The 72089-nt window shown below is 36.1% G+C and overlaps 3 protein-coding genes across 3 annotated transcripts; 1 reads left to right on the forward strand and 2 right to left on the reverse strand.

Moving 5' to 3' along the window:
* Positions 1-8963: 8963 nt before the first annotated feature.
* Positions 8964-10907, reverse strand: LOC147518496 (uncharacterized). The gene is made up of 3 exons (XM_086593934.1): positions 10383-10907; positions 9840-10277; positions 8964-9470 (listed from the first exon to the last, which is right to left on the reverse strand). Exons 1-3 carry the CDS (start codon positions 10905-10907, stop codon positions 8964-8966), a joined length of 1470 nt encoding a protein of 489 aa, XP_086450060.1.
* Positions 10908-35305: 24398 nt separating this feature from the next.
* LOC147518497 (Transducin/WD40 repeat-like superfamily protein) lies at positions 35306-37866 on the forward strand. Its single transcript, XM_086590323.1, has 2 exons — positions 35306-35471; positions 35841-37866. Exon 2 carries the CDS (start codon positions 35841-35843, stop codon positions 37527-37529), a length of 1689 nt encoding a protein of 562 aa, XP_086446449.1. The 5' UTR covers positions 35306-35471; the 3' UTR covers positions 37530-37866.
* A 115-nt stretch (positions 37867-37981) lies between these two features.
* Positions 37982-40076, reverse strand: LOC147518498 (uncharacterized). Its single transcript, XM_086590324.1, has 4 exons — positions 39303-40076; positions 39072-39182; positions 38679-38912; positions 37982-38566 (listed from the first exon to the last, which is right to left on the reverse strand). The coding sequence occupies exons 1-4, from the start codon at positions 40030-40032 to the stop codon at positions 38367-38369; spliced, it is 1275 nt and encodes a 424-aa protein (XP_086446450.1). The 5' UTR covers positions 40033-40076; the 3' UTR covers positions 37982-38366.
* Positions 40077-72089: the final 32013 nt, after the last annotated feature.

A 72089-nucleotide genomic window follows, 5' to 3' on the forward strand; every position in this document is an offset into this window, starting at 1 on the left:
TGTCACAACTGAAAATTCATAGTGAAAGGTGGAAATAGAGATTAACATTGATATAGATTAAAAAAAAATATTAATAAAAAAGTCGGAAACGCAATGCAAACTAAAGTTCAGACTTGAAATTAACACGATTTTCAATGTTACCTAAAATTACGTGAGAGCTTAACTTGGTTTGGGTTCTCTAGAAATCCTGCACATTTGAAAACAATTAAAATGTTAATATCATGAAAGATGAGATTAACTAATAGGAGAGTGGGAGAGAACTTAGAGAAGATAGACAGACAAAGTGGACTGGTGAGTGAGAGAGATAAAGGTGAGGAATTAGAGGAGTTAAAGGAGAGAGATACCAGGGTGTTATTTGTGAATTAAAGCCTTTCCATTTTGACTTTTGCATTCCCTTCCGTTTTTTATTTATAGTGGGCAATTAAAGGTGATTTAAACTTTTAATGCAATCTTGCCATCTTGGTTAACAAAAAAAAAAACTTTTAATGCAGTCTTGGCCCACGCGTGATACATGGCAGAAATAGTTATTTTCGGAATCAAGACTTAAGAGCATAAACCAAAGAGATTTGATTAGAGGACTAATTAGATAAGCAAAGATAATTAATTACATCAGGTGGAAGTTTGAGAGCTTAAAATGTATTAATGGCAAGAAAACTATTGGGATTTAAAATGTAATCATTTCTTTAATTCATTTAAAAAACATTTAATTCGTTTAATTGTTATTAAGAATTTTCATCAAAAGGTATGATCTGAGCCAGTTATCTTCCTCTATCAAATACAAATCCTTATGAAATCCCCACCATCCTTTGTCTTCCTATTTTGTTTTATTATAATAGATGGTATTGATTATTGAATTTAATGAAGTTCAGATGTAGCTTAATTAGGCAAAGTAGTGTGCTGCCTGATTGCAAAAATCTGCTCGTGTGTCTTTTAAATTTTCATGTGGGTAAGAATAAGAAGCTTTGAATCTATCAATTTGATATATCTTTAAAGTTGAGCTAGGTGGGTAGGACATATAAGCAAATAACGTGACAAATGCACCTGTTTTTATGTTGTATGTTTGTATTATTTTTTTCTTTACAAGTCACAAATGATGTTTTTGCTTTGGGGATCACTCTTGAGCTTCATCAAGTTTTGCTACACCTTGAGTTGTTGTGTTTATGACAATCATATGGATTCTCTGATGAATGGTATTTTTGGTTATTTCTTATGATTATACCTTGCACTAGCTTGTCTAAAGTTTTTCATTTGGTTAGTGAGTTAATGAATTCATTGGATATATTCGTTTGTTTATATTATTTAATTTTTTGTTTTTATTTTTGTAGGGTATGGAGATTCTATTGGCTTTCGTGGATCTAAAGTTTCATACTGTTTTCTTAGGAAAATATTATCTAAGTAACTTTATAGCTAGTTTCTTACTTAATGTAATTTTACTTTTACTCATATTTGACTTATAAAATGACTTTTATCAAATTAAAAAAAATTGTACTGTTGAAAAACTTGTGTATGTTATTAGATTGTTTTTGTTAATTAATATTGATTTTTATGGGATACGATGGTGAATGCGATTGTTTGGGAGAGATAATATTTGCATGTTGTTATAATTAAATAGAAACAATATAGGCATATTTTTTTAAATATTGTGTACAAATAAATATGTCGGCTAATTGCAAAACAGAAATAAGAAATTGGACATATGACACACTTTTTAGATCATTTTACCACGGTTTTGTGCAATATTATGTCGGTTTTAATAACATATCATCTCGGTTTGTTCAATATTATCTTGGTTTTAATATTATTTTCACTCTTAAATTTTATTTTCATTTTTAAAACTGAGATAATAGAATTAGATATTATATTAGATTTTTTTTTGGAACTGAGATAATATATCTCCTTATTATCTCGGTCGTGGGAACTCTATTATTTCGGTGGATGTTATCTCGGTTTATAATGTATGAAAAAAGCGAGATAAAAATGCTATTATTTCATTTTTTTAGTTGAGATGATAACCCTTTTTTTTACTAGTGTAAACACAGAACAAAGTGAAGAAGTTAGTTAACCAATCTTTTTTTTTTGGTAACTGTTAGTTAACCAATCTAACAAATGAAGAATAACTAATTATTTTGTTGATGTTTTTAATTGGTTTAAATTTGTAGTCCTGGATTTGATGTTATTAAAATCTAGTTTCATATATTAACGATAATTGACATTGTGCTCCTATATTTGATGATAACAACACTTAACTTAAGAATCTTCCTTGCTTTGACTCGAATTTAAACATTCTTGAGTTAATGTTTCCCATGTGAGGGACTTACAGCCCCCTGTTTGTATCCATACAGGTGGAGCTTTGTTACCATTAACAATGAATATATATATATATATATATATATAACCTATATTAAATCACAGTAGGTCCACCTTTCTAGCTCAAGTTAAACTAATATATACATATATATATACACACACAGTTAGGCTATAGTGACACTCTTATCTCACACCCCTCCTGGTCCATCAGATCTAATCTAAGATGATCAGATCTAATTCTGCTAAAAAATGCGAAATTTTGAAATTTCAAAATATTTCACATGGGGGTATTCACGTCATTTCGTAGCTTCTTCTCCAGCAACCCTTCTTCTCTCCAGCAAACTTGATCTCCACTTACTAGTTAGCTCAAAATGTTTCTTATCAAAGCCAAAATTAGATCGACTTTTTCTCCAACAAGGCAGCAAACCTTCTTCTCTCCAATAAACCTGATCGAAAACTTAAACAAACCCAAATCAAGCAGTTGCGTTGTGATTTGTTGTGAGGTAGTGCGTTGTGATTTGTTAATTAAGCCGTCCATATATTTTCATAGCTAAATCTGTTTTGTTTTCTCTCATGTTTTCGTTGTGATTTGTTTTCTCTATAATTTGAAGAGTGTATTCTTATTACCGTACACCTCCAATATAAGAAAGAAAGAAAGTACTGAAACCTCTTTAGGATGATTACAAAGAAAGTTCAAAATACCATTTTATGATATTAATTGGGATTTTCTTCTGTTTAAGTTATTTACACTGTTTATGTACATTGGGATTTTTGTCTGTTTAAGTTATTTATATTTTTAATTTTTTCGATTTATAGAAATGGAGACAGAGACATCAATCAATATCGAAGAAGACGTAGTTGGGTCTTCGTCTACTAAATTCCTTGTTCAAGGCACGCAAACATTAGCTGCTCCTTATATAGGAATGATTTTTACAAGTGTTGACGAAGGAAAGACTTACTACAAAGAGTATGGTCAACAAGAGGGATTTGAGACTCGTGTTCGGACAACGAATAAGAAACAAAATCATGTGGATTTGGTTAGTGGTTGTTTACTGGTTTGCTCACGTGAAGGGGTTTCTAACAAGAGAGATCAAGTCCAATTGAGAAATACATCAACTATCCGGTGTGGTTGCCAAGCTAGAATTCGTATTAAGAAAAAAAAAATACATGAAGAGTTATACGAGGTCAGCGTTGCTCAGAATGACCATAGTCAGGGTCTGGTGACCCCATTGAAGAGAATTTGCATGAAAACTAACAAATATATGCTTGAAGCAGCGAAGTGCTTGACCAAGATATTTAGTGATAACAGTTTACCTGTTGGGAAAGTGGCATCTGTTTTTCATAAAGAGGAAGTTAGGTTTACACAGAAGGATTGTTGGAACCATCATTATGGTTTGACCAGAAAGATGCCTAAAGAAGGTGATGCAACTGCCGTGCTAAAATATTTTATGCAGAAGAGTGCCGAGGATCCCCGGTTCTACTACGCTATTGATTTAGATGAAAATGGGACTGCGGTGAACTTTTTCTGGGTTGATGGGAGGTCTCGATGCCAGTATGACTATTTCGGGGATGTTGTGTCTTTTGATACCACATATCGTACCAATGCATATTCCATGCCTTTTGCCTATTTTACTGGAGTCAACCATCATTATCAGTCGATTCAGTTTGGTTGCGCATTGTTGCTTGATGAGACAGAAGATACATTCATATGGCTGTTTAAGGCCTCGCTTGCAGCCATGGGTGGTCGTGCGCCAACTGCATTCATCACTAACCAGGATAGAGCGATGCCCGCAGCTATTGCTAAAGTGTTTCCTAGTACTCGTCATCGTTACTGTTTCTGGCATATTATGCAGAAATTCCAAGAGAAGATGTCCTTGACCAAATTTGAGACATTGGTAACTGAGTTGAAGAACACTATTTCTTTTTCGTATATGATTGCTGATTTTGAGAGAAGATGGTGTATAATCATTAAGAAGTATGAGTTGTCTGAAAATCCTTGGTTGACAGAGATATATTCAATGCGGGAGAAATGGGTTCCTTGTTATCTCAGTGACACCTTTTTTGCTGGTATGCACACGACTGGTCGAAGTGAATCGATGAATGCTCATTATGACCAGTTTGTCAATTCAACGACTACGCTTATGCAGTTTGTACATGGTAATGAGAAGTCTTTGGCTTTGCTTGCTAGGAAAGAAAGAGATTTTGATTACCACACCGAGCATAGTTCACGGATTGTGCCTAACGATGCTTTCCTCCTTATGCATGCTGCGAAGGTCTATACGATCTCAATATTCAATAAATTTAAAGAGAAACTAGAAAAGGCAAAGATGGAGTACAAAATTGATGGGTAATAGATGGACAATAATGGAACCGGAAGCTACATGAAGCTACATGGTGAAGTTCAAAGACCCGCAGAAGAAGTCTGTTTGGAAAGTGAATTTCGATAGTAGAACCTTAGAGGCAGACTGCGAATGCAAGTATTTCCAGTTTATGGGGATACTTTGTGGTCACATCTTGAAGGTTTTTATTCGTTACGACATTGAAGAGATTCCAAGCCATTTTAGATTGACGCAGTGAATGCAAAAGGCTAACACTTATGGAGCGGAGAGTTTGATACTGAATTTGTGGTCGGGAATGTCTCACATGATGAACTTTTGAGAGTGGCTCATTGTATCAAGGTTGCTTCTCAAGTGGCTTACGATGCGTAGCATACTTTTGAGGGTTATTCATATTTTATTGAAAAGATTGGTGAAATGGCTATTGGAATTTCAAAGTTTAATGAAACTTCCTACGAAGGAGACATAGATGATGAAGAGCCTCCAGTTGCAGAGCCTTCAATACCTTGGGTTAATACATCACAGGTTTTTTTTTCTTTGAATGTTTAATTTGATATAAATTTAGTGTTTAATTCGGTGTTTAATTTGATATAAATATTTATTTTATTTTGCGGTTTATTTTGACTTTCAAATCTTTATTTCAGCTATTGATTTTGAATCCCAACATTTCTCAAACAAAAGGGAGGGGGAAGAAGAAAACGGGTAGATTGAAATCCCCCAGAAAGATATCCCTAAAAAATTCAAGAAGAAAGTGTCACAAATGTGGAAAGATTGCTAACCATGATTCAAGAAATTGTCCGGAGAAAAATAATACGTAATTTGTGAAATGTAAGTATAGCTTCTTTCCCCCTGTTCTACTTTGTAAATTATAGACCTACGTGCACTTTGTTTCACTCTTAAGTTTTTTTTGTAAATTATATAATGAGTAAAATTGTTTATATTGTTTTCTCATTGGTGGAATTTTGTAATAAGATGCTAAACTTACAGATATCATATTCAAATATTGCAGCTGAAGATTCGAAATGACTTTGATCCCATGCTTTCTCCATAGAGTTCACTGTTTGTTTTGAAAAGTAAAGTGCAGGTAAACATATCAATTATTGGTTGTGGTTTGTCAAGAATTGAATGTATTTCATCTTATTTATTAATAGGATGATCCTTAATATTAAACTTTTGTATAATCAACTGTTCGTTAAGGGGCAGGTACCAACTAGCTTAGAGCAGTTGACATTGATGATTTTAGAGGGTCAGAGAGCGAACTAGACATTTTGAGATATTTTCTTCAGGCTGCAAGCACCTTGGCTCATCCCCTTTGCTCACCATTGGCTTGGGAAATTGCGTAAGATGCAAGAGAATCAGCATTGGAGTTATGGAATTGCTTAAAGGGATGGAATTGATATAAAGGCAGCAAGGGATAGAGGAAGAAGACAAGGCATTACTGAACCATATAGCAAGTGGAGGAAATGGAATAGGACAAAGCATTGGGGGACCATCACTAGCAAGTGGACAACAAAATGGACCTGCCGCAGGACAAAGTGCACCAAAGGCAGGACCAAGAAGCCAATTCCAAGCACCAATACCTATGGGCAGGGGTGGCTTAAGGGTTTGAACACTTTATATTTGTGGTTGTGTTAATGACTATGATTGTCAGACTTTTTGGGTACCCTTGTTATTTGGAGTAGGTTATTGTTTTGCCTTTTGAATTTTAGACAGGGTCATGTCTGTCTTGCTTAATGCTGTATTGAACAATATTATGTTGGGTTAATGGTAGAGACAAGGAGATGGAATACCACTCAAGAAAGACTCTCTCTCTCTTGTTATTTACTCTTGTTGGACTATGAACATTTAGTGTTCATACAGTAGACTATGAACACTGAATGTTCATACTCTTGTTGGACTATGAACATTTAGTGTTCTAGTTGATGCAATACAGTTTGCTAATGCATATGTCAATGAACTGGAAAAGCGGGCAACAAAGTTGGAAAGACATGGACGCGACCATATTTGATTGGAAATATCAAAATAAGCATAACCCACCGCTTTGCCGTGGGCACCACCCTCTAGGGCCCTAAATCCATCGTTTAGGCCTTCAAAATCACGTTTTTGTCGTTTTATGAAAGTTTTGTTTTTGCTATATCTTTTGATAGGAAAGTCCGTTTTCGATTTGGTCAGTTGGGTTAGTTCTATTTTGATTAGTAGTTTCTTAATATGTGGTTATCCCAAAACTTTTCATTTTTGTAAACCTTTGAGTTTTGTGATAATTAGGGTGTTTCACCTATATAAAGGCTGGTAGTCTGTATTAGGGTTTTCAGTTTTAGTTTGAGTTAATAATATTAAGAGTTACTTATCTTGTTTCCATTGTTTTGTGGTAATTAAGAGTTACTTCTCTTGTTTCCATTAATCCTTAAAAAGTTTGATAAACAAATTGGTTATTCAAATTTTCGATTAGGTTTGCTGGAGAAAAAGTCGATCTAATTTTGGCTTTGAGAAGAAACGTTTTAAGCTAACTAGTAAGTGGAGATCAGGTTTGTTTAAGTGGAGATCACTGTTCAGTCTGCAGATGTATGTTGTAAAAAGTGACATAACATATAAGTATGACAGTTATAGTGTCATATCTACTCATAAAGCTTATATACGACAAGAGTATGAACATTCATTGTTCATAGTCCAATAGAGTATGAACATTCAATGTTCATAGTCTTATAGGACTATGAGTGTTCATAGTCCAACAAGAGTATATAAGCTTTATGAGTAGATATGACACTATAACTGTCATACTTATATGTTATGTCACTTTTTACAACATACATCTGCAGACTGAACAGTGATCTCCACTTAAACAAACCTGATCTCCACTTACTAGTTAGCTTAAAATGTTTCTTCTCAAAGCCAAAATTAGATCGACTTTTTCTCCAGCAAACCTTCTTCTCTCCAGCAAACCTAATCGAAAATTTGAAGAACCAATTTGTTTATCAAACTTTTTAAGGATTAATGGAAACAAGAGAAGTAACTCTTAATTACCACAAAACAATGGAAACAAGATAAGTAACCCCCTCCAGCAAACTGCACTACTTTAATACCAAGAAAATACCTCATCTTGCCCAAATCCGACATATCAAATTCCTTCATCATGGAATCTTTAAACTCACACATCATAACCTCATCGTCTCCTGTATAAAGTAAATCATCAACATACAAACTAATGATCAAACGTTTACCTTGTTTGTTAATTTTAGTAAACAAAGTCTGTTCACTGTCATCCTTCTCAAAGCCTTCTTTATTGAAGTATGACTCAATTCGGCTGAACCATGCTCTTGGTGCCTGCTTGAGTCCATATAAAGCTTTGTTGAGTTGGTATACCTTTCCCACTTCATTCTTCATCTCATAACCCCTCGGCTGCTCAACATAAACGTCTTCGATTAATTCACCATGAAGGAAAGCCGATTTCACATCGAGTTGGAATACACTCCAACCTTTCTGAGCTGCAAGAGCTAATTAAGATCATTCGCACTGTGTCCATACGAGCTACAGGTGCATACAATTCTTCGTAGTCAACTCCGTGTTCCTGGGCATAACCTTTTGCGACTAAGCGAGCCTTGTGTTTCTCCACTTCTCCAAGTTCATTCAATTTTGTTTTATAAACCCATTTGACTCCTATCCTTTTAGCTCCCTTTGGCAAGTCAATTAGAAACCACGTCCTATTCTTCTTAATTGAGCTCATTTATGAATCCATAGCTTGCCTCCATTTTTCATCTTTTACTGCTTCATCAAAACTGGTCGGGTCGGAACTGGTCAGGTCTGACCTAGCAATCAAAGCCAAATGAGCTTGCACATCTTCATTGTTCAGGTCATCACCACTAAAATAGTCAGCCATCCATACTGGTGCTCTTCTATTGTGAATTTCAGGAACATCAAGATTTCCTGAGCTCGGCACATCAGGAACATCAAGATTTCTCGAGCTCAGCATAGTTTCTTCGCTCCCTTCCGTATCTTCATTCTCTTCCTCTTCACTACTGTGTTCTTCATCTCCCCATTCTAAGTTGAGTTGAATTTGTTCTTCATAGCTTGCATCCCAATTCCATGTCTTGTCTTCCTCGAAAATGATGTCTCTACTTATCACAATCTGTTTCGATACCGGATCATACAGTTTGTATCCCTTTGATTCCTTGCTCACCCCAAATAAAACACAGCTACGACTCTTATCTTCAAGCTTTGTTCGTCGAGCATCAGGCACATGAGCATGTGCTATACAACCAAAAACTCTTAAGTGGTCAACAGAAGGCTTCACCGCGCTCCAAACTTCCTTTGGCGTCATGTCTTTTACTGAAGACGTTGGGCGAATCTATTAAGAACATAAAATGCCCAATTTACCGCTTCTGGCCATAATATCTTTGGAACATTGTTCCCAATCAATAAACTCCTCACCATATTCATCACCGTCCTGTTCTTCCGTTCGGCGACACCATTTTGCTGCGGTGTACGGGCAGTGGTCAATTGTCGCTTGATTCCATTTTGTCGACAATAATCGTTGAACTCACTTAATGTGAATTCTCCTCCACGATCTGTTCTTAAACATTTAATTGACAAACCAGTTTCTTTTTCCATGCAACTCTTAAATAACTTAAACGAAGCAAATGCATCTGCCTTATAAACAAGAAATTGTACCCAGGCCTTCCTACTAAAGTCATCGATAAAACAAATGAGGTACCGCTTGTGACTACTAGAATTAGGAGATATTGGGCCGCAAATATCCGCATGAACTAGCTCCAACTTCTCTGATGCTCTCCAAGGGCTTTTCTTCGAAATAACATCTCGGTGTTGCTTCCCCTTCAAGCAATCAGTGCAAACAAACTTAGATTCAAGGATACATGGCAAACCCCTCACCATTCCTTTGCTTTGCAGAGTCTGAAGTCTTTTGTAGCTGAGGTGGCCATATCTACGGTGCCAAAGATGAGCTAGGTCATGAGTAGTTGCTTGGAGACATACCTCCTTTGGTTCCTTCTTGATTAGTTACGAGTTTGATAGCAATACAAACATCCTGTTGGCTGTCATGTTGGTTTGAATGATTAAGCCCTTCGTGGGATGGTAGATTCGGCACTGATTGGATCGCATTAGAACGGCTAGGCCCTTTTCTTGCAGTTGCCTGACACTGGGAAGGTGACTTTTCAATTCGGGTACATAAAATAAATCTTTTACAAGATGACTGACACCATCCAAAAACAAGCGCACACTTCCTTTGCCAACAACGTTCAACCTTGTATGATTGCCCAATCTGACCACCTTTTTGAACCCCTCCTTCAACTCACATAAAAGAGATGAATCACCACACATATGGTTGCTGCAACCTGAATCAAGGAACCACACATCATCTCGGTTTACTCCATGTAATTCAACAAAGGCCATGAGTATCGTCTCCTCTGACTCATCTAGTTCTGCATAATTTGCTTCCTTCGAACTTGGACACTCGTATTGGAAGTGTCCGAGTTGATGACATCGGTAGCACTCAACAGTTGCCTTATTGAAGTTTTGGCAACCTCTGCCTCTACCTCTTCCTCCTTGGAAAGTAGCTCTCCCACGTCCTCGTCCACCATAACCTCCATAACCTTCAGCATGTGACACCGTAAGTGCTTGTTCCTATTCTCCACCCCTTTTGAACTTCTGCTCATGAACAAGCAATGAACTCTGCAACGCATCGACGGAGAGTTTATCGATATCATGTGCTTATTATATGGAACAAACAATGTAATTCCATTTTTCAGTGAGAGTTCTCATAATCTTCTCGACGATGTTGACATCAGTCATGTCTTCCCCATAATTCCTCATGTCGTTTGCAACCACCATCACTCGACCAAAGTAGTCAGTGATCGATTCACCTTGTTTCATTGTCAGAACCTCAAAATCTCTGCGAAGACGAATGAGTTGGGCCCTCTGTGCGCGTGCATTGCCTTGACACTTCATCTTCATGGACTCCCAAAGTTGTTTAGATGTCTCCTTCTGTGTGATTGTCTTTAGAATTGACTTGTCAAGGGATTGAAACAAGTAATTTTTGGCCTTTAGATCTTTCAGCTTCATCTCCTCTAGAGTTTTTCTCTGTGCATCGGTCAGCTTCTCTTCATCATCAGGTTGTGAATAACCGGATTCCACAACAGTCCAGTATTCCTTGGATCGAAAAAGATTCTCCATGATCATTCTCCAGTGATCATAGTCACCATCGAACTTCGGAATAGAAGGTTGAGAAAAGTTACTGTTTGTTTCTGACCCCATCTCGTGCCCATTCCTTTGTTGTCTCTCTAACTCACTCTTTCAATCTCTCAAGTTATGCTTCGATACCAGATTGTTAGAATGCAAGCAACTGAGAATGCAAAGAACAATCCTGAATAACTTGATTATTGAGACTGAGAAGCAGGAGCATATAAATAGCTTTTACAGAATGACTGAAACAAACTATACTCACATTCTTCTTAGAATCGTGGTAACAAACTTGACTAAATTAAATGACAGCAGTTCCTAAAGACCAGGACTTTATTAACAAACTAAATCTTATCATCCATAACCAATAACATATTAAATAACCATGTTTTCACCAATTGTTTTTCAAACGCCCATAAAATTCCTTGCTTTCCATTGTTAGTTACTTTCCTGTTAGTTAGTTTAATGTTTTATTCTCCTACCTTTGTCTTTATCTCCTTGCCTCCTTGGTTCCGAAACTCACAATTTGTGTTTCAACAGTAGCATCTCCGACGTCCCCACTCCTCCCCCACCCCAACACTTGCTCTAAATCATTACGTATTTCAAGCAAAGCCCTGCCATTCAATATTTATTAGAAGTTAATCAACTTAGTTTTGGCTTTGCTGATAACTAGACTTGGTTTATATGGGTGAAAAAGCACGCAACACGTAATTATTTGTGTATCGTTGTTTGTGTTACGTATCTTTTGCAAATCTTACTTAGCCTAATATATATTGATTAATATAGTGGCTAGCAAGGTATCAATCCTACTCTAAATAACTAGTTGATAGTAATAGAAATTCCTAATCTAAATTACTCTAATGGATGCAAGTAAAAGATGTGGCTAAGTAATAATTAATATATAGTTGATTTGATTTGAGATTTAAGCTATGCATAAAATAAACTAAATTAAATATATAAATATGAATTAAGAGAGAGAATATCTTGGGAGAGATGAATCCGCCAAAATCATAGAATTAGTCTAATAGATCTACCTATCATGCTTAATATAAATCACCAATAGAAACTCACCATACCTACAAACCTTATGCTTATAACCATGATGATAATATGTGGCTTTCAACGTGCTTTCTATCTTTCCATCAAATACTTCTTCAATCTCCAATGATATCTTCTATCTAACCAAATTGTGCTTTAAGTGGCATTCAATATACAACTCTAGGTGCCATGGAAAATCCACATGTGGCATTAACCATACAACTAATTGAGGTGCCATAAAGAATCCAATCATCACACTAGAACACTAAAAACTAGAAGAAAAGAATCTAGGGTTTGTGGTATTTGGCTCTACACAATCTTGAATTACCCTAAGACCTCCTAACCTCCACGGGGAGCGTTAGATCAAGGGATCTAATAAAAAGAAACTCAATGAGGGATTTAAACTAAAACATGATAGAAGAAGAACTAAACTAAAACATACGGAAAAAGGCTTCATCTCCCTCCCAAGAGAAGGGAGATTAGCCCCTCATACTATGCTATGAACACAATATGAAAAGGAATAATCTTTATAGCTATTAATGGTGAAAAGGTCTGAACTTTTTTCTCTCTTAATTCTAGATCTAAGATGCAAACACTAAATTTCCTAGATGATTGTAAACTGAGGTTTTTGTGCCTTATATATTGGCTTACATGCTCGTCTGGATAAAGATCCGAATCCCATGTTTATTTGGTGTCAAACTCTCTGTAATCTTTCTAGAAGCAATCCTTATAAAGTTGGATTCGGTTGGGCCAAAGTTGGACGTGGCCCACTTTGTTCTGCAGGCTATTTCGTAAGCTGCAGCTTCTGATAGCTTTCAGTTTCCTAATTCTTGTGAAACTCTGACTTCTTTTCCATGTTAATCTCATCTTCCTATGAAGTCGAAATTAAGGCTTTGAGATCAGATTGAAGACTCTTCTAACTCAATTATTATCCTCTTTTAGAGTCCCATTAGGCTTGGCACTTATGGAGACAAATATGACATTTTTGCCCTAGGCCTTTAGCTGTAATTCCCAGTGACTCCTTTTTGACTTGTTTGACTTCTTTTCCCTCCATATTTCACATTTAGGTTCTTTGACCTGCAAAAACTCAAATTGCATCATATTAGAATATTTAAATATAAAATGGAGACTAACATACACATAATTGGGGTTATAAATCATTACTTTTGAGCACTTATCACAACCCCCAACTAGCATTTTGCTAGTCTCTTAGCAAATATATGTTATACTAGAGAAGTGTTCAAAGCTAACAATACTAATTAAATAATAAACTAACTCACTTTTTTGAGGCATCGCGGTTGCATTTACCATATGCAACAAGGCCTTAAACCTTTAAGTTACCCTTAAAGGACGAGTTATAGCCTCGTGAGGGTTTTCAGTTGATATACCCACAAAATCAATTTTACATATGAACTATGGTGAAATCTAGAGAAAACAACTTTTTCAGTTAAAATGTCTAAATCAAAAGGTTACTACTTATCACACCCATGATCATAAAACATTAGGTTAAGGTTCTATTCATAAAGATAGAAAAGACTGATTAATCATCCTAACTAGAGCTTATTCATTTTTAACCATTTTGATTTCTTTCTCTTTTCCAAGCAACGGAATTTCTACCTTACCTTTGGATTAGTATTTTGACTTCAAATCTCACCATTTCATACACTCACAAGAAAATCTCTCTCAGATAAGTTTTCTATTTTACCTCCATATGTAGGGAAATGAGTAAAAAAATAGAACATCCCACACATTTAGTCAGAAAGACGGAAATTTTCAAATATATAAATAAAGTCTCATGGAAAGAATGTCAATCACATTTGAAGTGTCGGGTCCTTCACTTTAGCATCCTCTCACCTATTCTACACTTCATATCATACTTTAGTGATAAGTCTGGGTATTAAAATGGGGCTTAGGACAGGTTAACAAGAAAAAAGGGTAAAAGGATTCAAAAATTTCGAGAATATACTAAAGACTTTTTGCTTTTGACCTTCTTGGAAATTTTCTTCACTTGTAGACTGCAACACTTGACCTCTATCACTACTTTTGCTCAATTATTTTATTTTTTTTTTTTTTTTTTTTTTTTTTTTTTTTTTTTAATTTTATTGAGCAAAAGGAATGATTTTCTTCATTTGACTTTAGTAAAATTTCCTTCAAAAATCTTCTTCATTCTAGCTTTCTCTTTAGTCTTTAGAAATCCTCATAAATATGGATAAGGCTGATAATATGGGATATACTCCTTATCTGGAGTTGGGTTTAAGATGGTTGGTTTAAGAATAAAAGGTTTAATATATAAGGCTCAAAAGTGGTTAATATGATAATCCTACTAGGTGGGATAAAGGCTGATTGGGTTACTACTTGACTTATCGAGTATGATATTCCGCTTTGAATAGACTACAAGACCTAATGGCTATCTCCCCAGTTGATGCCACCTCGTGATTGACCAAATCAAGAATAAATGAGACTATACAACGAATTTAAGCACTGAAAAATGGTTGAGTCAACTTGGACTCAGATTTACGTAAAGACTCTCCAAGGAATTAAAATTGAAAGGCTCAAGTCTCACAGGTCAAGTCTCTGTACTAATCATCTAGTTTGGTAGAAGTTTAAGTTGCTCTTTCATTTGAAATTCCTCTAGTGGTGTATTATATGAACTTACTCTAGACTAAGACTTTTATCAGTGAGATCTATTTCTAGTAATAGAAACTTAGTCTAAAAGTCTTACTAATCCTGGTCATGACTTATAATTTCCTATTTCATTAGCCAGTTTAAACGATAAAAATATACTTTTCACCTAGAATCACCATAATTCACATATAAACTTTCCAAATATTGTAATTAAAATATTGCAAAATTTTAATTCTCACCCCCCTAACTAAATTAGGCATTGTCCTCAATGACTAAATAAAATAACTGAAAGCTTACCATAATTGAAATAATCAGAGAAAAGGAGGGATATTACCTTACATGCGTGCAAAATTACATCAGCTAAAATCTGTACAATTTATATCCTTAACAAAACAAATAAGAGTGATGATTTATAAGGATCAATAATTACTACAACGACTAAATATTTGTCATGTGCTCAATCCGTAGAGTTATACGTTTCTAGAAAGGTGGAGCTAGAATGTAAGAGTCACATGTACAAATGACACGACTGAAAATTTTAAACAATGAATAACAGTAATAATAATAATAATAATAATAATAATAATAATAATAACTTAAAATACGGAATACAAGATTTGTTTTAGTCGTAAAATAAATAAAGCCATATTAGACAATCAAGTACATGAGTGATCAAAAATAATTATTAAGAAAATGGAGAACTGCGATAGTCCAAATTTCTCTACCAGAAAATCAGTTAATAAGCTCGGATTGATTATCCCAATACAATTCCATTTTCCCATTCGCCTATTCGTAATTGATTCGATAATCATAAAAATATCAAATAATATCTTCATGACATTAAGAGACAATCCCAACCGCGTTTTTCACATTTTTTTTTATTTTTTATTTTTTATTTATTTATTTTTTTTTTCAAAGGACTCTCTATAACAGAGTTCTACGTGAATTTTTTTGTTCGGTCAACTATTTGCAAACTTGTCCTTGAGCTGGCGTAATGTGTATGGCCAAACAGAGGGCAAGAGGACACAACAAAACCACAGGAACGAGACTAAAAATTCAAATACTTGGTTGGTATAAAATCGTCCAGTTCAGAACCTTGTTTCTCTGAATTTTTTTTTTTTTTTTTTTTTTTTTTTTCAAGCCTAACTGCAGACACCCTTCCTTCTTCACAATTCAACACCCATTAATACCTTCACGTTTTTTCCCATTCTCCTCAATCAACAACCAACAAAAAAAAAGAAAACAAACTGAAAATTAATTCAAATCGCGAATTTCAGCCACCCAGAATCGAAGCTGAGCGGTGATACATTCATCGTGGGGAATCAGGACGTCCCATTATGCTTGACCGGCGGTCGATCTTGCCGGTGAGCAAGTGTTGAACACGACTAGAAGTGCGTCTGATCGGCTGGAAGTTGCGGGTTGTGGTGGGGGTGGCTGGAAGTGTGTCTGGAGGTGTCCAACTTGTGGTGGGGGCGGCTGGAAGTGTGCAACTCGTGGTAGGTGCGGCTGTTTGTGTGTCTGGAAGAAGAAGAAGGAGTGTGGGTGCGGCTGGAAGTAGAAGAAGAAGTTTTTTTTTTTTTTTTTGGTTGTTGGGCTTTTTTTTTTTGAGTTTTAAGGCCCAAAATCGATTTTAGAGAGTTTTATTAGGATTGGGATTTAAAACAAAGTGGGATTCTAACTTACTGGTCAGGAATAGAGATCTAGTCCGTAATGGAGAAGAATTCCACCTTACTAAAGCACAACTTAGCATATATATATATGTCCAAGATACACTTCAAAGCTCATATCAATTTCATTCTTATTCATAAAAACTAATCACTCACTCCATAAACTATTGATATTTTAAGAAATTAAAAACAACTAATCCCATGACAGTAGAAAATAAAATTAACTTCTACGTAAACTCTTCCAAATACTATACCCTAACTTAGTAAAATAGAATTTCTCCACTCTCTCGATACTTCAAGCTCCTTCTCGAACTTTTTGTTGTGATGGGATAGAGGATACAGAGATGTAAAAAGTGTTGAAGTAGCGAATTCAGGATACGCTACAAAATATAGCTTTATAGGGGAAGTTTCAGACGTGCTCCACTTCTCTCCTAGTCAGAAACGCAAAGCTACAGCTTCTTGACGCTGGGTAGATTTCTATTCCTTTTTTAACTTGAATTCTACAGACTCCTGACTCTCTCTTCTTTCTTTGCACGAAAATATTTAGTCTTTTGGGTTATGTTGGACTATCCTAAGTCCTCTAATCCTAATTAAAATGGAATTAGTATAAAGCTAACGAGAGTTGAAGTAGAAGTAGGAAAAAATCTTCTCTTATATAGATGAAGCAATGTGAGTTTAGTGAGGATTTTGCTATGAATTTTCAAAGACGGGGGCTTTGCACTTTTTTTTTTTTTTTTTTTTTTTTTTTTTTTTTTTTTTAAGGAATAATTTTTCTATCTATTTAAACTACTTGGGTTGCCTCCCATAAGCGCTAAGTTTAATGTCGCCAGCCGACATAGAGGGGGAAAACTTAAGGTTACCCCCCTAACTAGCTTAGGTAATTTTTTTTTTTTTTTTTTTTTTTTTTTTTTGTGGGTCTTTTATAGTTAGATTCCCTAGACTTAAAACTTGTTTGTAATCCAATTTTTGCTCTTTTTATCTTTCTTCTTTTCCATGCGTGGCCTATACATTTTAGTAGAGGGCGAGTCATCTTAATTAAATCTTTGATAAATCTACGATTAAAAGTAGCTTGACATAAAGATGCTCGAATGTCTTCTATTTTTGTATGAGGTTGACCCGGTGTCTAGCAATGTATTAATATGATGTATAACACTATCCTTGTTATAATTCATGCCTAATTGTGATACACATGATAAAAATGGATCTTTGTAGTGATTGTTCCTAAAACTTTTATTAGCTATTGTGTGTACTACACATAGATCATCCATCTTTTCCATTATCATCGTCGGGGTTTCTAAATAGTGTAAATATGTTTACATCTACTCTCATATTCGAAAGTGATAGACATGTTCCCATTCCTACAATTAATTAAAGCTTCTGCTGTAGCTAAGAATGGTCTACCCAAGATGATAGGAATTTGGTTTCCATTTGTAGGTAAAGTGTCAAGAACTATAAAGTCAACGGGGTAATAAAAATCAGAGACCTTGATAATCACATCCTCTATTATTCCTCATGAAATCTTAATAGATCTATCAGCTAACTGTAGTCTAACATTTGTTGGTTTCAAGTCATTTAACCCTAGCTATTTATAAACTGAGTATGGTAATAAATTCACACTAGCACCTAAATCCAATAATGCTTGATCAGTGTAGTTGTCTCCTATTCTACACATAACTGTAGGACTACCGGGGTCCTTATGTTTTACTACGGCTTTGTTCTGTAGAAAGGATGAACAACTTTGTGCAATAAAAGCGTCCTTAGGAATATTTGTTTTCTTCTTTACTAGGTCTTTTATAAATTTTGCATATGAAGGTATTTGTTTAATTGCACTTAGAAAAGGAATATTGATATGTAGATTTTTAAAAATATTCATGATCTCATTATATTGTGCTTCCTTTTTGTTATCTTTTAACCTAGAGGGAATGGTGCGGGTGGATTTTTTTTCAGTTTCTGCTCTTTGGTTTTCTCAGTTTCAACTGGCTTTTCCTTATCTTTTGTTATAACAACTTCATCAGAATCAGGTATGTCAACTTTGTTATCTACTTTCTTTCCTGACCTAAGGGTAGATATTGAGTTAACTGCCTCTGTGGGTGTGGATGAAGGGGTGGTTTCAACTTGATAAACATTTCTATCTTTAGGGTTTTGTTCAGGTTGACTTGGTAGAGTTCCCTGGGGTCTGTCTGCTAGACTAGCTAGTATCTGATTGAATTGTTGGCTCATCTGTTGAGTTATTTGTTGAGTTACCTGAGAAATTTGTTGTGTTACTTGTTGAGCCATAATATCAAATTTTTTATCAATTCTTTTGAATTCATTCTCGGTTTTGGTGGCTAAAGCTTTCATGGTTTCATCTATGGTGTTAGGTTGGGTTTGGTAGCTAGCCATAGGATCAATAGTTAATTCTCTGTTCATGTTTGTTTGTTGTTGGTGTTGTTGTTGTTGTTGTTGTGGATAATACTGTGGAGAAGGTACTACTGTGCCTCTATTATTCATGTATTGTTGTCTATTGTTCCCTTGATAACCCTGAAAACCATATTGGTTTTGCTGTGAAGACATGTTCTGTCTCCATTGATAATTATTTCGTGGATCTTGGTTATAGTTATTACTAAAGTTATGGGCAACAAATACTGGACAAATTAGTGTATCATGGTCTGTGGCGAAACAACTTTCACAAAATTGATTGGCACTCATTGCTTGTTGAGGTTGATTATTCATTGGAGGGTTTGAAGTAAATGAATCAAATTTCTTGTTTAAGTTTTCGATTCTCGTGGTTAAACTAGCAATGGCACCTTCAAGTTTCTCATTGAGTTCATTTTAACCTCATACATACCGGGTTTACTAAAACTTATCCCCCAACTACCCGTGCCATGTCCTCATGGGGTCACTACTATTGGCCCAATCCTTAGAACTCTCAGAAAAGTTTTGTAAAAAAGTGTAGGCTTCATCAGGAGTAAGACTAGTAAATCTTCCTCCATTCATTGATTCAATTAATCGACGGTTCATAGGTGAAAGACCTTTTATAAAGTAATGTACGATATTAAGGCACGCCAAAACCATGATGTGGACAGCGGACAAGTAAATCATTAAATCTATCCCATGTTGTATGAAACTCTTCATTAGGTTTTCCTTTGAAGGTTGAAATAGCCAATTGCATGGCTTCAGTTTTACGTAAAGGGTAATATTGTTTCATAAACCTTTGTGATAGTTGCTCCCAAGTAGTTATAGAATTAGAGGGTAGGGATCTATACCAACGTAGTGCGGCATCCTCAAAAGTCAAGGGGAACAACCTTAATCTAGTTTCTTCAGGTGAAAGATGAGGTGCTTTAAAAGTACTTAATATGCTCAAGAACTTACTCAGATGATTATACGGTTCTTCATTTGTTTTGCCATAATATCTTGGCAACATATTAAGAATGGTGGGTTTAATCTCATAGTTATTGTTATTGTCTGGCATCACTATGCAGTTCGGTGGTTGAACTGCGATAGGTTGAAACAAGGTGCTAAGAGTTCTTTGATCAGCCATGGCGGCTAATGGTACTCTCTCTGGTGTATCTTCTAAGTTTACTAGTGGTGTGTGTGTTTTTTAATCAGAATCAGATCCCCGAGTTTGATGGTGTGGTATTCTCCAAAATAAGAATTGGAAGATTGTTGCAAGAATTAGCTCTTCCGATAAAAGCGTTTGAGGTGAATCACGAAACCAAGTTTTCATGCACTAGATAATAAAGCTATGTAAAATAATCTAATATGCACTTAATTAACTAAATTATATTATTAAACTATATGATGCTAACTATTAATGCTAATTATGAAACCGCTAACAGGGGATTCACGGTGGAAGAGAAGCACTTACTGTTACAGCAATCAAAACAAGTCCAAAAATTTTGAAATTTTTATAGAAGCTACCTGATACGTCCAGAAAGTAGCCTGAAAAATTTCAGAGCAATCGGAGCTTGCTAAGTTCCTCTTCTGTACTGTTAAATCCTGCAGAGTCCAGTGAAGAAGTTTTCTGCACACACTGTAAACAATCGATTAAATAAATACGTAAAAAAGCACTAAAAATCACTAAATTTTTACTGGAGTCTCCTGATGTGTCAGGGATGATCCTGTAAAAATTTTGGATTATTTAGAATTTTATAGATCCTTCTTCTCGACTGTTCTTCCAGAGACCTTGGTCCTGAAAAGCTGCAGAAACACACTGAAAACAAGCAACTAGTTAAGTGGTCAAAACAGGTCAAAAAGTACTCAAATTTTTACTGGAAGCTCCTGACGTGTCAAGGTTCCTCCTGTAAAATATTTAGAATTTTTGCTAATGTGCAAATAACTCTGCTCGACTGTTTTTACAGATGCTTGCGTCCTAAAAACTGAAAACGGGTTACTGCAAAGACGATGTTAGTTACCCAGGTAAGACAAGTACTAAAAATTCGAAAATATTTCAATAAATTACCGATACTGTACAGATCAACTCTGTAAAATTTCAGAATTTTTTGAAATTTATAAATACGTTTTCTGTACTATTCTTTTCTGTTAAACAAACACTAAACTTTATGGAAAAACTTTTTACTATGAAATCTAATTGAATTATGCTAAATATGCAATTTATACTATATGAATTCCTAAATTAAAGTAATCTAAACTAAATATTCTATCACCTAATCAATTTAGAGCGGCTAGCGGCGCCATTGAAAAAGCACGCAACACGTAATTATTTGTGTATCGTTGTTTGTGTTACGTATCTTTTGCAAATCTTACTTAGCCTAATATATATTGATTAGTATAGTGGCTAGCAAGGTATCAATCCTACTCTAAATAACTAGTTGATAGTAATAGAAATTCCTAATCTAAATTACTCTAATGGATGCAAGTAAAAGATGTGGCTAAGTAATAATTAATATATAGTTGATTTGATTTGAGATTTAAGCTATGCATAAAATAAACTAAATTAAATATATAAATATGAATTAAGAGAGAGAATATCTTGAGAGAGATGAATCCGCCAAAATCATAGAATTAGTCTAATAGATCTACCTATCATGCTTAATATAAATCACCAATAGAAACTCACCATACCTACAAACCTTATGCTTATAACCATGATGATAATATGTGGCTTTCAACGTGCTTTCTATCTTTCCATCAAATACTTCTTCAATCTCCAATGATATCTTCTATCTAACCAAATTGTGCTTTAAGTGACATTCAATATACAACTCTAGGTGCCATGGAAAATCCACATGTAGCATTAACCATACAACTAATTGAGGTGCCATAAAGAATCCAATCATCACACTAGAACACTAAAAACTAGAAGAAAAGAATCTAGGGTTTGTGGTATTTGGCTCTACACAATCTTGAATTACCCTAAGACCTCCTAACCTCCACAGGAGCGTTAGATCAAGGGACGAATAAAAAGAAACTCAATGAGGGATTTAAACTAAAACATGATAGAAGAAGAACTAAACTAAAACATACGAAAAAGGCTTCATCTCCCCTCCCAAGAGAAGGGAGATTAGCCCCTCATACTATGCTATGAACACAATATGAAAAGGAATAATCTTTATAGCTATTAATGGTGAAAAGGTCTGAACTTTTTTCTCTCTTAATTCTAGATCTAAGATGCAAACACTAAATTTCCTAGATGATTGTAAACTGAGGTTTTTGTGCCTTATATATTGGCTTACATGCTCGTCTGGATAAAGATCCGAATCCCATGTTTATTTGGTGTCAAACTCTCTGTAATCTTTCTAGAAGCAATCCTTATAAAGTTGGATTCGGTTGGGCCAAAGTTGGACGTGGCCCACTTTGTTCTCAGGAGCTATTTCGTAAGTCGCAGCCTTTCCGATAGCTTTAGTTTCCTAATTCTTGTGAAACTCGACTTCTTTTTTCCATGTTAATCTCATCTTCCTATGAAGTCGAAATTAAGGCTTTTGAGATCAGATTGAAGACTCTTCTAACTCAATTATTATCCTCTTTTTAGAGTCCCATTAGGCTTGGCACTTATGGAGACAAATATGACATTTTGCCCCAGGCCTTTAGTTTGTAATTCCCAGTGACTCCTTTTTGACTTGTTTGACTTCTTTTCCCTCCATATTTCACATTTAGGTTCTTTGACCTGCAAAAACTCAAATTGCTTCATATTAGAATATTTAAATATAAAATGGAGACTAACATACACATAATTGGGGTTATAAATCATTACTTTTGAGCACTTATCAATGGGTGAATTGCACACGCCCATAATATGAGAGAATAAGAGAACCACATGCATAGTATTAGCCATGGTTTTGGATATCCTAATGTCACGGTTTTAACAAAAACCGTGGTAAATACTAGGACTTTAATACCACAGTTTTATTAGGATTATTAGTCACGTACGGTAGCTGTTAGTATGTTACCACGGTTCTAAAATAGTGGTTAAAAGCTTTTTACCACTGTATATAACAGTGGTTTATGAGCTTCTCTGTAGTAGTGATTAGCGACCTTCAGAAAGCTCGCACTCGCTCATACCACAATGGCTAGTAATGTGCGCCACAATTGTCACCATTAAGACCAGAACTTCAAGTGCGCACACCATTAATCCCCCATTACTCGCCATCATTTCTCGTTATACAATTTCAAGTCCGGAATTTGACCTTACGGGGGAGAGGAGGAAGCGCGGGCAACTTGCCTATATAAAGGGAGGAGGAACTACGTCTGACTTGATCCAAATTGCACCCCAAGAACTTGATACGTAGGCAGTTTTCATCTATCGTGAACTCAGTTAAATTCTTAACAAAACACCTATGTTGCACGGATGCTATCGCAGACACAGATGTGGCGACTCGTTTATATCTCAAAAAGGTAGGACGCGGACGCAGCAAAGGATGCGGAAATTAATTAATATTTATAATTTTATTTTATATAAATTGAACATTAAAAACTAAATTTAATATAACAACATTCATAAATTCAAAACTATTAAAGATAAATGGCCACAAAATTAAGTTTAATTTAATATTTCCTAATCAAACTTTAAAAACATGTCATAAGTCTTAACAAAACAAAAAAAATGAAAAAATTGAGCTTTTTAATATTATTTTGATTTATTTTTTATTTTAATTTTTTGGGTCAAAATCCGCAACCTGACAATGTTGACTGCGTCCGACGCAGACACGGCCCATTGGTAGGTGCATCCGTGCTTTAGAGCAAAACACCAATCTCCTTTTATCCTTTAGATCGTAAAGATCCTCCTAAAAGGAGCATTTACACTACACTTTTTCAAGTTTGATTCAAACCTCTCAAAATTTTTAGGGTAGGTATCTCTTTAGTATTCCCCCTTCTCTATAAATAATCATGTTTCATTCCTTTTATTCATGTTTAGGATCAGAGTTCTCTCAAGCCCTTTTTTTACTAAAAATCAAGTTTAACGTTTCTTTATAAACTCATTGGTGTGTGAATATAATGTTGTATTAATTAAATGATCTAAAGAGTGAGTTGGTGTCAATATTTGCAAAGTATATTGTTGGGTATTGTGAACCTGAAATCTAATAGTCCCACATGGGAGAAGAGACAAGTTTATCATGGGTTAATAAAGTAGGATCTATCATAACTAACACAACTAGTACGTACCAAGGCCTTTTCATAAAAAACCCCACACCCATGGCCATGTGTTGGCTCAAGCCCAATGGGTGGTTAAGTTGGGGACAATATTGGTACTATTTTAATCTGTAAAGCTTATGGGCCCGAGGTCAGGCCCTAACAAAGGCCCTAACAAATGGTATCAGAGCTGATGTAAAATCTGAAGACAAAGTCATTCAAGGTGGAGCCGCCAACCAATGGCGCAACTCAGGTGGGGTTGCTTAACTAAGCGTCCCTGTACACTATGACAGTCTTGGAGGTCGTGGATTCTCGAGAGAGTGTACTTTGAGTGGAATCCAACGACATCGAGTGATCTTCGAGGTAGAGCTTGTCCTCTTGACACCTACAAAGTCTGGCATGATATCGTTGCGATGGTGATAAACAAGTTAAGATCTTTGGATTTCGGTTCAAGGTGGAGATTGTTAGGTATTGTGAACCTGAAATCTAATAGTCCCACATGGGAGAAGAGAAAAGTTTATCATGGGTTAATAAAAGTGGGATCTATCACAACTAGTACCAAAGCCTTTTCACAAAAAACCCCACACCCATGGCCATGTGTTGGCCCAAGCGCAATGGGTGGTTAAGTTGGGGACAATATTGGTACTAATTGGATCTGTAAAGCTTATGGGCCCGAGGTCAGGTTGTGTGCCAGGTCCTAACATATATGTCTTATACTTAATTGTGTATTCATGTGATTTATTTTCAACGTCGATATTTGGTTAAAACTCGGAAGATCAAGGCTTTTGCTTAGAGCTTTTAATTTGTAGACTTAATAAAAGCTTCCGATTCGTAAGCTTTTCTTATTGCGTTGTAGGATAGATGCGTAGTAGACTAATTGATATTAAATAGCCCAAAAGCAAATCCAACAGGCAACGATCATAATTAATTTTGTCACTGATATACAAAATGTTTTCCCACCAATGTGTAAGCTTCAACAACCACACTTAAGCTTTAGGAATGTGGTGGCACCTAAACTTGGAAGTTGGAACAGACCTTTGGAAGACCAAGGTAGCATCTTCTTCTGGCAAAATGCTTTGATATTTTTCAAATATTAGACTATAATAGTATAATATAGGCTTCTATTACCAATTTCAAGGCATCAATTTTTTTGTATAGTAAGCCTGTCAATAGTTAAATGACCATTTGAGCACGTCTTTATCTAAAAATATATATTTTTTCTTAAAATTTACTCATAATGAATAGATATATTGTTTTTTTTGGTAACTCGTAATGAATAGATTGTTGTGTAGTAAGACTTGAACACATCGATCTAACGATTGTGCTAGACTACATTAATTAATATACTTTCTTTCAATATTTCTTAACTTAAGAAATAAAGCGAGCTAAGATAAAATTAAGGCCGGGTTAACGAATATTACCCCCCACTTGACGATGAGCCAATTAGGATCTCCACCCTCCCTACATGGGAAATTAGGGTCTCTCCCCCAAATACACAAAAAAACACGGTTAACCCAAATTGATTTTTTTTGTGTGTACTTTGGGGGGGGGGGGAGGGAGACCTTAATTTTCCCATCTAGTAGAGGGGAAATCCTAATTGGCTCATCTAGTGGGGGCGGGGGGCGGTAATACTAGTTAACCCTAAAATTAACCATATATTCCGTTTCTTCTTCTTCCAATTAATAAGAGTAAAGACTTCCAATAAGAATCCTTATAAGGTGCAAGTATGCATGATAACACAAATTCATGTAGTAAATAAATCTTGGTACGTACCATTACATTGGCTAATCAATCAACCTTCCATGTAAAAACTTTTCGATCAACATTACGAGTCCCTTCCAATTGTCCATTTATCTATATGCAATCTAGACTTCCTAGGTATATGCTTTGATTGTTACCATACTCCATGAACTTATGAGGAATAAGTAATGGCGTTACTAGATGAAGCCTCATCCTTTAGACCTTTTAAGTATTACTATTTCGAATGTGTTCCCCGACCATTCTATCCAAGCAAAGGAACTTAACTAGTAATTCTTCTTGAACTATTTTCATCATGACTAGTTGTAGCATGCATGCCCAGCATAACTGCTTTGATACGGAGTTGCCATAAATGCAACATTATTGAATTAGGTATTATTGAAACGTCGATGAATGATCTTGCATGAACTTTTGAACTCACCTTATAATTAAGTATCATTTGCATAAGGAGATGGTGAGGACCATTTTATTATTTTGAAATGCTTGTTTAGCGTGAAATTGTACATCCCAAAAAAATTATATACACTTTTGTCAAAGCCAAGTGCCGGTACGGGTCATGAGTAGTACATACAAATACAAATTGGAACTTTGTAAACCTATATAGGACTCGAAACCAAATCGACCAGAAAACTATAGAATCACAAGTGATCCAGGACACCAACCAGTGTTAGTTTTCTATTGAGAGATTTTGTATTAAGTTGTTCAACTATAAAAATGAATGCGACTGCGTTATGTAGGAACCGTTATGGTTTCGCCGAATGGTTTCGCCGAATGATTTACTACGAACCGTGAAACACCCACGCACAACGGAATATGGGGTGTCACGGTTTGGTTAGAAATTTACCTGTTAGATCAGCTTCTTGATATCTCTGAGAATCCAATATCTATGAAATCAGAAATCAACCTCTTGATCTTCTGTTGTATTCCTATGCACAGAGTGGACGTTGTGTGCGCAACGATCTCCCAGCCTCTTCTTTCTCTCTTGGCCTCTCTCACTCCCGAAATTGGATCCGATTTCTGGATCTATTTTTCTTGAGCAAAACCTTGATTTTTCTTGTGTAGAAGTCGGCCAGAGAAAGAGGTTTCCTTTATATAGGCTACAACAGGGACCATGAGGAGAAATTAGGGTTGGGTCTCCTGACGGGCTTGGGCTTCCCACGTTCGCCCAGAACACATGGCCCAAGTCTGTCAACAAATGGTTTATTCCACTAAAGGTCATTGTTGCACTACCGCCCTAATCCCAAATTACGTGTCAGTGTTTATGGGCTCCATATTATATGCTCGTTGATCTTTCCGTGTTTAAGATATCGAATGTCTGTTGATTAAGTCAAGTTACTGACAACTACATTAATCAACTTCTTATGTCCTTGAGTAGTATCACTCAACCTCATTGTCATGTCAGAATAAATCCACCTGCAAGGTTTACATGACAATCTTTTTGAGCTCCTCAAGGAGACATCATCAACCCGACTTCCTGCGGGTCACGGATTCCTTCTATAATCAATAGCACACCTTACCTACAATGTCATTACCCAATCCATCGAGTTTGTTGATTCACAAATGAATCTCACTCATTGATGATTTAAAGCAATGTACAATGCACATAAGTGCCCGTTATTATATCCAGATTAAGAGGATAAACATCCATAATAACAGAGGTGTTTGTTATCTTATATAGTTAGTATAAAGATAAACAACCTCACTTGGTCCTGTTCAATACACACAAAGTGTACTAGTGTAATCCTATAGTCAAGATAGACTAATATCAGATTATACTACAACCATACCAATGGTTTGTCTGAATCCATTTAGGTTATGAACGTTTACTTATACTTTATAAGGTACTGATGATATGATCTTCTGTGTGTCACCACACACCATATCATCTACAACATAAAGTATTAGACACATATATATAACTAATAACATATATAATATGCATAATATATGTCCAAATGATTCTCATTCAAAATATAAAGAATTAGAGTTAATACAAAAGTAATGCTTTTAGTATATAACCCTATCACGTTCATCGGCCTTCTTCTATATATGTTGAGTATTACCTTCAATCCAGTGGCTCAGACACGTCTAAATGCAATATCCATGTTGGATTGGATTTTTAGTACAAGCTCATTGACGCTGCTCGACCCAGCACATTGATGGCATTCGGCTTAGCATCAATGGACTTTGGGCGGGTACAACAACATGACCACGCTATAACTGAGCCTGACCTTTAACCATAAGTCCAATCCATAGCTATTTGAGTTGGGCTTGGACTAAAAAAATGGACTTTGGGTGAGACAGTTTCATCAATTAACACTTACACGGAGGACTTTTTAGTAATTCTATCTTAAAAACCTTCTAATGCACTGACGACGAGATGTTTACAAGAGCTTAAAGAAAGAAAATTAGGGTTTTCCTTTTAACCGAAAAGCAAAACTCTGCAGCAGGAAAAAACAACTAGCCTCCATCTCCAGCAATGGTGAGTTCCCTCTTCCTCTCTCTCTCTCTCTCTCAATCTAATGAAAAATGTATAGATGGGTTTTTGGATGCGTTTTAAAAAAACATGTATAGATGCAAGTGATTTCTTGCTCCGAGCGATATTTCCTCTAAGGGCTCCAAGCCCAATCAAAAAGCAACACATGTCTATAACATTTTGAAATCCAACTAGGAATAACCACCTTTTTTTTAGACTTATCAATTTGCCCTCGTCAAAATTTAAAGGGAAAATTTATAATATATGTTGAAAAAAAAATGATCTTTCAAATGTGTTTTTTTCATCTTCTATGTTGACTCATGAATAGAGTGATTCCCTATAGATCTCTTTTTTATTGGGGCTCAAATGATAATTATTGAATTTTTTGATTAAATTAAATAACTAAAGAAGAAATTGTTGACCAATATTCTAGGGGGGTAAAATCGGAAGTGCAAATCTAAAGAAATATGTTGCTAGCTAGATCTCTAATATAGTTGTCACTAGATTTTGGACCCGGGCATACGCCCGGGATCTATTAAATATTTTGTGTGCTGAAAAAGCTTTACAAAATGTCTCACACAAATTTTCGAATCAGAATATATTTTTATTAAAAATAAATCAAAATACGTTAATGAGTAGCGATTATGGTGCATAAGTACTTGGAAACTAAGGGATCAAATTGAGATAGCATATTCACTTTGTGGTTTAGGATATTAATCCGTAATTTTTAAATATAATTATCTTAAACTCGGTCTAGCTTGTATAATAGTTTTCTTAGATTTATAGTGATTTAGCGGCAAATTTTCGAATCAGAATATATTTTTATTGAAAATAAACCGAAATATGTTAATGAGCAAATGATTATGGTGTATAAGTAGTTGGAAACTAAGGAATTAAATTGAGATAACCTTTTCACTTTATGGTTTAGAATATTAATCCATAATTTTCAAATAGAATTATCTTAAACTTAATCTAGCTTGTATAATAGTTTTATTAGATTTATGGTGATTTAGCTGTAAATCATCACCATTCAGCTTATGTACTAATGTGTACAAATCACTAAAACAGATTGATTATTTTCATATCATCAAAAAATACACTACTCTCATTTGAAAAGATTTATCACATGAACGTATCCTATGAACGGGTGTCATTATATTAAATTATTCTAAAAAATATTAGCAACTATGCATAACTATAAAAAAAAATAAAAATTATATTAATTACTCATTTAAATTTCTTGCACCATTTTCTATAAAAGGAAGCACCAAACCTTGATAAAACTCATCGACTTCTTTTTATTGTTAGGTTTAATAATATAAGTTTGATTAAAGTTTTGTGAGAATGTCCAATGTGGCCAAAATAATATTGAAAGTCGCTTGAATAGCAAGACATTCCCAATCACAATAAAAAAAAATTATAATAAATACTATTTAAAATGCAAAACTATATTTGTCGAGACATTTATTCTCTCTACATATAATACAAATATGTTTTAGGGTTATTAGTTCAATGCATTTGCATCAAGTTTTTGATTTTCCATTAATTATATATTCTTTGAGATTAGTTTAATGTAGTACGTTGCATCCAGTTTCTAATTTTTCATTAATTATTCTTTAAGGCTAGTTCAATGCAGTTGCATCAAGTTTCCAATTTTCTATTAATTATTATTTGAGGTTAGTTCAGTGCAATTGTATTCACTTTATGATTTCCAGTTAGTTATTCATTAAGGTTAATTCAGTACAGTTGCATCCAATTTTCGATGTTTCGTTAATTAGTCTTTGAGATTAGTTCATTGTATTTGCATCCATGTTCCAATCTCCCGTTAATTACTCTTTGAGGTTAGTTTAATATATCTGTATCCAGTTTCTGATTTCCTATTAATTGTTTTTCTAGGTTAGTTCGATAGTTTACAATTTCTATACAATTTACATATATGTAAGGGTCTGTTTTTATAAATTCACTTTCGTTTTGGGTTCCTAACTACTCGTAATTATTCATGTGAGAAGGCTAAAAAAGTGGACATTTATGCTTTGAGGTCAGTGCGATGCAGTTACATCCGACTTCCGATTTCTAGTTAACTATTTTTTGAGGTTATTTCAATGCATTTGCATCCAATTTTTTATTTTCCATTAGTTAATCTTTGATTTTAGTTTAATGCAATTGCATCCAGTTTTTGGTTTTCCGTTAATTATTCTTTGAGGTTAGTTCAATGCAGTTGCATCCGATTTCCGATTTTATGTTAATTGTTTTTAGATTAGTTCAATGCATTTGCATCAAGTTTTCGATTTCCCATTAATTATTTTTTGAGGTTAGTTCAATGCAGTTACATCAAATTTATAATTTCCCGTTAATTATTCATTAAGGTTAGTTCAGTGCGGTTTCATCCATTTTTCAATATTTCGTTAATTAGTCTTTGAGATTACTTCATTGCATTTGGATCCGTTTTCAATTTCCGTTAATAACTCTTTTAAGGTTAGTTCAATGCATCCGCATCTAGTTTATGATTATTTATGCTTTGAGGTTAGTTCGATACAATTATATCCGGTTTCTGATTTCCCGTTAACTATTCTTTGAGGTTATTTCAATGCATTTGCATTTAGTTTCCAATTTCCCACCAATTATTCTATGAGGTTAGTTCAATGCAGTTGCATTTAGTTTTTTATTTTTGTTTATTATTTTTTGAGTTAAGTTCAATACATTTGCATCAAGTTTTTGGTTTCCCATTAATTATTATTTGAGATTTGTTTGATGTATTTGCATACTATTTCCGATTTTTCGTTAAATATTTTTCAAAGATTTGCATCCAATTTCTAATTTCCCATTAATTATTCTCTGTCGTTAGTTTAATGCAATTTGTATAAAGTTTCTAATTTCCCGTTAATTACTCTTTGAGCTCAGTTATGTATTTGAATCCAGTTTTCGATTTCCTTATAATTATCTAATGTGGTGTGTAATACCAAGTTCTACTGATCCATCTCAGAAGTGTCATTGCAAACATGACATAAAAAGTAAATTATGCTTAATTTACTATGTGGGATCATCGAAGATTATTCAGGTTTTCGATTTCCGATTAATTATTCTTTAAATTATGCATGACTCACTATATGGAATCGATCTTCAAAGATTATCTACTTAACGGGTGTTGTTATATTAATTATTATGAAAAAATATTTGCAAATATGCGAGAACTATTATATATTAATATTATATTTATCATTAAACCAAATTTCTTATAACGTGAAAACCTCACTCTCCATTAAAAAAAAAACTTGCATTTGATAAAATCCTTCAACTTCATTTTGTTGTTTAATAATAGAAGTTTGATTGATGTTTTGTGAGATTGCCTAATAAAGCGAAGTTCATATATATTGAAGCTACTTGAATACGAAAAGAGATAAGATAAACACCATTTTAAATACAAAACTATATTTATCGAGACATTCCCACAACATATAACCCAACTATCTTTTGAGGTTAGTTCAATGCATTTGCATCCAGTTTATGATTTTCCGTTATTTATATTTTGAGGTTAGTTTAATGCAGTTGCATCCAATTTCCAATTCTCATTATTTATTTTTTGAGATCAATTCAATGCCGTTGCATCCAGTTTCTGATTTATCGTTAATTATTATTTTTTGGTTAGTTTAATACATTTGCATCCAATTTCCAATTTCCTGTTAATTGTTCTTCAAGGTCAGTTCGATGCATTTGCATCCAGTTTTTGATTTCTCGTTAATTATTCTGTGAGATTAATTTAATGTATTTGCATCCAGTTTCTGATTTCTCGTTTATTATTTGATAAAGTTGTATTTGCATATAGTTTCCGATTTCCCGTTAATTATTTTTTAAGATTAGTTCCACGCATTTGCATTATGTTTCTAATTTATAATTAATTTTTCTTTGAGGTTAGTTCAATGCAGTTGTATTCAATTTCCGATTTCCTGTTAATTTAATCTTTGATGGTTAGCTCAATGTATTTGCATCCAGTTTCCGATTTTATGACAATTATTTTTTAATGTTAGTTTGATGTATTTGCATCCAAGTTTTGATTTTCTGTTAATTATTCTTTGATGTTAGTTTAATGTAGTTGTATCCATATTCCGATTTTCTATTAATTAATTTTTAAGATTAGTTTAATGCTTGTATTTGCATCCAGTTTCCGATTTTCCGTTAAATATTATTTGAGGTTAGTTCGATACATTTGCATCCAGTTTTTGGTTCCCCATTAATTGTTTTTTTTACGTTAGTTTCATTCAATATTATACATATTTTAAAATATTTGTCATTATTGCTTTGTCGTTATTATTTTTTTTTTCATTTTCTATTATATATTTTGTGATGTTATTTTTAGTATAATTGTTACGCGTTAAAGATATATTCGAAATAAGTCGGTGTTTTATCATAGTCTCATAGACACTAAAATTGTATGATTTGTAATATGGAATTAGTTTCTACAAATCACTTATTTTTTTAGCAATTTTTTTATTTGATCAAATATATAAAAATTAGAACAATAAAAGTGTTTGATTCGTAATATGAAATTACATTCTACAAATCACCTATTTTTTAGCAATTTTTTTTATTTTATTTTATCAAATATATAAGAATTGACAATACATTCAAACTCTCCAAATATAAGAATTAGAAATACACTCAAACTCTCCAAAGAGCTCCAAATATAAGAATTAGAAATACACTCAAACTCTCCAAAGAGGTTCAATGTAGGTAGGATTGTAGGCTATTAGAAAATACTATCTTTCATATTATAGTGCCACATAGGATAGAGAAAAATCTAACTCTCATATTAGAGTGACACATAGGAGAGAGAAAATCCTCCTTTAAAGGTCTCTGTTTTAGTATATAGACAAGATTGTTTTTCGTATTTAACTATAGTGTTTAGGAAAAGTTAGAGACTTAAACTCTAAATGGGATTGTTTCTTTATTTATATCATACTTTTTGTTATAATTAGTAATAGAGTTTAGAAAAAACTGGAGTCTCTCCGAGTGCTCCAAAACATAGATTGGTGAGGGTATAGCTATAATATATATCTAAGGAATTGGAATATGTCATAATTATTGTGGTTGGAATTGTGATTTTTTGAATCCTTAACTATGAATGAATGTCTAAATCCCATGGTGGATGACACATCAAATCGAAAGGGTTTTAGGAAAATCATATTCGGTGGAAACTATTGTTTTTAGTAATTTAGTTTTTTGTCTCTTATTTTTTTTCCGTAATTAGCTATATTGTTTAGGAGAAGTTAGAGACTGTGAAACTCTAGATGGGGTTGTATTTTTCATAATTAGCTATAGTGTTTAGGAAAAGTTAGAGACTCGATGAAACTCTAGATAGGATTGTTTTATTATTTATATCATACTATTTATAATTAGTAATAGAGTTTAAAAAAAACTGGAGTCTCTGCGAGTGCTCCAAAAAATAGATTGGTGAGGATATAGCTATAATATATATCTAAGGATAAAGATAAATATTTGTTTTCTATTTTATCTTCTACTTTTTCTTAATTAGCCATGACACGTGGACACCTTAGAAACGCTTCCTCAATTGAAGAGGGTAGAGCTATAATATATACAAAGTTTTTGACCCAGCCATATGGCCGGACTCTTTTTGATAATTTGTGTGTTACACAAATTTTTGATAATTCATGTCTTCAGTCCTGTTATGCAAATTTTGCAAACATATATTTTGAATCTTTATAGATTTTATGCATAATAATGCATAATAAGAAGATCCTTTTTTAGCAAGCCAAACTGACCTATTTCCTCGAGTAATGCATATTTGAGTAGAAGGGTCTTCTTTAGTTACTCTATCAATAATCAAACATTCAAAAATACTTCTTAATCCATAATTACTAATGCTTATCCATTATATCTGACTTGAGTCATATTACATTTCAAAATTTGGGGATTATACATGCATGAATTTTGTTTTTCTTAAATTCAGTAGTCAAAGTGATAAATAAGGCATTAATTACACATTCTATTATATTTCAGTTAGACAAATTATTAGCCAATGTCGTCTTGGATAATCACAATGTAATCTTAAACCAATAATTAAAGAGTAATTGCGTGCTATTATAAAGATATGCATCCATGAGTAATAATTCATGCATGTAATGAATATGTCAGACGACAATTGAGAAACAGTGCCAAAGAAATAACTGATATAAATTGTTCTATTAATTACATAGAATCCCATAGAATTTTCAAATTACATTAGTAGGAATGAAGCTCTCTTTCACTAAAAACTGAAAAGAAACACAACTTTTAATTTGCTACATCTCCAAATTTTCTTATAATTCTGAAAATAAATATTTATTACATACACACCACATGTTCTCAAAAATAATTTAATATGAATCCAAAGAGTGTAACTTAGATTTATTTTTTGTCTATTGCTTTATTCAAGCTAAGTAATCTGAAATAGCAAATCAAGGTAAGGCATTTTCATATTATTGATTACAATATTAATTCTATAACACCACAATGCAGCCCATAAGCAAACATTGGCTTGCAATCCCGCTTTAGCTGCATCATCCGGGTATGATTGAAGCTCTTTTGGTATTGATTGCAACAACAAAACCGCCGAGTGATCCAGATTTTAAGGAGAAAGTGTATGAAGACGGCCGAATAATTAATACGTAACTGTAACAAAAAATCAAATATGTAACAAAAAATCAAATATTTTGTAATTTTTTGTGTTCAACAAAGAGGACTTCATGATAGTTTTGAAGATATATTCACTTAAGATATGCCTTCACTTAATGCAATTAATTGAACTCTTCATATTTTCAATACATACAAAGACATACGCTAAACTTACCGAAGAAGAAATCCATTAACTTTGTGGTGGAGTTCTTCACATTAATCAATATATTGGTTTGGGCATATATTAATCTATTTTTTGGGGTGATCGTACGTGTGTCTAAATTGATTAAAATTAGAATTGATTTCTAATTGTGCTTATATTTGTTTACTATTTTTTTTAGTATAAGTTCTAGTTTAATTAGAAAACTAAATACACAAAGATATAATTATTAAGAGTGTCTACGTGGCTTCACTCTCTCTTGGGAGAGTGCCACCTAGGATAGAGACTGTCCATGTCAGATGTATTCTGCTTTAATATAGAGAGAGGTGATAGTAGATGTGTTGTTTCTTAATTGGGCTTGGAGCCCGGCGGGAATATCGCTGGGAGCAAAAAATCACTATATAGACCCTGGCTTGTAGTCCATAGCATGCAGCTGCATTTAACTATTTAAATACTGAGGGTGTAAAATAGTTGATTAAAGTTGGTCAACGGGCTAGTTGGTTCAGGCTTAAGTCCACTGGGCCCTCATCCCCTCAAAAAACTAAACGAGTGAACTCACTAAACCCTAAAAAGCAAAACCCTTGACCCACAAAACCAAATTAAGACACAGAAGAAAAATAAACAAACAATTTTCCTCCTCATCTCAAAATCTCTGCTCCGAATTACTCTACCAGCAGGTACTCTCTTACTCTATCTCTTTCAATTTATCCACTAGAGTTTTAAATATGTTTAGCTTGCATTTTGTTTAATTTTGATGGTTACTTGAATTGGTGTTTCTAATGGGCTCGAAACTAAAATGATAAACTTTCCCCTTCCTGCTTTTTACTAATTGGGACATTGGATTGATAATGGATCGCACAGATGTATTATAAAACGAGATCTATCCTTGAACCAATCCCAAACGAATTATTACCATTGCAAGTATTAGGTCGTTTTCTTTCTTGATTATATGATTAAATTTGATGTGTGTTTTGAATATTGTATTGTCTAAGGTGTAAAAGGTTCAAGCAGCTGAAGTAGTTTTTTTTTTTATGTTTTTCTGGCAGATGGCTAGTTTAATTTCGCAAAAAACTCTCAGGAAAAAACCAGTTTATGAGTTAAAACAAGAGGAAAATGACGAGCCTCTGAGCCTACAGGAGAGTGAAAAAAATGAGGTTGCAAAAGAATCCAGTTTGGTAGATTTAAAGAGTAAGAAGAGAAAGAACATTCACAATGAAGATAAAAGTCTACTGGAAGAGGAGGAAAAGGAAATGAAGAGGCATGAAAGCTTATTATTTGGTTCTCTCTATTCTCCAAATGAGTTTGGAAAAGAAGAGGAAGCTGGAAATGAGGTCAAAGGGCCTTATTCAGATCCACGTTTGTTCTTTACAGATCGCACTGCGAATGGAGTGGTCACAGTTTATGAAGAGGACGCAGAATATGAGTATGAAGATAATAATTTAGTGGAATGTATAGATAAAAAGCCTGCATGGGAGGATCCTGAAGAGAAGACCATTCGTATTGATATTGAAAAAGTCAATCGCATGAGGAAGTTGAAGACAAAAGAAGATGAAACTTCGATTTGTGGTTCAGATAGATTGAGGGCATATCATGTTAAGACAAACCCTCCTCCAAAGTGGGCTCAACGTGGGTCAGGGCCTATACATGATGATGAATCAGATGAAGAATACGGAGCCTTGGTTGACCAGGCGGTTGAGGTTAATCAAGACAATAAAAGTATCCTCCAGACTAATGAGGACCTTGTTGTGAAGAGTAGAGTAAAGCTGTTACCTGGAATTCTTGAATACTCACGACTGGTGGATGCTAATGCTGAGGACCCATCCAATTCTGCTATAAATTCTGTTCAGTTTCACAGAAATGCTCAATTACTACTCGCTGCTGGATTAGATCGCAGACTGAGATTTTTTCAGGTCGATGGTAAGCGAAACACCATGATTCAGAGCATATTCCTTGAGGATTGCCCTATCCGTAAGGCAACGTTCTTACCAGACGGGTCTCAGGTTATTGTTGGGGGAAGAAGAAAGTTCTTTTACAGTTTTGACTTGGCGCATGCAAAGTTTGACAGAATAGGCCCATTAGTGGGTAGAGAAGAGAAGAGCTTGGAAGTTTTTGATGTATCCCCTGATTCCCGCACTATTGCTTTTCTGGGTAACGAAGGTTACATTTTGTTGGTTTCATGCAAAACGAAGGAGTTGATTGGAACACTGAAGATGAATGGTAGCGCTCGATCTTTGGCATTCACTGATGATGGAAGGCAGCTACTAAGCTCTGGTGGGGATGGGCATATTTATCACTGGGATTTAAGAACCAGGATGTGTTTTCACAAGGCCGTTGATGAAGGTTGCATAATGGGTTCTGCTCTTAGTACCTCCCCAAATGGAGCTTTATTTGCGGCAGGTTCAAGTAGTGGAATTGTTAATATTTACAACCAAGAAGAGTTTCTGGGTGGCAAAAGAAAACCCATGAAAACAATTGAGAATCTGACAACCAGAGTGGACTATTTGAAATTCAACCACGATGCGCAGATACTGGCTATTTGTTCCACAATGCAGAAAAACAGTTTGAAGTTGGTACATATGCCATCTTTCACTGTATTTTCAAACTGGCCGCCGCCCAAACAGACACTGCGTCATCCTCGCTGTTTGGATTTCAGTCCTGGTGGCGGTTTCATGGCCACAGGAAATGCGGATGGAAAGGTATTTCTCTACAAGTTGCATCACTACCAACATGCATAGAGTGCGGCTCTAAGTGCTAAGAACTTAGTTATTTTAAACCGGCACAACTGAAAGGATCGGATTTCTGTATCATTTACAGTATTAAAACTATGTTTGTTTACAGTTTTATGCCCCAACAAGTCAAAAATTGTAGGTACGGCGGTTTAGAGCAAAGTGTACCAAACAACTGGTTACTTAGGCAATTTTGGTCAATGTTTTGTTTTTGCTGTGATCATAAAATCTTAGATTTAATAATGATATGTCAGATTTTGCAAGCTACTGATGTGCAAAGAAGGCAATGTTGGAAGGAGGCCGACATTCTTCTTAATGCAAATGAATCAATGTTTTATTTTTCCAATTTGTATGAGTTGGCGTTCTCTATTTAGCAATCAGCTAGTAACCCTTTTCTGTCCTACTTCTAGTAATCTTTAACCGCCCAGAAGCGGCTGCAAGTAATTTCCTTACAAAACCCAACTCCCATTAATACAAAATTTGCTTGTAGTGATTACAAATTACAATGCAAGTAGTAAGTACGACTGTTACTATTATTAGTATTGCCCAAACCCATTTTATTCTTAGAGAAATGGCATTTGGATGCTCATTCCATTCTCAGCGATCATCTGAAATCAAGGCCATCAATTTGGAGAGAATATACATAAACAAAATATTAATTCAATATCCAATTAATAACAAAGAAAAATATACTTGTTGTTTATTGAAGTTGGCTCAAAATTGGTGCTTATTCCTCTTGAAAATTCAAATTGCGAGATCGAGCAGAACTGCTTTATATAAAGTCTTCCATATATGTGGAACTGCCATCCTCGATCCAATGCCGAATTCGTGCACTCAAAAATTACATTAGTGAAAGGGACAGCCTATAACCCTTTCGGACAGTGGTCGGAGACAATTCCTACACATTCGGGGCTGGTGAAAGGGGCACCCAATGACATTCTCAGACAATGCTCTCAGACAATAGCCGCACCTAGGGGCATTGTGCAACGCACAGCCTAAAACTCTTTCTGAAACTAGCCTTAGACAGTACAGGCATGTTGTTGGACCTGCAAATATAGCCGACAAAAGCATGAGTACAGTAATCAAGCAAAAGGGAAGAGGGGGGTGGGGTGGGTGCATATTCCATTCATTGTTTGTTGATAGGGAGTAGGGAACTACCAGATTGGCCGTCATGTGCTGGTTCGAGATTATTTGCCTGCCGACGCCCAGGAGCTGCTGAGTTCACTTCGGCTTCCTCATTATTTCCTCCGTAATTCTTATGTTGAACCCCGCTCTCTGCAGTCCAAGCTAGATTTATAATATTGTGAGCCCAGAAGCTACGCCTCAGGTCATAGGGTTGTGGTCTGAGCCGTGGAGCTGCATAGTTTCTATGACTCTCCTGAATAGTTTCATCTGCAAGCATATGATTACAAGCCTCAATATCATATCTCAAGCATGTTTTTATATGCAATGCTAATGTGAACGTGAACTAACTATTTTATTTACTTAGTAACAAAATATATGTGAACTGTGATATGGAGTACTTTTAGAGCATGATGGTACAAAACTTACAATAACGCTCAGTGTAATGAAGCCATGGGTTCCGCTCATTAGCATACTGCACAAAAGTTCTCATTCCTTCGGGAATATCAGGGAATCCGGCTGCTCTTAGGGTGACAGGAACTGCAAGTTGAACAACATTAAAAAAAATTAAAATGTTATTACTGTGACGACATACATGGTGAAAAAGACAACATTAAGTGAAGAAAAGCAAAGTTGCATTGGAACATTCTAGTACATTACCTTGAAGTCCTGCAGTTCCACTGACGATGACGTTTGGAGGAACCATCCCTTGGCTCATGCCCACCCTCGGATCTGCTTCGGTTTGGTTACTACCACTAGCTATTCTGGCTATGGCTGCCCTCACTCCATGATGAACAGTACCATCTGGCAACATGCAACCATAGGGACTACCACTTGTGCCAAAACTGGGTAAAAAATGTGCTCTAAGATGGTTCATTTGAGCCTGATGCATATGCACATTTGGAGCAGTATCGTGAGGACGTGCACTGCTAGACCCAGAAACTGCATAACCTCTTCTGATATCCCTATTGCGTATTGGTCCACCAACACCTCTTCCCATTGATGACATTCTGAGATTAGTTAAGTGTGCTTCAATCATCATTTGTTCACTTTGACTAAAATTGATGCGTTGCTGCACTGCCCTGCTTGTTGAGGCTTCCTGTAGTCCTAGTGGATTCTTAGCAACAGGTACAGCAGCATGACTACTAGAGGCCTCGTCATCATGAGTTCCTCTTCTGACTTCTATGATGCGTGGTCCTGGACCGTGATTTGCCAACCTTAAAGGATTAAACTGCATTTGAGCCCTTTGCCGCTGCTCTCTCGCAGCAAGATGGATGTCTCTCTGTAGTGGCAGATTCCTTCTAGAGACAGAAGGACCAGCAAGTTCTACTGTTATCTCAGATTCATTGTCACTCATGCTGGCTTCACTGTTCTCCCCTGAGTGTGACATTCTTAATTCGAGTGGGGAAAAAAATTCCGAAGAATTGGACCCAAGTTATTTAAAGAACCTGCATTGGAACAGAATTGAATTTGTTCAAAACGCAGTAACAAGAAAATGCACCAGTGCTAACAGAAATAAACATATACAGCATGTGATGCTCCATATACTGGGGACTCTCATAATTTCGTGATCTCTAATTAATTTTTATTATGTGACTAGTAGAAATGATCTTCGTCGCTTACTTTACAAAATTACTAACTAGAAAGTAGAAACAAAGAATTAATTGATCGAAATGGTTATAACGAAACAAATAAGGATAAACCCACGTCGTAGAATGCGAATGTTTCTTGCAACAGGCTATCATTCATTGAAGGAAAAAAGAAAATAAATCAAGTTCTTACTCAAATTAAAATCATAGTCACAATATCAGAAAGACGTGTTTGAGTAAAATCTCTAACAAAAGTACAATGAATGATCAAGAAAGATTTAAAATCCTATCAATTTAAAATAAAATTTCATTCATTGAAACTTGTTTTCCAAGAAATGAACATAACAAAGTTGACAGAAGGAAAATGTTCAAGAATTCAAAGAACATGCAAAAAGAAACGACAATAGAATCACATTCATCACTCTTAGTGAGAAAGAAACTTACAGAGAATAAGTTTGAAGGAAAAAGAATGGAGAGAGAGACACAATCTGTTTTTTGGTTATGAGACAGTTTAAATAAGAAGCAAGAATACTCTGAAACGGTATCGGGTGCAACGGTTCAGACACTCTCGAATAGTTTCGGTGCCGTTTCGGGGGCTTACTAAAAACGACACGTACCTTTTCACTTGATAACTCCCGCCAAATTTCGTTCCCAAAAACGGTTACAAGACAAGGTTAGTTTATCCCGTTAAAATTTTGGTGTGCGTGCATGTTATTATGCTCCTGTGCTCTATTTTCATTTAGTGAGTCCGTTCATTAACTTAGATCATCTGCAAGTTTTCTGAAAGGTCAATTCGTATCGAAAATAAAAAATGGAATTTGAGTTTGGACTTGGGAGTTGGGATCATGGATTCGTATAATCAATATATCGACGAAATGTCAACAATACATGTCGATCTTTTTGGGTTTTATAATATTAGTTCTGAACATGAAAAAGGATCCTAAGCCTGAAGCCTCGGTTGAAGAATGCAATCAAGATCACCATGGAGATTGAAAATATTGGGAATGACAGCCAGTCATAAGAGATGAAAAGTTTCTACAATGTTATCAACATATATGAACATGAACCAATGAAATATTTTCTCTACTCTAGTACAAAAAGTGATACACGCTATAAAATTGAAATGCCCGATTACAATCTCCCTAAATTGCCTGATTACATTCTCCCTATACTCAACTTCTTATATCACATTTTCTATCCAGTCCTAGGGCTGAATATAGTTTCCACGATGGTGTCTACGATGTAATATGAAAGACTTGTTTTTTCCCCGCATAAAGTGCAATGCAAAATGTCAAAAAACCTATAATGGGATGGAATACAGCGGCTGTGGAGAACATGGCCACAGAGGCCTCTACCATAATCGTAACCCTGCACTAGATAACAACAGACCATGTGTTAGAATCTCTTGTATATTTCTAAATACTAGTGTGTTTGTGCAAACTGGAGAAGATTAACAAATAGTGTTCTCTCCACTTTAGTGCATAATAGATAGTCCCACATTGGTTATCCACCACATCAGGAACCCTTGGGCTTGGGCTTAATGTTGTGGGTAGTGGTTGGACCAATTGCCTAAACTTGTTTTGTTTTTTTTCTTGAGCAACAAGTTTTGGTGTTCTATGAAGAGTTGGTCTCTCTTCCTTATCTGTTTAGGAGACCGACCTAACCTCTATAAATAGGACTGTGAGTCCATAGAGGGGATAGACTTTAACATATCGAAACCCTTCTCGGAGAAACGAAAACTATAACCTATCCTATTCTCTTCTTTCTTCTTCTTCTTGTGAGCCGAGAGAGAGTTATATTCTTTGTTCTAGAGAGTAGTCCGTTTCTATACAAAGTCAGAGCTGTTAACCATTGAATCCTATGAGAAAAACACCACAGCTGCCTTTCTCGCACCATTGGAAGAGGCCGAAATCTTTCCTTAAGAACAGCCTAATCCGCGCCTTGGTTATTAATTGTTAATTCTCGTCATTGTCATCGCGTTCCTTACGTTTCTACTCTAGTTGCTGTGTTGATACAACTATTCTAACAATCATAAGGAAAGAATTTTTTCGTAGTAGAACAAAGGAGAGTGCTTTAATACGGCAATCAAAAGATAAGTCTTTTACTTTGAGTTATTGTTTGTATTATTGGGTTATGACTTTAAAATTTTTCTAATAATTTCGTTTTTGTTAGGGAAACCAATTAAAGATTGAATATTTATTGATCTTTTGTGGTTTATCAAACCCTATATGGTTGTAGACCTTTCTCCTATGTTTGTGGGAGTCAAATATGAGATTTCTATCAAGAAAAACGTCAAAGTTCGTCTTTTTGACAGCTGCGTCACTCGTTACGGAAACTGCTGTAACTTTCAGCTCAGAGCTCGGTTTTGCAATCCACTTCTTGTGTTGGATAGCTGATTCAAAGAGCTTTCCAGTGGTATAAGGCTTGATACCTAATTCGTCCTGAGCTAGTTCAGAATTACAATTTTTTTGAACTTTTTTTCTAGAAGGAGGAAAATATGGTAATCCGGTTTTTCAATCGGTTAGGTATTGTATTCTTTCACTCTTTGCAATTCTTTTTGGTTTGATTATATGGTGATATTCTTGCCTTGAGTTGCATGCTAGTTTTTCTTAGGACGGAAATCCTTAAGCTTAAACTTCTTTAATAACCTAGTCAACATATTATACGTGTTTATCACTAAGATATTAATTGGTTTGACTAGAAGTAGTTTGATATTAATCTTCTTTGTACATATGTAGATGTATGTAGATAGTCTAAGAGAGACCTTAAGATAGTTAATATCAACCACACTCAAATCTTTGATAGTAATTATAATGTATTCAATGCATAATTGCTTACCTCTATTGAGTGTACGTGTTGTTAGACGATGGTTATAATTGTACTATTGTGAAAACACATGTTAGATGAAGTAACTTATAGCTTATATCCAATATAGCATATGTAAAAATTGTATAGCTTGCTAGTTTTGAATATTAATCATCGTGGATTTACTTTGAACTTGATGATAGTTTATTGGTAAATTTTTCTAGTTGAAGACATTAATGGGTTGAGCCATTAGATGTTGTGGTAGTACTTGAGGTCTTGTTGATAGGGTATCCTATCTTGCTTGAGCTCATGTAAAAAGAGGAGGTGATGTCCTCAGTTGTTTTGCATATTCAGTGGCTAGATTGTATAATATCATATACTTTTTGTTGTGAGGGGTACAATTAAAGTTTACTTTTCCTGAACCTATGATATGATATTAACCATGTTTGGCATGAATGAATTATTTAACATAGGCATGAAGTTTAACCATGTCATATATTATTAAGTAATGAGCATCGTTGTCTATGAGAGGAAACAATATGGGAAACAATCAATATCATCCTAAACCTAATTTAGTCAAGGAGATGTAAGGTTATGGATTGTGTTCTTAGACAATATCCTCCAGTGACTATTTTAGACAAGGAGATGTAATGCTTGTGGATTGTCTTATTAGGCATTATCCTCCTATGATTATGAATAAATAGCCAAGGTGATGTACAAGTGCGTGGATTGTCTCTCTATGTAAGTTGGAATGTTAAATGATGAAAAGAAGAATGATAATGATATTATCTTGGGTAAAACATTTTTCATATAATTCTTCTATTCTTTAAAATTCATTTGAATCACTTGTGAATTTCTTTTTATATAGATAGCATGAACATAATATGACTATGTTTAATATGATCCATAATCATAAACTTGAGTAAAGTATGTTCTTGTCATAAGAGTACATATTATTGTTGTTGTTTCTTTTAGTGTTTGTAGCGGTATAATGTGTTTTGCATGTAAGTTTGATTAGGTTGAGTAACTATTGAACTGTGGGGGATGGTGACCCATATGCATGACATTGTTTTACCATAGTTCATCTCACAAGATAATTGGAAAGACACTAAACTACAAAGTATGGAAAGGTCTTGGGTCTATCCAAAAATGTTTCAAAATGTGGGGGGTGTCTTGCCAAGGCTATTGTGAATGAATCTAAAAGAAATATTTTTGAGGCCTATAACTACCTAGTAGATGTTCATTGGTGAAACTCATAATAATGATGTTTGTTTTAGTTGTCATGCGTGATAACAATCTTGTAGATACCACACTATTATTGAATGTCTTATATGCTAATTTTATTTGAGGATGTGCTTTCTGTGAAATTGGCATATAGTGGTTGGATGTTCATAATGAACTATGTAAGAGGATCCCATAATTTCTGAACAAGAAATTTGAAAGACTATCAGTGAATATATCCACCATTCACGGTGATGATGTTTATATGTTTCTTGAAGAAGATTCATTAACCTATAAGAAAGTTGTCTGTCTATGAGAAGTGTCCTTTTTTGAAGGATACAACTTCTCTAAACTGGACTCTTGTTTTATTGGGGGATCTATAGGTTGAATTGGATATTCAAGAGAAAACTAAAACGTGATAGTTGTATTGCAAAATACAAGACTAATAATAATAGCTAAGGGGTTTCAATCAGAGATAAGATTTATACTACTTTGAAACCTTGCTCATGTAACTAGAATTTCTTCTACAGAATTCTAAAGACTCTAGTTGAGTAGTTGTGCGGAACTACAATACCAAGTAGTACCAGGTGATGAGCTCAAGGTATACAATTTAGTTAAATCTTTGTATGAGTTGATTCAAGCGCCTATAAATGGCATGAGGAATTCAACAACATATTAGTGTCATATAAATGTCAAAGTACCATTGTTGATAAAGGTGTGTCTTTTCTTTAGAGTAAAGCAAGACATATGTGTTAATTTCTCTTTGTTTAGATGATTTAATATCATGAGTGCTAGCATTGAGAATGTGTATGAGACAGAGAAATTCCTATTTGAAACACATAATAGATCGTCATTGAAAACGATAGTTCATTATGTTGTTAAACTCATTTTTGTAACTGCTATATTCAGTTGTCAAAATGTTAACGTTTGAATATGGTTGAAGCCCATAACGTACCTTAAACCAGACCGGCCGGATGGTCTAGGGGAATTTCGGGCACTATAGAATTGAATGACTGGTGAATATAGGAATTATAACTCATATTGGTCTGTTTATATTGTTTTAGCACGTAGTAGAAATATTTTTCATTGAAAAGTATGGGTATTCTGATAGTAAGCATGTGTTAACGCCTTTTGTGGCAAATATCCATCTTATGAAAAATAATCTACTTGTGTTTTCTCATACTAAATATGTCAATATCATTGGTAGCCTATTGTACTTGATGAATTATATATGTTAGACATAACATTGCCTACATTAATGGCATACTGAGTTGATAACCCATTGTTCTTATAAAAAACATTGGATGTATATTGTCAGTTTATCCAAGTACTATAGCGGAGCCATTGATTATGGATTAATATTTAGTAGATTTCCATCATTGTTGGAAGGGTAATGTATTATAAACTGGATCCAGTAATGTTTATGTGTTTACCCTTGGTGGAAATTAAGTGTCTTGGATATTATCCAAGCTAATCGCCTTATAAAAGGCATGTGATGATGTTGAGTGGGTTAGCAACCTCTTGGCAAATCTTCCCATTGGCTCTAAACAGCCTCCTGATGTGTCTATGCTTTGCAACCCGCAAATCTTCCCATTGGCTCTAAACAGCCTCCCTGATGTGTCTATGCTTTGCAACTGTCTCATTGCAATAGCTAAGACATAAAGAAATATGTGCAATGGAAAATGTATATACATAAGTTTGAGATATAACTTAATCAAGCAGTTGCTAGAGATTATGTTAGGTTGGACTGAGTTTGGCCACATGTTTGACCACACCACTTCTTTGGAGGTAAGTGGTTATACGTCGAGGGGGATGGGACTTATGCCCATATATAGGGCGACACTGATGGCAACCTTACATATGTGATTGGAGATCCCATGAAGTAGGTTCAAAGGGAAAAACAAGTCACTTCGTCGTCCTGTAGTACTATCGTCTTATTTATTTATGAGATGTCCCACCCTATGGCGAGATGGTACTATAGTATACTTTGTATAACTAGAATTGCAATGAGTAAGGATGAGTTATTTTACTCTTATTGGAATCCATAGTCCATTTTATAATGAGATAGTGTATTTTAACTGCAATGTACACTTGATGGATATCCACCTACGTGAATGTAGAACTGGGTCGGTTCTTATGAGTATACGGGCAAGTACTCTAGAGCATTCATGGAACACAGGCAGCGTAAGGGCCAAAAAGCGCAACACCGCAGAACAGGCATATAATGAAAGAGCAATGTGGGTGCATGTGATCTATTTTACTACAAGGGAATGTTGGTTCAAAGATTTTTTAATCCACCACTTTCACGTATTATAAGACATGTTATCCTATGACTGGTTCAAGCTTGTAAAGCACCAGTATCTTATGCATTGTTTTTCGATTCTCTCTGGCATTTAGTTAACCCTTTTCTTTTGTAATATCCTATTCCAAAATAGTGGGGGACTATTAATATTTTGAAATAGTGGGGGATTGTTAGAATCTCTTGTGTATTTCTAAATACTAGTGTGTGTGTGTGTGCAAAATGGAGGAGATGAACAAATAGTGTTCTCTCCACTTTAGTGCATAATAGATAGTCCCACAATGGTTATCCACTACATCAGGTCGGGTTTAGGCTTGGGCTTGGGCTTACTGTTGTGGGTAGTGGTTGGACCAATTGCCTAAACTTGTTTTGTTTTTTTTTCTTGAGCAACAAGTTTTGGTGTTCTATTAGGAGTTGGTCTCTCTTCCTTATCTGTTTAGGAGACCGACCTAACCTCTATAAATAGGATGTGAGTCCATAGAGGGGATAGACTTTAACGGATCGTAAAACCCATCTCGGAGAAACGAAACTATAACCTATCCTATTCTTCTTCTCTTCTTCCGAGCCATGAGAGAAGTTATATTGCTATTCTAGAGGGTAGTCCATTTATAGTGCAAAAGTCGGCTGTTAACCATTGAATCCTGTGAGGAAGACGCCACTGCTGCCTTTCTGCACCATTGGAAGGGGCGAAATCTTTCCTTAAGGATAGCCTAATCCGGGCCTTGGTTATTACCTGTTAATTTTGTCCTTGTCTACTGTTCTTTCTGTTCTACTTTAGTTGCTGTGTTGATACAACTATTCTAACACCATGCACCTCTCTCCTGTTGGATCTGCAGGGACGAAATAATCAAGCATAAGTGGCTATAGTTATGAAAGGGGAAAATCAATTTTGAGAGTATGTAGTACTGGAAGTATTAAATGTAGCATCCACAAAATTTGCAGGGGGCAAGGTAGTACAGTTCCAATCTTGTGGAGGCATTCCTTGAACAAGGATATCTCGTAAGTTTGCTACAGATGTGGTGACATTGTTCCTATCCTGACCAACAACCCGCTGGGGATGCATTACAGATGAAGCAACGTTCCTATATATACTGAGAAACTCAATGCAAGTGTTCTTGGTATGGAGCATTAATATCATTCCTATGTTGAGCAGCAATCTGGTGTGAGTGTGCTTCAGCTGCAGCAGTACTGTTCCAACTTCCAACACTGCGCACAAACCAGCAGAGAACTTAGTTCAGATACAAAAATATTATGCCAATACCGAGCACCAAAAGCTCTTGCAATCTGAATTCTTACCTCAGGTACAGCAACACTGTTCTGAGTTACCCAAGCAGCACGTTTGCAATTTCTATTGATGTTATAAGTATGTTCTGTTTGCCATCTGTCAACATACCTTCTATGACTACCTGCAACACTTCCCTTTCTTTGGTTTGGAGAATTGCATCTTCTGTAAGGATGTGAACTTCCATCTATCAGCTTACGGGTAAATCCTACTTCATGAATCCCTCTTTCATGTCGGATTCGTAGTGGTCCACTGGCCCTGTAAGTAGATGCTTGGACCCTGTGTTCTGCTCCTAAATTAGTGCCTTTATTTGATGGTAATATGTCCATTTTAGTGGGAGATTCCGTGGCATTCATATCTTCATTTGAAGCTTTACTATTCTTGTCCAGGTCATCAGCAGAAGACTCCGTGCCAGGATTATCTTTAAGTGCGCCATTAAGAAACTCAGCAAATTCATAATCATCACTATTCATAGTTACCACAACAGTCCTATGTTCATGTGGAGCTTCACTAATAGCGTTCGTGTCTGCAGTAGTAAATTCCAAGCCATTCATACGCTCAGGAGCATCTTGATCACCACTACTGTCCAAGTCATCATCACTAGATTCCGAGGCAGTACTATATTCATGTGAATCCTCACTACTCGCGTCGGAGTCATCAGTAGAAGAATCCGATTCAGTCGTTTCTTCATTTGCATCATCATTATTCTCGCCCAAGTCACCATCAGAGTCAGTGAATCCTAGAATATCTGTTGTATCACTAATTCTTTCACTACTTCCACTTTCTCTACTTCCACTCCCGCTTTCACTACTTCCACTTCCACTTCCGCTTTCACTAGTTCCACTTCTGCTGCTTTCACTACTTCCCCTTTCAGTACTTCCACTTCCACTTCCCCTTTCAGTACTTCCACTTCCGCTTCCGCTTTCACTATTTCCACTTCCCCTTCCGCTTTCACTACTTCCACTTGTTGGGGATTACACCAATACCAATCGGTTCCCCACTACACAGATAACTTGTATGAACATACTTCAACTCCAGATAAATCTCAAATATCACAAACTACCTATACTAACATGCCCAACTCGCTAAACAACTATTAACAACTGATAATAATGTAAAGCAGTAAAAGCAAACCACAACACAAAGATTTACCGTGGTTCGGCCAATGATGCCTACTTCCACAAGAGCCAGTTCTTAATAAAATGGGAAGGAAGATTACAATCTATCCTTACAGTCTTTCACCTTACTAGATCACTCTTATCTCTTTACAGGGTTGTATCTCTGTAAAGGTACTCTCTCTTTGTTTTAGTCTGGATTCCAATCCTTATGACTTGTTTGGTTAGGTTTTCCAAAACCTTGATTTTTGGTTTTATCTCCAAAAACCAACTTTTCGGGTATCCGTAGAAGAAGCCCACGAAAAATAGACTGAAGTGCCGAAGGCCCATGTGAGTGAAGTCGTTAAGACACTGGAAGCCGAAGCGCTGGTCGCCCTCTATGAGCGCGGGTCGCCCTATTCTACTGGAACCCCGTAGCGAAGTCGCTTCATCCGAGCGCTGGCGCCTCTGGCATTTCCAACGCCCGAATTCGCCCGTTTCGTCGGCTCTGTTTTTTCTCCTCATGTGAGGGATAACTCAACAATCCCCCCTAACGAGCGGTGAGGGGGATACCTCCATGCAATTGCCAAATCAGCAGAGGAGTGCCGCCATTCCGCAATAGCACAACAAACATCAAACTTACCTTTCGGTAAGACTTTGGTCATCATATCCGACCCGTTCTTGTCGGTATGGATCTTCTCGATACACAAATGCTTGTCTTCGAGTACTTCTCTAATCCAATGATAACGCACGTGTATGTGCTTGGATCTAGAATGAAAACTCGGATTCTTGCTCAAGTGGATGGCGCCCGACCGTCACATAGAACTACAAACTGTTTTACGCTTTAGCCCTAGTTCGTCGAAGAACCTCTTCATCCATAGCAACTCTTTGCAACACTCAGTGGCTGCAATGTACTCAAACTTCAGTAGTGGAGAGGGCAACACACTTTTGCAACTTAGATTGCCAAGAAACCGCTCCCCCGCAAAAGTAACCGGATAACCCGAGGTGGACTTCATCGAGTCAACATCACCGCCATGTCTGCATCGATCGCTGTAGCCTTCAAGTAAGGGCTTACTTCCACCAAAGCACAAACATGATTTGGAAGTGCCTTTGAGATATCTCAATATCCACTTAACACCTTCCCAATGCTTTTTACCCGGATTTGATGAAATCGCTTACCACCCCAACGGCGAAAAGCAATATCCGGTCTAGTACACACCAAGGCATACATCAAATTGCCCATCGCGGATGCATAAGGAATCTTTTCCATCCGACTCGCTCATGCTCACCCTTAGAACACATCTCTTTGGTCATGGAACCGCCACCAAGCGGACAACCGACCGCTTCGCTTTGATCCATGTTGAATCTCTTCAACACCTTTCAATGTAGCTTTCTTGAGAAAGCCACAACTTCCCACTCTTTCGTCACGAGTGATCCGCGATCCCAAGTATCTGCTTTGCTTGACCCAAATCCTTCATCTCAAAGGACTTACTCAAGTCTTTCTTCAAACTTGGATATCTTGTTGATGTTTGGGCCAACTATCAACATATCATCCACATACAAAGAATAGCACAATGAAATCCCCATCCGAAATCTCAACAACAAACACACAATGATCGGAAGCGGACTTCTTGTATCCTTGCTTCGCCATAAAGGAGTCAAACTTTATGTACCAATCGTCTCGGTGCTTGCTTCAACCCATACAAGCTCTTTATCGCCTTGCATACTAGGTGCTCCTTGCCTTTGACCCTCAAACCCTCCGGTTGGTCCATGTAGACATCTTCTTCAAGGTCTCCATGAAGAAAAAGTCGTCTTAACATCTAGCCGCTTTCAACCTCTAGGTTCATACTTGCGGTCATACCCAATACCACCCGGATAGAACTCATCTTTACTCTGGAGAGAAAATCTCATCAAAGTCAATCCCTTTTCTTTGACCGAATCCCTTCACAACAAGGCGAAGCTTTATGCCTTGGGTGAGGATTGTTCTCCTCATGCTTGACTTTGTATATCCACTTATTCTTGAGAACTTTTCTCCCCTGTGGGTTTTCTCAACTAACTTCATAAGTGTGATTCTTATGCAAAGAATCCATCTCGTCATGCATGGCCTTCAACCACTTTTCTTTGTGCGTACGCTTCAAGTGCCTCTTGATAGTACATAGGTTCTCCATCATCCGATAAGTAGCACGCACGCATGTGGTGGATACCTGGTTGAAGCTATTCTCCCTGTCGGACCTCCTTTGCCCCATCTGGGTGGTGCCTCGGGGAGGTTGCACTTCGCTTGCTCGGTGGTGGTTCATGCATCTCATCTCGCATCTTCTATACCAATAGGTTCTATCCCATCATGAGCAATAGGATTCTCATCATGAGCTTCAAACTCATGGTTCTCTGTGATTCTCAATGCCTACGCAGACGTTCCACGGTAGGAACTTCGGGTTCTCAATCAACAAGATCATTGGTGAAAGCCCCTCAGACTTCTCACCCTCCTCAAAGTCTGCTATGGTTTGGTCTTCTAAGAACACAACATCTCGACTTCGGATTACCTTCTTGTTAATCGGATCATAGAGTTTGTAACCAAACTTTTCATCTCCATAACCCAGGAAAAATGCACCGCTTGGCTTTGTCATCAAGCTTGGATCTTTCATCCTTCTGAATATGCACAAATGCCCTACACCCAAATACCCTCAAGTATCCATAATCAACATCTCTGACCATACATCTCTCCGGATAATCACTATTCGGAGCTTTTGCGGGCGACAGGGTTGATCACATGCACTACCAGACGCATTGCTTCTACCCAAGAGCTTCTAGGTAGCTTAGAGTGAGATAGCATGCATCTCATCCTCTCTACAATGGTACGGTTCATTCTCTCGCGCTATTCCATTCGTTGCGGTGTCTTGGGAACGGTGCGCTCATGACTTAATCCCATGAATCTGGCAATACTCTTCAAATGGCCCAATATACTCATCCCCATTATCCGGCGAATACACTTCAACAACTTCCGGTCTCTCTTTCCACCATCTTTGTGGAATTTCTCAAACACGCCAAGTACTTCATCCTTGGTCTTCGGACTATAGGCCCATATCTTTCTTGACGATCATCAATGAATGTCAAGAAGTACGGCTCCCGGTGGGACTTCACTCTCATAGGACCACATAAGTGCGTATTGCACTAGCTCGGGGACGTTGTCCTTTCTACGTGAGCGGGAATCTTTGGAAAGACACCCGTGTTGCTTTCCTACCAAACGATGAGTACATGTATTTAAATGTGTACCTTTAATGTCCGGCATGGCCTTTTGCTTGGCAAGAACTTCCATCCCTTTTATGCCCATGTGACACGCGGTCTCTTGTGCCACGTGATTCGGATGAAGCTTCTTCTTCTCGCGATTAAACCACGCTTTTACACAAACTAGCCTCGTGTTTTGTAAAGAGAGCAAGTTTTTTCTTTCCGGTCGCTACAATGGAACCCTTTCGGGTTTCCATACCCCGTTACCAAACGAGTTTACAAAGCCATCGTCATCTAATTTCCGGCCCGAAATTAGGCTTAACCGTATGTCGGGGACATGTCTTACATCCCGAGTGTCAAGGTGTAGCCGACATTGGTTTCTATATGAACATCTCCAATGCCTATAATCTTCGAGACGCCATCTGTTACCCATCCTCACTTCACCATATTCACCTGCTGTTGTAGGTAGTGAAGAATCCCCTATCGCGATGTGACGTGATAGGATGCTCCTGTATCTATCACCCACTCGTATCCGACATGAGGTACTAAGACAAAGACACACCACAATCTAACACAATTCCCACTAGGTCGCCGACTAGCGCGGTAGTATCTCTGCACTGTGTTTCGTTCCTCGCACCATGTCTTCATGTACACGGTTATTCTTCTCATCCCTCTTCGTTATCGCGACTCATATCTGAAGTGGCCTTTTGTGGCACAATAGTAACATTGCCTCTCGTCTTAGGAGTTCTAGCTTCACCCCCTAGATTTGGATTGCCGTCATCACCTCTAGAGCGAGATGGTTTTCTGTTTTGACCTCTCCCGTTTTCTCGTGAAAAGGATCTCTCGAGTGAGAAGAGCTGCTTCTTGCACTCCTTCTAGTCTCCTCATTCAACAAAGACGTGGTAGCCATCTCCATGGTAACAATTCCATCCTTGGCGCTCCATGTAGAAACCGCTAATGTCTCCCAACTTTCGGTAGAGAGCCTAATAGAAACAAAGCCTCAACTTCGTCTCCCAAATTGATCTTCATCAAATGCATCGATTGATGATATTACGTACTTCATTAAGATGCTCGGACATTGAAGAACCCTTCTTGGTATTTCGTTAATGCGCAAACTTCTTAACGACTAGCACTTTGTTTCCACCCGACTTCCTCTCATAAAGGTCTTCGAAGTTTCTTCCATAGACCGGGGTCAGTCTCTTGGGCCACATGGTGAAAGACACCGTCGTCAATCCACCGTCGCCGAATGTATCCAATCGCTTTTCGTCAAGCTTTTTCCACTCGGCCTCATCGGTCTTTTCCGGTTTTACTCCCTCATTCTCAATGGGAAGTGCCAAGTCCTTGCGCATTATAGCAAGTCTTCCATCTTGGCTTTCCGGATGGTGTAGTTCTTCCTATTCGGACTCATCATACGAGTGTTCACGGAATGGTCCATCTCTACAAGTTATTTAACCTCAAATCTTCTCTCGGGGAATTTCACAAACACCGCCGACCAAGATTCGGATAACACCCTAAGGCTATTCTAACCAAGGCTCGATACCACTTGTTGGGGATTACACCAATACCAATCGGTTCCCCACTACACCACGGATAACTTGTATGAACATACTTCAACTCCGGATAAATCTCAAATATCACAAACTACCTATACTAACATGCCCAACTCGCTAAACAACTATTAACAATGGATAATAATGTAAAGCGGAAAAGCAAACCACAACACAAAGATTTACGGTGGTTCGCCAATGATGCCTACTTCCACAAGAGCCGGTTCTTAATAAAATGGGAAGGAAGATTACAATCTCTCCTCTGACGGTCTCACCTTACTAGATCACTCTTATCTCTTTCTGGGGTTGTATCTCTCAGTAAAGGTACTCTCTTTGTTTTAGTCGGATTCCAATCCTTCCCGACTTGTTTGGTTAGGTTTTCCAAAACCTTGATTTTTGGTTTTATCTCCAAAAACCAACTTTCGCTGGAATCTTGTAGCAAGCCCACGAAAAATAGACTCGAAGCGCTGAAGCGCCCTATGTGGCCGAAGAAGTCGCTAAGACACTGGAAGCCGAGCTGGTCGCCCCTATGGCTGGTCGCCTCTATTCTCATGGAACCCGAGAGCCGAAGTCACGCCCCCATCGGCCTCGGCATTTCCAACGCCGAATTCGCCCGTTTCTGTCCAGCTCTGTTTTCTCTCCTCATGTGAGGGATAACTCCAACACCACTTCGGCTTTCACTCTCACTACTTCCACTTCCACTTCGGCTTTTAGTACTTCCACTTCCACTTCCGCATTCACTACTTCCACTTCCACTTCGGCTTTCACTACTTCCACTTCCACTTCCACTTCCACTTCGGCTTTCACTACTTCCACTTCCACTTCCACTTCTGCTTTCACTACTTCCACTTCCCCTTCCGCTTTCACTACTTCCACTTCGGCTCTCACTTTCACTACTTCCACTTTCACTTCCACTTCCGCTTTCAGTACTTCCGCTTTCACCAGTGTCACTGCTATCCTCACTGTCTTCTACACCTTAAGAATCAGAATTTTTTTTGAATCAGATGAAAATTATTAGAAGAATCTTGCAATCAATCACATTAGAATATGCTCAAATAACAGTACCATGGATGTAACCGCTAGACCGATCGAGGCATAAAAGACTGAACGCTGAACAAAAACTATTTTGGTCGAACAAAATTCTGAATTAACTAACAACAACCCTTTATTTGTAACAAAAATGCTACTTATCAACTGCCAATTTGAACAGAAATTTCTCATCAGTCGCCTGAGAAAAAAAACCTTAAATTGAATAGAAAGTACTATATCAAGAAATAGACCTCATGTAGTCATTTTTTACTCTTCCCACAAAAGACTGAACATTGAAGTTGATGAAATCTAATGAATAAAAATCGCATCCCGGTCTAGATCAAGATTCTGAAGTAATGTAACTAAATTTTACAATGAATTGCAAGAAAGTGAACCATAATGCATAAAAGTTCTTGAAAATCCAACAAAAAGACAAGGGTTCTTGAGTTGTTCTAGTATGATAGTATCATTACTGCCTTCTTCGAAATTTGATCTTTGGGTTTAAACTACTCAACAAACTGGAATTAAGACACCTCCTTAAATTTTGAAGATTACAAAAACATCTATTGTGTCATAAACTAGTCCAAAGAACTCAACTACGTTATGGAACAAACTTTTTCAAGAAAGCTATTACAAATGCAAGAAACTGAGTTACATCATTACGTTAGTTTCTTGAGTAATCAACAAAAAGAAAAAGGCTTCTCTCGAGATGTTATTAAAAGTTTAAGAAACTGAGCTACATTACCGTAACAAATCCAAAATTCTACAAAAAAGAAAAACAGAAAACCGAATATCGAAGAAATACAGTTGAATTGAAAACTTGAATCAAACTGAAGAAGAGAAGAAAATTTCAGTTTAAATGTCACATGTATCAAGAAGCTAGAACGAACCCTCTGGTGTGCCCGCTTGTATTCGCCACTGCGGTCTCGGTTGATACCTCATTATTCGGTTTTGGATGGTGTCGTTTCAGGTGAAGATGTGTAAGCCCGCCAACTTTTGAATTAATGACGGTGTGTAATCTGTTATTCTGGTTAATGTCCTGTTTTCATTGTCCCACCCGCGACGATCTCTTGGGTATCCGAAATGTTATAGGTGTTGTCCACTCAATATAATGGGTAACCAATTTCAAGAAAGGAAATCTTCATGAAGTTATGCCATTTGGAAAAATTATCACACACCTAGCAACATTTTAAGGAATTGTTGGACACTATTCCTAGGATGTCCAAACGGGTACCCGACCCAGCCCAATCTCGACTTTTTGGGTTTTGAACCGGTATCAGGTTATCTGAACTCGGACCGGTTTTTAGCGGGTCGGGTTTGGAGTCGGGTATTATGTTGAGAAGTGTGACCAAATCCTATTCTGACCCTATATTTCGGATATCCATCGGGCTCGGGTTCAGATTTCGAGTAGGATAAAGCCCGGTATAAAGAAAGAAGACAATAAGAAATTTTATTTGAAATATATATCTATATTTTATTCCTTCTTCGGCTATCTACCAATTCTTCAAACAAAATAAAACTTCTAATGAACTTGAAAGTAATTATCACCTATACTCGGACATAATTATTTTATATGATTTAAAAATAAATGGACTCGGAATGAACTATAGACATATGATCATGTGCAATTACTGAAAAAATTGGAAATCTTGACATAAATTTTTTCATAATCCAATATATTAAATAACTCATCATTATAAACATGAATGAGATTATAATCCAAATATTTATTTAACTAATTTTTTTATATGAGATTAGTAGTATGCAATTGAAACCGGATTTGGAGTTCGGTTTCGGGTTTTTTTTTATCCTTTTTAACGGGTTTATGGCTAAATTATCGGGTTGAGCCAGGTTTAGAGTGTGACCAAATCCTACCCTATGTATTTCGGTTTGGGTTCGGGTTCGGGTTTTGTCGGGTTTGGACAGGGTTCGGTGTGGGTATTTTGTTAGGGTTTTGAGCGGGTTTTGGGTTTTGGGCAAGATGGACATCCCTAACTATTCTATTCCTAGTTCCCTAACTATTCTATTCCTAGTGACTAGTGTATGTGGCTATGTTGTTTGCTCAGTGGCTCGGAGTCTCCACAAAGCGATTAACCGAATGAACGGTCTACTTTGCAGTCATACATCTAGACGTACAGTCTACTTTGTACTGAATATTTGAATCCCTTTTTTCTTTTTCTTTGTTTTTTTTGCGAAGTCTATTTTTAGGTCGAAGTTTGGTCCGCACAGCATATATACAGATAGACTTAAAATTTTAATGAATTTGTCAAACTTTAAATGAGATTTGTAAGAGCACTATTAGTTTGAAATGGAAAGAAAAAGAAAGAAGACAAGACATTGATTCTTTCAAGAGTCGGAAATTTGTATATGAAGGTCCTTTCTGTGATCTGCTATTAGTTTTGAACATGTGTGTTTTGGTTGTAGAACATTCATTTTGCATAGAACGCAACCAAGACCACTTGAATGTTTGAAACAGGGTAAAGTTTTCATAGGAGGTTTAAGCCTTATTTGCCTAACGAAGTTCCTAAACCTGTACATGTGATGGCTAGATGAAGTATAAAAGGATAAAAAAATGACATACGAAACGAGAACCGCAGCCTCCAAATACATAGAACTGAAAATAAATTGTTAAAGAATTTATTGGTAACCTTGCGGAAGGACGGGTGTTGCCTTTGAACTTCAGCTTGTTAGCCATTTGAGTTGATTTTAATGAAGCAAAGTGCATGCGCTGAGGTTTTATCAGGGCCACTGCTATGGGAGCTTTGGCACATCAGTAGTGAGTTCATAGGTTAAAACTGAAGGGGTCATTTATTAAGAATAGGGTGAACTAGTGTTATCCCCACTAGATGAGCCAATTAGGATTTCCTTTCACTAGATGGGAAATTAGGGTCTCCCCCCTAAACACGCGGTAAATTTGGTTTTAATGTTAACTTTCAAGTCAAACAACTGAAAATGACATAAATGTCCTTACCTAATTAAAATTGAATATTTTCTTTTTGAAAACAATAAGAGCATTTGTGTAATTTTCAATTATTTGACTTGAAAGTTAACGGTCAAACCAAATTGACCGTGTGTTTATTTCCCATCTAGTGGGGGGAAATCCTAATTGGTATCTAGTGCGGGTAATACTAGTTAACCCTTAAGAATAAAGATTTCTTGGCACAATTCCTCCTCTGCTGCTTCTAGCCAGGTCAAAAATGGACTTTTCTACATCACATATATCTCTTTTAGACTTTTAGAAGTACAGATTTGAGACATATATATGCTTATGAATTCTAGTTGCCCTACTACAATCTCACTATGCATTAATATTAAACTTCTCTTAACCTCCTCGCGGAGTTTGGCGACGGGCTACTTCCAATTGGAATTTGTCCCAATTAAACTGGAAAGTAGGCGTTTGAGTATTGCACAAGGAGCAATAAAAACCAATATTATAGGTCTGAGTACAGTGCGAGTGGAAGAAATGGCCACATACACGTCTCTGATAGTCCTGACCCCAGACAGCGCGGTAACAGAAAATGCACTTCGCTCCTGGGTCTGCAAATACCCAATCAACGATAATTAATCATTAAGAAATAATAAAAAATAAACTGTACTTTTAGGGACTTTTGAAGGTAATATCTACAAAACAATATAAGGTGTAAGATAATACCGTTCATGTCTTCTGCAGGTATTGGTGGAGGAGGATCGTAAACATGAAAGTCTGATAAAGATGCAGTATTATTGATCCTCTGCTGATCAACAGCCTGTCTAACTGTCCCCAAATTATACTGGAAAACTGTCGTAGTTTCAGTACTGCACAAGGAGCAATAGAAAGGAATACTACAAATGGAATGGCAGCGTGAATTGTAGTAATGGCCACAGTCACGTCTCACATAGTTGTGACCCCGTGTAGCGCCCTTACAGATATTGCACCACGGCCCCCAGTCTGCAAATGCCCAATCAAGAATAAGTAATCATTAAGAGAAACAAAATCTAAAAGATGCAGCTAAACGACTTATCAAGGTAAAACTCACATAATATATATTCAAGAGGAAAGATAATATAGTTCCAATTTTCTGCAGATATTGCTGGAGGAGCATAAACTTGTAAGATTGCTGCAGGTATTGCTGGAGGAGCATAAACAGGTAAGTTTGCTGCAGGTACTAGCGGAGGAGTGTAAGATTGTAAGTTCGCTGCAGATTTACTGCATATGGTGCAATGCAAATGACTGCAAACAGAATTACAGCGCAAGTTGTAGTAATGGCCACAGTCACGTATCACATCTTCCTGACCCCGCGCAGCACCGTCACAGATAGCGCACCTCACTACCAGGTCTGCAAATACCCAATCAAGCATAAGTAGCAATGAAAAAGAAAAACAGCTTAAAAGTTGTTAAGTATAGAGACTTTTGAAGGTAGATCCAGAGTAGAAATTTGAGGGTTAAGATAGTACCGTTCCACTGCTGACCAACAGCCCATTGTGAATCTGCTACAGATGCAGCGACATGCCTATATGTTTGCTGACCAACAGCCCGTTGTGAATCTGCTACAGATGCAGCGACATGCCAATATGTTTGTTGTTCAACCTGTTGTGAGTGTACTTCAGAAGTCCCACAGTTATTGTTCCTATGTTGAGCAACAACCTGAAGATTCTGCTTGCTGATTTAACTGGTCTGTGTATTGGCGATTTAGCTCATAAGGATTCTCTGATTGCTGATTCTCAACATCTGCAATAGTTTCATATGCAAGTAAGATTTAAGCACCATGGATTATGGATAAAATTTAACCCTACGCAGTTCATAGTTTACACATTCAATCTACCATATGAAAATTTAACCTGAAAGAAAGATTTTTTTTGAACTGCTGCATCTGCTATGATATAGTAGTATCAGACAAATGTCCTTTGAATTCGTTTACAATGCAGGAGAAGGCCAGTATTACTGCCACAAAATACCTGTACGACCTTGTGAAGCTGCAACCATAGAATCGGTGTCAAGTGGTGGAATTCCTTGGCCTGCAGAAACAACTGGACTTGCGTTGGCAGAACCATAAGGATGATTATCGGACCAGGGTGCTAAGAGTTCTCTACTTCCGTATGACAGAAACATATTAGTGAGCTTTCCTCTGGTGAGATCATATTTTGGATTAGAACACTGTCTGTTCCGCCTTGATGTGAACTGGTAGATCCTACATCACTGTCTCCTCTTTCATGTGCAGCATTGTGTGCTCCATGATGAGGTGAACTGGTAGATCCTGTTCCATAAACCCCTCTTGCATCTCTGATATGTATAGGTACACCAGCCTCACGAGTAGATGTTGTGGACACTAGTACACGCCTTCTTTCAGAATTGAGGTCTCTCTGTGATGTTACATCATTAGTAGTTGCATCTCCAGTTGTGGATTCTTCTGGCCTAACCATCCTTCAGAACAGAGGAGAACCAGACTCAAATTGTAGGTAGAACTCTGCAATCATTCACATATGAAAAAAAAAAAAACAGAACAAAAAACACAATCTTAGTGGAAATCAATATCTAGACTTCACAAATAAAAATGGAAAACTTTGCTCAATACACGGATGCACATCCATCATGTCTGTCGTACAAAAATGACTAGTGAAAAAACTGAAAGTATGAACGCATGCTCTCTTTGATGAAATTTTCAATTGAATGGTTTTCATAATGCAAAGTACTACCAGATTTTCAGTGAAACAAGAAAATTAGATAAATTCTTGGACAGATGGCAAAACTTTCCCTAAATTCACACAACGATAGTTTGCGTGACCTGGAAAAAGAATGTTCAAGATTCACATAACAAGAAATGAGAGCGTAACCAACATTAATCATCAAGAACTATCAATACTCTCAAAAAAAAAGATCAACAGGTTTCGAATTACAGTATAAAAAAAGAGCCATCTCCTATTATCCAAACAACAACCATTCCACTACATTCCAAACAGTATGCCATCAGAAACTCTCATTTTCAATGCTTAACAAAGACTTACCCATTGTTGAAAAGTGAAAAAGAGAACAACTCTATACATAACAACCATGGAAATTTCTCAAGAAAGTGAACCGTACCTGATTGGAAAAAATAACTGAACCATGAAAGAGAACATTTCAAGAATCATTAGAAGTGCTATTATCACAGAAAATTAACATCGATTCTTGCAAATTCAACAAAAAAGGTGAAGGTTTGTATTAATTTGTCAAGAAACTAAGCTACATTACACTAAACTCAAAAACAAGAAGGCTTGTGTCCTTAACATTATGAACATTGAAGAACATCAGAACAACTAATATCCCAAGAAGAGATCTTTAGTACGATTTCATACCTGATTAAACAAAATGTATGCAGAACAAAGAAGAATCAGAACAGCAAGAAGAAGAAGATTAAGATGAAGAAGGAAGGTAGGAAGGAAGAAGAAGTAAGCGTGGGCAAGTATATGATAGTTTCTTTTGATAGCGCCTTTGGTATTGTTTCAGGGTGTAATAACAAACCCGCCAGATTTTGAACTAGCAATAAGTCAATAACTTTGTTAGCAAGCTTGTTATTTATACTAGCCATTTGGCCCGGCTTATGGCCGGACTTGCTACATAGATAGCTAATGACTCAAAAGCCTAAAGTTTACTTGAATAAATCCCCACTAGATGAGAAATTAGGGTCTCCCCCCTAAATACACACACAAAAAAAGTCAAAGTGGGTTGACCGAATTTTTTTTGTGTGTATTTAGGGAGGAGACCCTAATTTCCCATCTAGGAGGGGAAAGGATCCTAATTGGCTCATCTAGTGGGGGGTAACACCAGTTCACCCTAAATAATATATGTATATTGATAGCTAATGATTCATTGCTTATAATATATATATATACTTTGTTTGAAGGGTTTATACGTTCTAATTCACTGGGATAGATTTCATATTGGGAAATTCCATTGTAAATGATGTTCATAACTACATATGTTTAGACACTAAATTTTGCTATTGTCCAAAATAATCTAAGGAATGCTTCAATGTATTATGTACTTGAAGCGACTTAGAAAAATACTGCAAAACCATATGTTATTATGGGATATGACATGCAATACAACCACTACTAGTAATGCCATGATTTGCATACTAATTGTCCAGTTTAGTTTATTTTTTTATTTTTTTTTATTTTTTTTTCCTTCTGTTTTTATCAATTTGAAGCAATAAAATAGAATAATGTCATAACAAATGTTCCTCCCTTTGAAATCCTAACAAAAGTCTTTGACACAATTGTATAAAGACTTCATATATATTACTAAATAGTGGAGTTTTAAAATGGTCTCAATTACAAAATAATAAGATAATAATAATAATATCATTCGAGAAAGATTTGATATGTGATATAATTCCAATGGTCGCGAACTTGAAAATATAGTGATTACTGATGGCATGCCAAGTATTTCTTAGCGTTACACACTCTCAATTGCTAGACAACAACTCTTCATAAAAACAATTTAATTTGAGTAGTCTTTGCTAGCCAAAAATTCCTTAACTTTAAAGTCAGCAGGATCCATCTCATATATTTGACCTGGAAATTTATAGTTAAAGATATCCCATTAGCTTATAATATTCTATATAAAGTCTGCAACATTCAATTCTTCGGCATGATTAATGCTCTTGAATTCATTTAAATTTGCACCAATGTTAGAAAAAGCAAAACCGTAGGCTTCATTTTTTCATCTTGAGTGACTAAAGGGTAGTCAGAAGCACTAAGATTAATAAATCAAACTCGTTTACAACTCCTTAGCAGCATTATTGCCATTGCAGGGAGTGTAGTAGCAAGCATTGTAGGTCCTATGTGTGACCAAATTTGTTTTGCTAACCAAACATTGCCAACTTCAGCAAAAACAGGGTTGCCAGATACAAATTGAGCTAGATCAAGATGTTTAGTGTAAGGTGCACCTTGGTCCGTATGAAGAAGGTAGTAATTTCTAGGGTGGTATAGTGCATATAAAGTGTGCTTTAACTATTTGAAATCTCCTTTTGAAGCTGAAATGAGTTATGCAAATGGTACGAGATATGGTTCTATTGGTTTTAAGATCTCAAGAGTGCTTAATGCTTGTAATCTAGATATTGGTCTAGTATCCAGGAGCTAGTTCTGTATTAACGCCTCTACACCCCCAAAGTAGCATATAATTAATATTTTTGGAAATATACAAATTTCATCAGCCTTACACAAAGGTGTCAACCAAGTGCAGCCAAATTCTCATATAACAAAAATATTAGGAGTATCTCTTTCACACGAACATCTAGCTCCTGTGTTATAGTAGTAATATGCAGTGCTCCTTTAAATAATAGGCCCATATTATAGTGCCAGAAGTGATGCCATTAATTATGATCCTATATGACGTACTGTTCTTCAAGCAGCACTCTTACTACTCTGATCGTAAATATGATCTATCTAATAAATTTTGTCCATGCTCAAAACTATGAAGTTCAAGATACCAAAGACCTATTTCTAATTTTTTGCATTCTCAATTTTGCATTCCAATCAATGATTACCCCAAAAAACTATACATTAAAGCAATTCAAAAGTTTGAAGCAGAAAAATCATAACTTAAAAGAATAAGAGAGGGATTAAAGAAGATAGTGTTAGACACTCATTAATTGTAAAGTTTTTGCGGCACTCAGAGAGCATATTCAGGTAGAATTGGCACTTGCGGATGTCACTCCCATTGGCGCTAATATAATCATTGAATGCCCTGTAGTACAAGCTGCAAACGTCAATCCAGAAGCACCTCCCATGGTGGGTGCAATAGTGCCAGTAGCCACAATCATAGTCTCAGTTTGAATGGTGTGAGGACCCATTATAGCATTAACAACCTCGTGTGCAACAACAACACTACCACTATGAAAAGCCATCCCTAAAGATCACCACCAAAAAATACACAACATTCTAAAAGTCCAATAGAAAATGCGAACAAAAATTAGAAATATATAAAAGTATGAAAGTTTCTTTTCCTAAAAATGATATTTCTTTGCTACTTTTTTCAGTTTTTTTTTATTACCTTCACCATATGTAAATATCTTGAAAGAGATTGTCATTCTTTAAACCAATATTTCATTCTTAAAACAGACCACAAAGAAGAATAGAATACCTGTTGCAAGCTTCTTCTCATTTTCTCAATTCAAAACATATACCAAACTGCAAGGAGGACATAAATAAGATATGTTAATAAAATTATCGATGTCGTGATATTCTTGATTAGCATCATATTATTAAGTTGAAGTGATAATGCACATTCTCTATAAATAGGCCAATCAAGCTTTTTAGTCATTATTGCCATGTCAAATCCCCCCCAAAAAAAGGCATCAAAATTCAATAACCAAACCAAGTGACCTACATGAAATTGTCAGTAAAAAGAAAAAGGAAGGCTATTAAAAGAAAATTTCTTCTACACATGTTAACTTTAAGAATGACAATTGTTAGTAAAAAGAAAAAGCAAGGCTATTAAAAGGAGGGTGAAAATGACTAATAAATTAAAATAAGAAGAATATAATAAGCAAATTGATTTTTCTATGGTACATATGTATTGGATTTGAACAAAGGATCTTCTTCGATAGTTTATGTTCAGGAGTCTGTTTGTAACATGGGACTCATAATAGATATATATCTAAACCCCATGTCCTCATGTCTTGGATTGGATATGTTATAGTCTTCCCTAGCCACTCATAAAACTTTCATATACAAATTGATTGACCAATACCCTACTGAGTTTTATACTCTAATTTTTGCCAAAAACATGGATGCTCATAAGAGATTTCAAATGTACATAAGTTTTTTTAACTATTCCTTGACAACACCCTAGCCATTTTAGTATTAAAGTTTTATAATGCAGATTTGGAATCAAAGTTAAATCGTTAATATCAAGTCTATAATTCTATATCATTGTTCACATAAAACAAAGTTTTCAAAAAATGAAACTTAATTAATTGACCACTCACCTGATAATTTTTTGTTCTTCACAATCTTGAAGAACATGTTTAAGGAATATTCAACTCCTCCCATTATTTGGCTCAAAGATTTTTTAATCCACCACTTTTACGTAGTATAAGACATGTTACCCTATGACTAGTTCAAGCCCGTAAAGCACTAGTATAGTAAGCTTATGCATTGTTTTTTCGATTCTCTCTGGCATTTTGTTAACCCATTTCTTTTGTAATATTCTATTCCAAAATAGTGGGAGACTATTAGTATTTTGAAATAGTGGGGGATTGTTGGAATCTCTTGTGTATTTCTAAATACTAGTGTGTGTGTGCAAAGTGGAGGAGATGAACAAAAGATGTTCTCTCCACTTTAGTGCATAGAATATAGTCCCACATTGGTTATCCACCACTAGCAAGTGAAGTATAAGAGACATTCCTTTACCATAAAGGCGTGCCCTTAGGGTACAAATGCTTTTGTGTTAGGAGGGATCACTCACCCAAAGCCACACACGCCCGCCCGCACTGAGTCGTGTCGTGTTGGGCTCGAGCTTGGGCTTATTATTGTGTCTAGTGGGTAGTGGATTGATAAATTGCCTAAACTTGTTTTTGTTTTTGCTTCAGTAGCAAATTTAGGTGTCCTAGTGCGAGTTGGTCTCTCTTCCTTATCTGTTTAGGAGACCGACCAAACCTCTATAAATAGGATTGTGCATCCATAGAGGAACTTACTTCAACAGAACAAAACCCATCTAGAGAAACATAACTCATGACCTGCCCTATTCTTCTTCTCTTCTTCCTGTAGCCTCCAGAGAGAGTTATATTGTTGTTCTAGATAATAGTTTGTTCTAGTGCAAAGTCAAGCTATTGTACACCATTGAATCCTGTGAGGAAGATGTCACTACTGCCTTTCTGCACCACTGGAAGGGGCAAAATCTTTCCTTAAGGACAGCCTAATGCACGCCTTGGTTGTTCCCTATTACTACTGTCCGTGTCTCTTTATTGTTTTCTTTATTCACATCCAACATGTTTTGCCAGGACGTGATGAACTGGTATTTCCTACTTATATTAACCCCTCCTTGGTGTGGAGCATTGGGCGTTTGGTAATGATGTAAACTGGTAGATCCTACTTCATATATAAACGAAGATTATAATAAACAAATATTAGAATGCAGGAGAATGGAAGGCCAGTATTACTGCCGCCGAATACCTGAATGACCTTATGCAGTTGGAAGTGTATTAGTAGCATCGAGTCGTGGAACTCCTCGACCATTCCAATGACTACCAGGCCGGGTTGCTAAAGTATTTAATAGATTAGTATTTGACATAATATTTTGCAATGAAGTATTGGTTGTTCCATCGGGAAGTGATGAGCAGGTATATCCTACTGGAGTAACCCATCCTTAATTGGTGTGGAGCATTAGGCGTTCCGTACTGGTGTAAACTGGTAGATCCTACACGAATAAACTAAGATTAGAATAAACAAAGGTTACAATGCAGGAAAATTGAAGTCCATATTATTACTGCTACGGAGAACCTGAACAGCCTTGTGTAGTTGGAAGAGTAGCAGCGTCCTGTCGTGGAAATCCTCGATCAGCCCACTGACTATTGAATCGTGGTGCTAAATTTTGTCCTCTAGCTTCGGTTAACATAGTCTGATTAGATTTTGAGATCATATTTTGGATTGAAGCATTGCCTACTCCGTTGAGATGTGATGAACTGGTATATCCTTCTTGAATTACCCCTCCTTGGTGTGGAGCATTCTGTGTAAATTGGTAGATCCTTCTTTATTACCCATTTCAACAGTAGTATGTAGCATAGAGTAGTGGACCTCCTTGACCTGCAGTGAAACCACCACTTTTTAGGGTGTGGAAAGTGGTACAAACTACAGAACTGTAAGGATAACTCCTGGAGCTGTCAGGTTGGTGGTCTACCGCATCTTCTTCCAGAATTGTGGTTTCTCTGTGATGTGTCATTATTAGTTGCATCTCCAGTTGTAGATTCTTTTGACCTGTCCATCCTTAATAACAAAATTCAAAAGCCTCTTAGCACCTCTTTCCAGACATTAGGAGAATCAGCCTCGAGTAGGGAGAACTCTACAATCTGTGACATTTGAAAGAAAAAAGGAAAACTGAAAAATAATCTAGTGGAAACTAGCGTACGTTGTTGCAGTAAAGAGATTATTGCTCCTTTTACTTTTTGATTCAAAATATAATCTTTGATTGAAGACTATTTACCTGTGGGATTCTTATTAATAATGACAGATTTTCTAAGCCTAACACATTCAAAATAATGACTAGCAAAAAGGCTGAAACTATAAACTACTCAACTGAATGTTTCTTAGAATGAAAAGTACTACTAACAATATGTCCAATGAAACACACTGAACAATTCAAATTTTCAACCAAACAAGAAAAAAAGAACAATATTCTGAATCTAAGCCAAATGGCAACATTTTGAGCAAATCAGGAAAAATATGTTCAAGATTGTCACAGCCCGATTTTCTAAACAATTAAAAAAAATGAATATTTGAAATATAAATATCTTAAACATCACTTGGTTCAATTGTCTAAAAACCCAGGCTATGACGGGGTGGATACAACACACGTCAAAACCTAAAACCCACATCATAAAGAATCTTAACAACAAAATAATCTCCAAAATTCTCTTTATTACTTTATAACAAGTCTTTCTTCCGTCCCAATAAAACATCAAACCACTCTAAGAATAACAGGTCTTCAACATCGTATTTTCATGTCATATGAAAAGAAAACTACGTTATTACATACTTCCAAAAGATCAGACCTAATAAAATAAACTCCCGGACTGCTCCAGATCAAATCCAAATCACACGCCGCGGTTCCACTGCCTTCCACCTATGTTCCCAAGAACACACCCACGTTGCCAAAACAAAGCAAACATGGTTCAGCAAAATGGAATTTGCTGGTATGAGTAGACTAACCACATAAAACCATTATCATACTTTTAATTATTCAAACAATCACTTTATATTATCCCATAACTTAATCATTCAAACTTGGAAGGTAGTAGTTCCGCCATTTTAACCGCATAATTTCTTCCCAAGCAAGACTTCCATTATATAACTCATTATAATAACTTTCGTTTTAATATCTAAACCATAGAATTAAAACTTACCGATATCCACCGGCCAGATAAGGGTAGGGACTGGCGTCCTCAAGACAAAATGTTATTAAGTCATACCCTCCTGCAAAAGAAAGTTAGAACTTCTATATAACATATGTAGATATTATATTAGGTATTCAAAAGTAAACCCAAACACTCACATAATCAAATAATACAACTAACCCGCAAGGCGAATACCTTAGTTCCTCTCTAGGGCAGTCCAAAGAATCTGGTCATTCATGGCACATTCAATGAATACCCCTATATAACGCTAACGGGCCATTTATGGCACATTCAATAAATGCCCACCTAACATATGACATCAACAGTCATAAAACTCAATTCCAAAACTTGAGGCGTGGAGAGTTCTAAAAGAGGTGGTAAATTGGTTTACGCATTATTGAAATTTATTACATATATTATTTTAGAGAACGAAAGAGTATCTTGATTCATGTATTATTAGTTTACGCGTTATTAATTATAGGGATGTCTAAGTGTCATATCGTTGCATATCATAAAAACTGAAATATCACATAGTAGTTAATACACATACACACGTATATATATAGGTCTTAGCCTAAAGCCAAGCATGCTAATAGCCCTAGACTTATCCTAATAGCCCAAATCATAATCCGAGTTAAAAGGTCAAAGTCAACCATAGTCAAAAGTCAACTCTGGTCAAAGTCAACTCTGGTCAAAGTCAAAATCAACCTGCCAAGGGTCAACAACAGTCAACCAACCCCAAACTCCTCTAACCCAAAAGCCCAAAGTCAAAGGCCCAAAGTCTAATACAAAAATCCAAATTTGAAAATCTAAACTAAAGCCCATAACCGAAGTTCGCCCAAGCCCAACTACAAACCAAAAAACGACTGTTTCATCTCCTTCCTCCCTCCCTCTTCCTCCACCACCCACCAAAACGCTACCGACCACCCACTCCTCACTTCATCAAATCGGGTTGTGATCCCCATAAAAACCAAACAACATTAACAAAGGTAAAAACTCCATCCACCTACTCGATAACCCATCCTCAAAACTAGATCTACAATTTCGGACCGCCATTAATGGCTGCTACAAGCTTTCAACAGCCCCCATCCACATTCCAACATTTAAACATACATCAACAACCCACCAAATCAAGCAAAAACAGTGTAAACTATTTTAAAAACGCATAAAAACCAATCCCAGTATCACAGTAATGCCATTAACACAGTTATTCCAAGCTTTTATCAGCCCAGTAAACCAACAGCCCAAATCGATATTCCAACCTCAATCAAACAACAATAATACAACATCAAAATCCAACTAATACAAATTCCAAAAACGTAGACTGGCGATTTTATTTGGGCCGCCATTAACAGTTTCTTTAGAGCTCCAACAGTTCAATAGATTTTAGTAATTATGAACAAACACCCTATAACCGACTAGTTTTAACAATACTCCAAGTTTTCTTTACCATACGACAGATAATACGCAGAATAACCACAGTGGAATGAGCAGAAAACGGACGGCAACACTTTGATACAGTAAGGTTAAAGTTATTCCCGGGTATCGACTAAAAATGAAACTAAACTACTCACAATAACAGTTTATATGAACGCTAAATTCGAAAATTCTAAACAGACGAAAATCATAGTTTTAGTAGTGGTGAGAGTTAACTTTACTCACCTGTAGCGCTCTCCGATTATCAGCTAGCTACCAGAAAAACCTTTCCTTTTCTTCTTTCAGTAAAACTCCCATTTTTTTTTTCTAAAACCCTTGTTGTGTTTTTTTTCCCAAAAACTCTACGTGAGAAAACTCCCCGAAAAACAAGGACAACACTTATCCATTTATCTATGGGCTTTTATCCGTCCGTAACTGCTAGATATCCTATATCTGTTTTATCTATTATCTATTTTCATTATTATCTTTATTATTATTATTATTAGGAAAATAAAAGAAATAAAACACGGGGTGTTATAAAGATTCTCGGAACAAAAAATACAAGGATAACCAACTTTTTTTTTTTTTTTTTGGATTGGCAAGTCTGTTTTTAAAAGAAATCAGTAACTCATAGATACGGCGGGTTCGAACCCCAGACCTCTGGTATCATCACCCAAAGGTTTTACCAACTTTGTTAGTTGGCACGTGTAAAACCAACTTTAATCGTCAAGAACTTCAATATTCTGAGAAAATCTTAATACAACAAGACAAGATAAATGTGTTTCAAATTACAGTATCAAAAAGCTATCTCCTATGTCCTATCAACTAAACAAAACTATACAATCACTATTCAAGAAAGATAAAGATTCAAAAGCAGAATATCACGAGATAAAACAATATACTTCAAAGATCAAATTAACAAAAACTCATTATTTGAAAGTGATATACTACACAATTCTGATTAACATAACTAAGTTTTTCAATAAAATTTTCAACAAACTGAACCAAATTGCAAAAGAACAACTGAACTCTGTAACAAAACTTTGAAGAAAATGTTAAAAATGCAAGAAACAGAGCTAAATTTTCTTTCATTCTTGCATATTCAACAAACAAGATTGAAACTGTGTCAGGAAAAGAATATAATTGCAAGAAACTAAGTTCGAATACAATAAAACTCTAAAAGAAAAAGAAAGAAAGGAAGAAGAACACACCGTGGAATAGTAGTATTGGGGAATTTCGGTTGGTAGCGCCTTAGGTATCGTTTCAGATTGTAAGAAGCCCACCAAACTTTGAACTAGTAGTAACTTACTAACTTTGTTCCCAAGTTTGTTTTGGTGCTAAAGTGACTTGTATACCCTTTTAAATAAAAAATAACTTTTTTTCTTGTGTATATTTGTTTTTGACTTAATTCCTTTAACCCATATTTTGTGAAACAATTCAACAGCTTTTGGATCCAATTCAGCTCGAACATAACCCAAAACAATACTACTCCTGTAAGGCATTTCATCAGACAAGTATTTAAGACCCGCTTTTGGTAAAATAAAAGTACGGTTTCGGGTAGTTATATTGGGTTTGTGATGAGCCATAATTTTAGGGTTGTCAACGGGCCGGACTTAAATAGGACACCCCTAGACAAGTTCGAAGTCGAGCCAAGTATAGGTCCGTTAGCAATACATGGAAACTTTTTTTTTTTTTTTTAAAAATCAATCAAATTTGTAAGTAGCAAAAGTCAAACCCTCTTCTCTTGTGTGGCAAACACAACACTGACCAACATTGCTTCCAAATTTCTATATATACTATAGTAAATATATTACTAATATCTATTATAATAAAACAAAATGGTAAGACAAAGGATGGTCGGAATTTTCTAGGATCCGAAGTTAGGTGTGCGTGGGGATCTGTGTGGATCTCTTTAGAGCTTTAATCATTGATTTAATGCACATTTATGCCTATTCCATACTAAATATACCAAATTAATAAATATTTATGGACCTGGGCATGGGCTGCGAAACGCCCAAAGTTTCTAAACGAAATTGCACCGTCTATGCTCGCCTCTCTCCTCCTTCATTCCCACCTTCCAAGCTCTCAAATAAATGGAAGGAATTAATTTCACAACGACTAATTTCACAACGACTAATTTCACAACCTCAAAAAAATGACTATCCTCAACGACTAATTTAACAAATACCGTAACTCCTCTATTCATTTAGCCTTCCTAAATAACCAACTTTGACTACCATTAGAGCAACCATTAAAACATCAATGATTTTTCCCTTACGTTGCTCCTCTAATAGTCTTATACAACACTCAACTCTCAGTATAAAACCTGGATCACTCTCTCTCTCACAACTCGCTAAACTCTCGCTCCAAAGAGGTGCTTCAGAATTGTTCAAAGAGGTGCTTTTACATGATTAAATTAGTTTTAATCTCTATTACTAATCTTTATTTCCTTACATCACGATCCATCTTTTCTAACTGTTCATTTAACAATTCATGTTCTCTGTTTGTTTCATGCTCCGATTCCCAAATTTCGGCTTACCAAAATCTTACTGTCAGGATTCCAAACGGTGCTTTTACATGATTAAATATGTTTTCCCTTCAATTAGTTTTCCATTGCAAAACCTTACGTAATTTACGATTGCATGCTATATTTCTTTACTTCAGTTCATAACATGCTCACCGGGATTTCACTCCCACTCGAAGCTTTATATGCATTCAGCGTTTAGTTTAGCCGTTTAGTGATATTGAAATATTGGTGTTGCACCTGCTGCCCTGATCTTTCTGTGCGTCTCATCCATTAAGGTCTTTTTAGTATTCCTTTGAATTTGTACAAGAGTTAATTAGGAAATAGTCCTCGAGAATGGTCTTCA

Source organism: Coptis chinensis, chromosome 2 (assembly GCF_015680905.1).
Source record: "Coptis chinensis isolate HL-2020 chromosome 2, ASM1568090v1, whole genome shotgun sequence".
In the NCBI taxonomy this organism is placed as follows: domain Eukaryota; kingdom Viridiplantae; phylum Streptophyta; class Magnoliopsida; order Ranunculales; family Ranunculaceae; genus Coptis; species Coptis chinensis.

Bases quoted from the DNA above. Each gene is read 5' to 3' on its own strand.
- LOC147518496 (XM_086593934.1), bottom strand. From the start codon at position 10,907: ATGGGGTCAGAAACAAACAGTAACTTTTCTCAACCTTCTATTCCGAAG. The intron at 10,278-10,382 runs GTTTGTTCCATA...GGTGGAGAATAG, and splicing joins CTGAAAAATGGAATTACATT to GAACAAGCACTTACGGTGTC. The intron at 9,471-9,839 runs GTAAAAGATTTA...GATTGCTTGAAG, and splicing joins TGGATGGTGTCAGTCATCTT to GGGAAGCAACACCGAGATGT.
- LOC147518497 (XM_086590323.1), top strand. From the start codon at position 35,841: ATGGCTAGTTTAATTTCGCAAAAAACTCTCAGGAAAAAACCAGTTTAT.
- LOC147518498 (XM_086590324.1), bottom strand. From the start codon at position 40,032: ATGTCACACTCAGGGGAGAACAGTGAAGCCAGCATGAGTGACAATGAA. The intron at 38,913-39,071 runs GTAAGTTTTGTA...ATATGCTTGCAG, and splicing joins TCATTACACTGAGCGTTATT to ATGAAACTATTCAGGAGAGT. The intron at 38,567-38,678 runs GTAGTTCCCTAC...CTATATTTGCAG, and splicing joins AGCACATGACGGCCAATCTG to GTCCAACAACATGCCTGTAC.